Source organism: Pieris napi, chromosome Z, assembly GCF_905475465.1.
Source record: "Pieris napi chromosome Z, ilPieNapi1.2, whole genome shotgun sequence".
NCBI classification, from domain to species: domain Eukaryota; kingdom Metazoa; phylum Arthropoda; class Insecta; order Lepidoptera; family Pieridae; genus Pieris; species Pieris napi.
In genome coordinates, this window is record NC_062259.1 from 10,853,837 (window position 1) to 10,925,925 (window position 72,089).

The window sequence follows — 72,089 nt, forward strand, 5'->3', positions numbered from 1 at the left end:
TAATGTTCTGCAAGTTTTTTCGTCATTCCAATTCGTTTAAGAATCTTCTCGTTAGATACCTTCTAGATCTAGCTTTTGTAATTAATGCATCATATTGTTACAATTAATTAAATATTTTATTTAAAAAATATAAATTTTAGATTGATGAAAACAGTGAACTATAATAGTGTAATTGCGCTATTTTCACTAAATTATTCTCTGCCTTCGTCCGAATCTTTTAATGTTACAAGAGGTAAACGGGCAGGAGGCTCATGATACGTGATACCGCCGCTCTTGGACACTAACACTGCCAGGCTGGCCAGCGCGCTGCCGGCCTTTTAAGACTTGGTACGCTCTTCTTCTTCTACGGACCCAAAATCGAATTGGTTCGGAAATACTTCAGTGGGCAGCTGGTTCCAGATAGTGGTGGTGCTTGCTTGAAATTGCTTTGGTAGGATAATTGCCCGAAGCGGGACTTTCTATGTTTTATATGTGACTGGAGGCAATTAGAAAAATCGATGACGAGACAAATACACAAATCCGACTAGACCTAAAAGGTTATAGCGGGAATGGTTTTATAAATAAAAAAAAACAGTGGCGCTACAATCTCTTTAGGTCAGGGCCTCAGATTTCTGAATCTGTTTCATGATAATTTTTGCTTGCCTGACACAGATCGTCGACTTTTTGGGTCTAAGACATGTCGGTTTCCTCACGATGTTCTCCTTCACCGTTCGAGTGAATGTTAAATGCGCACATAGAAAGAAAGTCCATTGGTGCACAGCCGGGGTTCGAACCGGTGACCTCAGGGATGAGAGTCGCACGCTGAAGCCACTAGACTAACACTGCTGCCAATGGTTTTACTTTAATAAAAAACAGATTAGTAGATTATTTTTTACTAGCTGTCTCCACGAAATTATTTCGTCTTAATTGAAATTGTTTTACTAAGCCAATGTTTTCAATAGTCATATCAATATATGAAACATGTTTTTATTATTTGTTACAATTTATCTCTCCACAAAAAGAGTTATCTCTCAGAGTTCAAGAAAGAACTAAAAAAAATCGAATTTCACCAGCCCTCATCAAGTTCTCATATTTTGTCATTATTTTATTATTATTACTGTTATAAATTATCTTCTTTTATACATTACCTTATAAAAGTAATACCAGTTATATTTCTTAATATAATTAAAACATAAAATATGAATACAAAACTATAATTTTGGTTTAATTTATTTCACCTCGTTTACGAAATTCTTGTCATAACATTTAGCCTTTGTTTTCGTCATGTATCATTAATAAAACATTAATTTTCGACGTACAATAACATTGTTATTGTAATAAAGGGTTTATTTAATATAATCATTTGACGAAATCATAGCTTCATTGTTTACCGTTTTGAACATTTTCTGTCAGTCCAAGGAAAAATTTGCCTGAATACTTTTTATATCCAGTAAGTCTCTAATAACAGCATTGAGGAGCAACGCGAGTGAACTATTTACATACGCTGAGACGAGTGTAAATGGGGCAATTACGATAAAACAAAGCAACATGCTAAGCTAAGTGCCTAGTGAATTCAATAGCGTCTGGTAGTTAAAAATGCTTATTCATCATCATCATCATCATCATCATCAAAGCCTTTACAGCCCCTTGTAGGTCTTAGCATCCGCAAGTATATTTTGCCATCGCAATCTATTAAGTGCTTCTTGCGTCAAACTTCGAACCCCTATTGTTTTTTTTTTACCCTATTGTTTCGAGGTTCTTGACAACTCGATCCCACCAACGCAGCTTCGGTCTACCGGGTTTTCCCTTGGCACCAGGCTGTGAGTTCAGTAAGGACCTTGGGGTTCTGTCGTCCGCCATTCGGTGCACATGTCCCAACCTTGAGCCTGTCGCACTTTATGAGTTGGACGATGTTGGCGTCGTCAAGGATGTTATAAAGTTCTTCATTGTCGTCGCAAACAGAGCCAAAGATTCTTCGAAGAATCTTCCGCTTGAGAATAAGGAGAGCAAGCTCGTCTTTCTTGCTAAAGAAAGCCTGATTTCAGAACCATAGGAGAGCACTGGTCGCAGCAGAGTTTTGTACAGAAAAAGCTTGGTATATTTTATAAGAAGTCGCGATCCGAAATATCTACTAAGGCCAAAGTAGCAGCGATTTGCTATGATAATGCGTCTACTGCTCATTCGGCTGGGATATGAGGCTTATTACATAAGCATATACTATGAGAGGATATAGGTTTTTGATATTGTAAATAATTAAACTATATTTAGACGCTAGAGTTCAGTGCCGGGTCATGGCTGGACATGTATTTATAAAATTATTAAGACCTAATAATCGATTTTTCAAATGGGTCCACTATTTTTGGAATTTATTCAAGGCAAACAACAAAAAGTAAATAGTCAAATCTATCAAGCTGATTTGGCATAGCTGGTTGTTGCTGAACTTTGTAATTGATAGGTACATCTTATATCGCCTTCATTGCAACAAAGAATTTCCTATTATTATTTCTCTAAGTCTGGGTCTTTTAGACGATTCCTCATAATATGTACCTTTATCCGCTTTATCCCTATTATTATCATTACATTCAAAATCAAATTATGTGAGCGAAGTAGGTTCACCAAGGAGGTATATTGGAGACACATTTCTTCATGCGTTTTATAAACCGTTATTATATCGGTTACTGATGTGACGATTTACATCGTCGATTTTTTATAGAGACTACGCTAAATATGATTCCTGATGTTAGAACCTCTTAAAAAATAGCACAGTCAGCGCTAAATGTCGAATGTTCGAGGTCAGAATACCCGATGATTGAGAATCGTTTGAGCTGGCATTCTTTCATCATATATGATATGTAAAACAATTAACACAACGTACTAGAATAATAAAATGAGCGAAGTCCAATAACAAACAATTATAATTACCGTACTCATTTTGATGTCAAGCGATGTTAACGGCTAAAAGGTCAGGACCGAAAACCAACAAAATGCTCATTTGAATTTCCAACTATGAAAATTATGAATATTTGCATTACCATTAATCCAACAGTGGCTATTCATTTAACACTGAATAATTTCACCTTTAGACCTATACAGGGTGACCGAAGGATTTCGTGAATCTGAATTCGTGAATAGTTTTTGTGGTAATGTTTGTATTATCTAAAAATATTTCCTATTTAAATCCCATTTCTACTTTTTACTCATGATATCAAATTAAAGTAAATTATTAGTTTTTATGGCTGAGTTTTAAAGAAAACTTGCACTGCACCAAAGTAATTTTTGGCTGAAACTTATATTAAAGAATACCTATATGAACAATAATTCTAGCGTTTAAACGAAGAGTTCTGGCGGCCTACCATCATTATCATCAATGAGCCCTTAATGGGCCTCCTTAATAATTTTTCGTCATCTTAAATTTTTTACTTCTATTTCGTTCCTAAAGGCTTTGGTGCACATGAGCTATACTAAAACATTCCATTTGGGATGTTCACCAGTTTAAGTTTCAAAATTGCAACGCTTTATTTCATACTATTACCACCTAAAATTGTTTGGATATGGAAGACTGTTTGGGGACTCAATTTTTCAGATATTTATTAACTTGCATCCATATGTACCTGAATTAAATCTTAAACATATTTTAAATATTTATCATTGAAGATAATTATTGTCAGTTATCAATATATTTTAAAGGGAAACTATATTGTTGATGATGTGCTATGATAACTGACATATTCATTTTCGAACGACAAAAAATCACACACATCAAGACAGAAAAACATGATCCAGCAAATAAATTTTTGAGTGTACCTTTATCTCTAGTAAAAAAAAATCTTACGTTTACTTTGGTTAATCCCAGACACACCCGGTATAATATCAGGGCGTGACACTTTGATATTTGTGTACTGAAGGACTTGACACTCAATTATAACTGTCAGTTCTTCGTGTACGAGTACAATCTGAATACCCAAAGATGTTTGCTATAACCGAGCGCTTAACTCATAGCAATACTTTGCATTTTAATATAATATTGCCAGATATTATATCACATACTCGTAAATAGTAAAAAACTTACACTAGCAGAACAAAACGACCAGCATTATAACCTTTTAATTAGAGTTTTTAAATAAACAAAAATCTTGTGTTTTGGCTTTATACATTTGAGTGATTGATATTCTATCAACAGAAAAAGACATGGAGTCTTTTATACTATATTATTACTATATAACACAAGGTGTTGTGGAGGAAGGAAGGTGCCAATCCAACATAAAAATAGGATTCTCGAACAGTCTAACCACTGACTGCCTCGACGGTCCCAGTGGCTAATGTCCAGAAGTTGTATCTGTGGTCGGAATATGATAAATGCAATTTCATTACTTTACAGGACCAGCAATAATTATTAAGAAATCTTGAAGGTACTATTAAAATATGAAATACTCGATATATTAATGAATGTTCTTATCATTGTCTGATCTATGACCAAAGGTATATATCCTGAGTAGGAATAACTTCGCTACCGAGTAGTTTTATTAGTGATTTGTGAGCGCAGACGTGAAGCTTTCTAGATTCGTCACAAAACCACAACACATTTTGTCACTCATATAGAACCAATTCATCAAATACACCCTAACACAATACGAACAAAAATCTTGCAAGCAGAATCAGTTGAATGAATCGAGAGTCAACATTAATACGTCCGCATCGGCAGAGCAAAACAAGTCTAGGGACATACAGTAACGTTTAATCAGGCTCGGGGGGTACCTTCCACTAAATGACCGTCCCCCTGTTAACCCGTACCGTATCCGCAAACAGCATACTCGGTAAGTGCGGCAAACGATACAGAGCTAACAACTATAGACTCGGCAATAATTAACTCAGGCCCAAGGCCCAACTTTGCACAGGAATCTGTGCAGATGGCAGGGATCAAACAGTTTAAATTTATTTTGATGATGAATAAATACTTATTTGTGGTATATATTGTAATGGGTTAGATTTGTTACTATTAAATTTGAAAAATTTTAAAATGATACAATGCTCATTATTCTAGGATGACATATGTAATAAGTTAATTTACCCAGCGGGGAAATATTGGAAAATAGTAGTGAAGATGAGAGACAAGTGACAGAATTTGGAGGAGTGCTTCACTCCTACGGTGGTGTATAAACTAAATGCAATTTAAATATAGTATTCGAAATAAGGCTTTTATGTTTTATTATTTTGTCAAATTCCCAGTTGCATGCATGCAAATGGCAGTGCAGTCTACGATAAATAAATACGTTATTTATAAACTATATATTTATAAAGATTTTTAGATAAATTTGTAACACACGAAGTGAAACCATGAACTCACAAGCTCCAGAAAGACATTACTGTCAAAGTCAAATCTTTTATTTCAATTAGGCCTATTAAAAAGGCACTTTTGAAAGTCAAAATTACAAGTTAAAAATAATTTAAAAAAATACTAGTAGTCCCTTCCAAGTAGTTTCATGTGGAGAAAAATGGGCAAGAATCTCCATACTTGGTACATGGTGTTATAAAAAACAATGCAGCAGATAACTAAATTATTATGATATAAGTAATAGTACTTGTACTTGTGTTGTGTACAAGTATCAGTATAGACTGATACTTGGTGCTCACATATTTACCTGCAGTCTGGGATGCATTATCTAATGCTTGTCGGCAAATTATATTATTACGAACTAATTCCTTCAACAGGCAGATAAAGGAGGCTGTTATGGCCGCAAAGCTACAGTCAAGTACCCTATGGAGACTATAAAATACTCTTTTTACTCTTCACAGCGTAAAATTTGAATCGAAAGTTTAGTTAAACTAATTTTTAATGAATAATGAGGTAAGTCTATGCGTCTCGTATCTATGGTTCGTTTCCTGTGTTGTCGCACCCCATCGCAAGAGGTCTCCCGCCCGCCCCGATTCATTTCTGGTTTTCGCTACTCTTTTTTGTCTTAAACTGTTTTGGAACTTGTCCGCCATAAACATTTTCCACGAAGAAAATGTTAACTTATTTCACTGATTCTTTTCTGCCTTTGTAACTGGAGTTGCTAATGAAATAGAAGTTTTTTGTCTCTTGGATCTTTTTAGATTACGTTCATTTGATTCGTATCTAAAGCGCCTAGTCGTTAGCATAAATTGTTTGGTTTGTTTTACAGTTTGCTTAATAGAATTATATAATTACTTATTTTTCTTACCATAAAAATTGGGCAGCTAAGAAATATGGAAAATTAAAAATCGAAATTACAAATTTATAGAACAGGGGGCAAACGGGCTCCTGCCCCCTGTTGTTAAGTGACCGCCCATGGACACTCTCAATGCCAGAGGGCGCGAGTGCGTTGCCGGCCTTTTAAGAGATTTTTGTTGATTAACCAAAATCCATATATTGAAACAATAGCTTTGATATTTGCAATATTTCCATAAATGATTTATAACTTAACCATGCATTCAACCCTCAGTTGGGCACCGATTTTTCAATGGCGCAATTGTCCCTACGTATGCAATTTTAATACACTTCGCACTGTCTGATGTCACTGTACATTCAATATCTCCAAATACCTACCCTAAAAAGTCAATCAACAATGTTAAAAGAAATAATTTAATGAATCTGGTATCATTTCCGTACTAGCCACTATTATACTATTTATATATAAAGGAACAAATTGTTGATTCTATTGTTATAATCTATATACAATAAGTATTTTTTGTATATAACCAAAATCCATGTATTGACGTCAATGTTGAAACAATGACTTTGATAATGATATTATACAAAGTATTTACAATTGTTTGTAATATGCGTGGATATTTAAATAATAATTGCTTATGAGTCTACTAACTTTATTCTTAGTTTATCTTTACTTCTTCTGGCAATGTGTGGGCTTATTATTACTTAAAATTAGGTCAGCATCCTGCCCGTTTGCCCCATTTTATATAAAAAATAAGTATATAGTAAAAAATAACTAATAAAATATAGTATTTGATTTTGACATAGTCGCGTCTCTACTAAATCTTATCATAAAACCTTAAGTGAGTGATTCTCTTTTAGCATCATAGAAGTAAAATCGTTGATAGCATACATAATATTTCTTAAATAATACCGTATATCTCAAAATATAAATATTGTCACAATTTTAAAATTGGAATTTAAAATTAAAAAAAGAACATCCTAATATCACCGCTGTATCAGATTAAAAAAAGTTTTTGCTGCGCAGTTTTGTAGTCTATAGCTTGTTTCAATGGAGGCGTCACTGAAACGTTTTTGATACATTGATTGAATTTATGATTACACATTGGTATTTATGTCATTTTATTATCTATGCAACAATTGCTTACTATACTTATAATTGGCATATTTGCAAGTTAAGGTATGGCAAAAAGTTGTTTCCTTTTCCTATAAAAACTCTTTTAGAATTATGAAAAAAGGTCTACATCTAAAAAGTATGTAATATACTAGACCAAAGAAAAAACAAAATCAACCATTAAAAACAGAAAGGTTTTAAATTTAGAATATTCATTCGAATCTCATTCGCTCCCGTCACGACTGAAGCGAATCAACACGAGGCATAGACATATCCATTGTATAGTCTACATCATTCTATAGTCTACCAAGTATTTACCGCCAATAAACCAGCCATCTCACCCCGCGCCCGCACCCCTCCCGCCCGCTCAAACAAACCTATAGTCCAGGACTCATTTCGTATGCAATTTTATTCATTATTTGTAATCTACTCCAATGGAATAGGGAGTGAGTAGAAATCGCGACAGGTCGTATGTAGATTGACGCTTTTAGTGTGGTATTTGAATGTCTTTGAATCGCGTGAGGTTAATAAAGCCATTTTGAGTTCTTAGAAATCTCATTTAACTTGATGCATATTTTTACGCCGCTTCCTTTATTGCGATCTGTCGTTGAGGTGATGTTTGTATGAATTAAATGCTTTGAAAATATCGCGTTAGCAGATGTGCTTTGAAATTGAAAAAAACATCAAAGCTTTACGCTCGGTGCGTGACACGAATTAAAGTTATTTTATGCGAAAAGGATAAAAATATTTATTCAGGTTAATAATAGATTTTACTCGGTTCTTTGAGGGCTACTGGTGAATACAGTAAGCCTACTATGAAATTCAATAATTAATGCGTACGTAAGTAATTTTAAACGATCTTTTCCACGCAGTTCTTATACAGAAAACAGTAATAAATGAATACCTACTTGTGAAGTGTAATTTTCTGTATGTGATCCTAAATCGCTTTACTAATTTTGATGGAGATTTAACCATTACATTTTAGTGTCTAATGTATTGTTACGTAATTTTTGATCAATTTATTAATTCCCCGGGAATCTACTTCGCCTTATAGCGTTCGCTAAAATAAATAAATCAGTGGCCGTACAACCTTTTTAGGTGTGATTTATATATCTGTTTCATGATCATTAGTTAATCTAAAAGGCAAGTAGGTGATCAGCCTCCGTTCCCGACGCACGCCGTCAACTTTTTGGGTCTAAGGCAAGCCGGTTTCCTCACGATGTTTTCCTTCTCCGTTCGAGCGAATGTTAAATGCGCATAGAAAGAAAGCCCATTGGTGCACAGACGGGTATCGAATCTGTGACCTCAAGGTCGATAGTTGCACGCTGCAGCCACTAAAACCAACACTGCTCATAGCTCTGCTATAGCAGTTACTGTTCACCCTGTATTTGACTCAAGACTTAATTACTCATGAATAAATAATGTATTTTATGTTATCCGATAGAATGTATTAAAAAAATCATGTCGATTTGAAAGCCTCCTCATTCAGTCTTAAAAAGACCGTCAAAACACTCGCAACTCTTTTGGCATTTTGATTGTCTATACCTAGGCGTCTCGGTATCACTAACCAACAGGTCTTCCTGACTCTTGTAGATTGACTGAAGTCTTGTAGATTTTTTTAAAAACATTTCTGTTTCTGTGTAACTTGTATAAAATCGCTTATATATTTTAAGTTTCTGATGCCATACTTAAAAGGTAACTTACACAAGTGAAAACAACTCAAGTAACTTAAACATTTGCAAATCATCGTTTATAAGTATTTAATTAACATCTTTTCTCAAATTAATCTCCCCAAGTTCACATAGAAAATGAAAATATCGCATTTAAGGTTAAACAGCTTTAATAAACATTTAATTTAATCCACAGAGACAGAAGTATGCTCACACAAATGAAAGTAGAGTTTTACTGTCCCTTAGCGAAGGAGGTACGCTCAGCCATTGCTTCATCATCACCAAATTGCAATGAAGAGGCGACGGTATACCTACAGCGCCCCACTACATACATATTAAGAAATACTAGTAAAAATTAAATCCCATAAATCAATCCTTAATGGGTAATTAAATATCCTACAACTTTCACTTAAACGTTCTTTAAATATATAATTGTTTAATTAATCTTTAAATATAATTAATTGACTCTATTCTCCCTATTAAAAGTATATTTTGCCGTCTGACACTGAGATTGAGACAGCGTGAGCCACTCCTGTCAGAATGAATGTATTGCACATTTTCGACATACATACTTTGAGGTCTAAAACTGTTATGATCTCAATTGTTACTCATAATTTAATACAATTGTTAACATCGATTCGAACATATAATTTCTAATTCCTATTTAATAAGCTATTATTACAGCTTTAAAAATTATAAGAAAACAAAAACAATTGCTGTTTTTCAAAAGAAACAGATAACAACGGAAACAATTCTCAATCAATTTCGTTTTAGTCTAGTTAAATTGTAATAATATCATAACTATTCATTTAATACTGCCCTACCTATACGTTTTCTAATAAGATTGTTTAATTTCGCCTTACACTAGCCTGTACTAGATAAGCAATTGTAGCAATGGCCGTGACGTGTTACAAGAGCGCAAACATCAGAGCGAATGATGCCGAGTCGCGCGCCGACAGACCCAATTGGTCGCCCGTAACCGCCCAGGGGAGGGGGCACACACACAAATAACACCTAAGATAATTTATTTTATGTTACACCGTTTGAATATTTTATATCTGTGTGAGTTTTTTGCGTTCACTGTGTAATATTCGCGCGATAAGAAAGAGGGAATCGATCGAGCGCTTTTTCGACACATGCTTTTGTTTAATTGTGGCGTCTGCTGACTCCACGATAAATTATAAGCGAGGCTTCATATAAGTTTTGTGACAATTGTATCAATTTGGCTTAGTTTTTGCGTTTATTAAGTCATTGCTAGCTGAAATAAAGAGTCGAATTATACCAGGTTTAAAACTATTTCGATGTGATAAAGGTAGGAACAAAGTGAGAACGCATTGTTAGTGTCGGTAAACTCACACAAAGCAGTGAATAGGTCCTTAATACACTATAACCAAAACAAAGTTTGTGTTCTCAACGACTGGTACCACAGTACACCGCGACTAGAACCCCATACCTAAACAAACGGTATCAAAAATTACAAATACCCTGGTTACCTTAAATCACATGCAAAGCTTTCATTAAGTCAGCAACGAGTCGCCGTGCGTGTCCTCACTGTTAATTATCACAATATATAAGTATGAAAATGAAATAAAAGGGACCGCTTCATACCGACAGCAGCGTAAAAAATACGAGAAAAGAAAGAGACGCTTTTAAAAAAGAAAGGAGTGCATTCCCCCACTTAGGCTGCCCCCTCCGTAGGGCCGCCCCTGAAGCGGGCGCCACCCATCGCACCGCAAAAATCGAGAGCGTCGGGAGCCGCGCGGGGTCAAACGACGAGCGTGAAAAGAAGGAGAGGTGTGCGACTTGCTTCACAATAAAGCGGTCTATGTGACAAATTAAGCGCTTTATTCTTCGATAAGCTGCTAGCGCTGAATGAAGCCATCGCCTACCGGTGAGTAGTGCACCTAATATTATCAATATAATTATTTATTCTTAAATTAAGCAATAATTTCTTTATTAATTTTAATGAAATTAAATTGTTACAATTATCACAGCGTCAAATTACAATGCAGTATCTACTATTTGTTTATCATGAAGTAGTGGTTCATATTTCTTAAACAATCGGTTTAAAAACTAACTTTAAAGCCCAACAACTGGGCTACAGCGCTTTATAATTCTAACTCAGCGCATTCCTTGTTCAAGGGTTACAATCAGTAGTGTGCTCGCTCGCACACAGGGGCCAGTGTGCGTGTGCGCGCCGAGAGGGACGGGTGTCTGTAGAGAAGGACAGCGGCGCCAATTACTATCACCTGGCGGGCTGCTACCGCATTACCCATCGCCGCCGCGCGCGTGACCACGCGATTCGCTCCAACCGCTCTGCTTGCGATCGATCGCAATGCATATTCGGTCATGCATCGGACTTTAATAGTGACAAAAACTGTGAAGTGACTGTGACATTTACGTGATTTAGTGAAAATGACCTCCCAGTTCGCGTTTCGTGGATCTCCTCCCAATCAGGTAACGGCTCTATGAGCTGTCCCATTTTATGCTAAGCGATATTGTTTACTTGTTTACGTGGTTATCCTGAAAGTTAAGCGGGAAGGTTTTGAAGTAGGCTTTCATTCTTTTGGAATTCTGAAGAGTTTGAATTGCGCATAAAACCTTTTTGAAAATTTTGAGTGTGGTATGATGTGGTTTTAAATATCAAATTCATCGTTTATTATTTTGTTTTAATTATTTTACGAGTTCAAAATTTCCGTTTTACATTACTTCGTTTAAAAATTTGTAACAGCTATAAAGATACAATAAAGCAGTACAAAATTAAAAATATATTCAAAATAGGTATAAATAAAATACAAGCAAATATGTTAAATTTTTATTTCATAGCGAAGTTGTTATATTCTATCGCGGCAGATTTTTAATGTATATACGGCAAACATATCTTCAGAATAAATTAAGATATGTATAGAAAAAACAATCAATAAACCAAACAAAATACATTTAAACGTTGAACAATCGCAAAATAAGTAAATTAGTAAAACATTCATTTAATGAAGTAAAGTAGAACATAAGCCAATTTTACTTAAATCGAACAGCAAATGAAATGATACATTTCAGTACCGTGACCATGCTTTACATCTCACAACATATATAATTTCAATGAAATTACGTAATAACTTGTACTGTTATTATTCTGAAAGGCTGTTGTACGATTAATTTAAATTTATAGGAAATAATACAGAGTAGCTATAACGCGGAACTTCATATGCAGTCGTCAAACTCATGGTTATAACTTCCAACAAACAAAACAGGAAATATTTATATAAATGTCTTCTAAACTACAATAACTAAATATTCCAATAAACTAGCAAATACGGGATCCGTTTAACTCATTTGTGTTTAACACACAAAAGTATGTGCTTTTTATTAGCTTTAAAACTAACATTAGAATATTTTTATTATTATAATTGATTTAATTATACCTATTATTAATATCTATAATATGATGTTCCTGTCTAGAGAAACTATCAAGAGTTGGACAAGCCATGAAGTGAACTAGTTTTAGTCACTTCAAATCAGTACGACTCGTAGGACATACGTCTGGTATTTTATAGAGCCCTTGTAAGTTAATTGAAAGTATGTGTACGGTTCATCGGGGTTCATGAAATAATAGAAGATTTTAGTTTTACTCTATATTAACCAGTCGCGTACAATAATAGAATATAAGCGAAATAATGAAATGTTAATTGCTATGCAACGAATGAATGCAAAGTAACAGTCAAAGAGAGTGCCTACGGCTATACTCTCGATGCGTAACTCCCATGATTTAGAAAATCAATATAGTTATAAAACTAAGAAAGGCCGGCTTTTTCTAATAATAATTTACAACACAAAGCTCACACAGTTTTATTGCAAAGTTCCGAACAATCTAACTCCATATTTAGTCAACTTGAATAAACCAATAAATATTGAACACAAATTACGGCTACAAAACATTTTTCTAAACGCAATAAATAAACCCTAAGTTCAACTTAAAGGTTAAAAACGGTTTAATAATATTTAATAGACAATTATTACTCTTTCATCGTAAACTATGTTTATTTGCATATTCACCCCTATAAGACAATTTTCCTGTCAAAGGAACAATTATGTAGTTTTGAAGCAAAGCTCTTATAATTATAGAGTATGGAGAGTAATTAATTGCGCAATACGGCTTTAATAATGGAGTCGGCTTCAAAATGGAGGTATTTTGAGAGTGCTTACATTACAATTTTAATAGAACCTCCCTGTTCAAAGTTGTTTTAAATACAAAAAACTGTACAATGATTAATTCTAAACAGTCTACAAAGCTTTGTCAGTTTCCAATTGTAATTGTATTTCAAGTAAGAAACCTTAAATAGACTATCGTTCATAACATTGTGTTGTTTTGTATTATGTATTTTATCGCTTAGATTGTAGTTCAAAAATTCGCGACGCAGTTATGATTACTAATTAGAAAGCATTCAGTGAAAATATTTAATGTTGCAAAGGTAAGATTGAGGATATATTAAAAATATCAACATTATGGAGTAGCGAAATTACTTAGTTTAATAGTTTTTTAATAGTTTTCGAAATTTTCTATCAAATATTATATATTTTTATTATGCTCCATAGCAACGTTTACGGTTGTCGCTCCAATAGTATTCTGTGAATTAAAACATTGACAATTAAATAGCGGCGAACAGTTTCATCTTCTTGTCTGTTCTACGACCTGCGAACCAAAAGTTTTACGCTGAAGTTCATAAGTGTAAAATACCCTAATATTTTGACGCCACACAGCTTTGGCACAAATCATTTGTCATTCAACTAGCATTTATCATATTTTATCGCAAAAACAATTTCGATATTCAAAAAATCAGAACAAGTAGCCAGCTTATAGTGTATTATTAGATTACGTTCGCTTATTTGTTATCCGATAAGACTAAATTAAATTTCACGGTACTCATAATAATACGGTCTCATTATACTTATCTGTTGGTTAGCGGGATATTGGAATGGGATGCCAAAGATAATGGTTATTGTCCTTTATTAGGCAACGTTTACTCTGATATAATATTTGCGTATTTAGGTTAACTAAAAGTTATTGAATATTAGGTACATCAATCTATTTCAGTATTGTGTATGATATTTTATTTAATGCAATATATCTTTGGGTGGTATATCTATCCGTGGAGGTAGTCGTAACATTTATTTCTTGACAATTTTCCTAAGCTACACCGATAGTAGAGGTTTGTGACGCTATGTAATACATGTATGTATGTTCTATGTACCTCAGACTCTCCATAGACTAATAATTAACCATCTCGGGACACACCAAGGCGTACTAAAAGTTCAAGCGATGCTAGTCGATAAAAACCACTTGTTATAGCGGTTTAACTCGAATTTGATTCTCATTAATAATTAATTTTTAAACCAATATTTAAGGTTTTGTGTAGAGATTGTTCGTGTGTGTGCCACCCCATCAAAATGATAAGATGTTTGTGGAGGCGTCGTCCCCTAGTTCGGATTATCCTCATTATTTCCTCTCTGTAGCATTGCCGGCCACCTAATAGCTTTATTGTGGGCAGACGCCTTTCTTAGCCTCTACAGAAGCCCTTAAGCTTAAGTCAGAGCTTATGTTGAGTGTCTTAAGGTTTTTAAAACCTTAATTGATAGATTCAATTTGATATCAATCTTAATACAAACAGGGATTATATTCCTTTGACGTTTCGTTTTCTGTATATCCGAGTCTCGCAACGACAATTGAAAGTTCAAAATAAAATTATAGTTTAATGCTGTGTTAAGTTTTAGCGCATGAAGTTTTCATACATGTGTGAATGTCTGGACATTAAGTCGTCAAACTATAATGAACATAGCCTGCGCGAGTTTAATTTTAGCTCTTATCGTTCAGCACTCATACTTTTACGGTCGACATAGCCATAATTTCTCTTAATTAATGTCAAAATTATAAAATACAATACAGCTATTATCTATGATATCCAAATCAACGTTGGTACACTTCCGCTTTCGTTAAAAAATGAATATTTTTAAACATAGATAAGCCTTTAATATCTCATCACCTGCTTATAATTAATTAACACTTACATGTTTTTTTACGTTTAAATAAAAAGTTCCAAGTTTTTATCCACTAAATGTAGAGAATAAACGCACTGAGACAATTATCATCAATAACTAGACGGATGATACAGTAAAAATTAGAGTAATTAAAACTTATAACCTCACAATAAGCAATTGTCACTATGAACATTGTGAAACAAATGCCCCAAACCACTGATTCAAACAAAGGCACCAAAGTAAAAAGGTATAAAAATGTATTGCATTTTTTTAATTCACGCTCCGACGTTAAAATACGAGGAACGCTACATTTTTCCCCAGCAGGCGTATCCCATTGCTTTCATGGTTTTTATTTAAATAGCAATTAAGAACAAGAATGGGCTGTAAACTTTTGTACGTACGTTTAAGAGCCTTGGCTCGCTATAGCGCGATTTACTCTGTAAATAAACTTTGCCCTTATGCGTTCAACATACAAATTACTTGTCGTAGATTATTTGCTTGCTAAATCTTTTGAATGTTAGACCAATTTGGAGCTATATTAAGTGACTCGTAGTACTGCCATTTGCCAATTGTCTCTAATATTACAGATTTGATAGGCCTTCGAAAAAATATTAACGATACGACTAATAAATTAATATATTGATGTTACATTAGATGATATTAGAGTCCATGGGCTGCCTTGTCCTTTAAATTGGCGTCTCTTCTGGGGGTGGAATTTTTCATAACTACACTAAGTTTCACCTTAGCATTGACGAATTCGCCAGAACAAACGTGTAATAATACGTACCCCTTCTTTGGTATATGGTAAGCACTTACTTACTTTAGGTTAATATTATTTCCCCTAGTGGGGCAAGGCATTCAGCGTAGAATACCAGCCCGATCGGTCTCGGGCAGCTCTTTTATCTTTACGTCATTCTGGCTTCGTCCGCCTCTGCGTGCATTGCAATTTCTAAATTAAACCGGTGCCTTCCTTTGATAAACGATAAATAACTCCATTTACGTCAGCGAGGAATTAATATATTACTAAAGTAGTTAATTATGAGATATGAAGTCTAATCATACAAAGAGTAGTGCACAAGATATAGAACTACAACTTTTTTGGGTGGGTTAAGCAATAATTGATAAAAGTGTTTTATGAAAACTTCTTCAATGCTGTAATTCGGAAGACACTTATAAAGATTTATATACATGTTAAAATTAATTATGATAAATTTATTTGATTCTATTTTTAATTCAAGTTACAAAAAAATAAATAAAATCAATTACATTATAAATTCTTAAGTCTAGTTTTTAGAACTCCATGATAGGGCGTAGCTACTCCCCTTCGAGGAATACTACACTTTGGTAGACTTTATAAGTAACAAGCGTTAAATTAAAAAATCGAAAAGTTAATTTACAAGTGTTTCGAAGTCGTAATTCCTACAGAAATATGTACGAAACGTTATATTAACTACCAGTATTTACCAAAGTCTAAATAATATGTACTCGACTTTAAATTACTAAATCAATTTTGACAAATCACATTTGCACACAAACGCAGTGGCGACTTATTTGGGTCACATGAAATCGACCACCGTGTTGTAGGAACATTAATATCGAGATTCTAATGTTAATATTTATTATATATACGATTTATGTAACATTTGCTCGAACGGTGAAGGAAAACATCGTGAGGAATCCGACATGTCTTAGACCCAAAAAGTCGTCGGCGTGTTAGGCACTGGAGGCTGATCACCTACTTGCCTATTAGATTTCAAATCATGAAACAGATTCAGACATCTGAGGTCAAGACCTAAAGAGGCACCACTAATTTATTTTATACGATTTATGTAACTAAAAAGCTTTTCTCTTTTCATTCTTTTAAAACTTACTAGGCTTCTCATGGAGTTTTTTTGGACATAAATAGCATATTATGTTACTTGTGATATATATATATATATATATATATATTAATTATGCGGTCCAGTTTCTAAATTTATTCATTACATTGGTATTTCCTCTCTTTATAATATATAGATCATTTAGTATGGTAATAATATTTAAAAAAAAACAGTGGTGGCACCTTTTTAGGTCTGGGCCTCAGATTTCTGTTTCATGATTATTTATCAATCTAATAGGCAAGTAGGTGATCAGCCTCCTGTGCCTGACACACGCCATCTTTTGAATCTAAGGCAATCCTTCACCTTTCGTGCCAATTATACACATAGACAGAAAGCCCTTGGTGCACAGCCGGGGATCGAACCTACGACCTCAGGGATGTTAAGCCACTAGGCCAACACTGCTCATGCTAATAATATATGGAAAACAATTTTTAATTAATTAGCCAAAAGTTATGCAATAATTATTCTTTTACAACTTACTAGGGTTCCCATGGACATTTTTTCGAAATAAATAGCCTATTTTACTTATCCAACATATCCAGTTTCTATAAATTAGTATTTCCTCTCTTTATAATATATGTATTTCCTCTCTTTATAATATATGTGTTTCCTCTCTTTATAGATATATTAGTATGGTAATAATATACACAAATTTATTTTTATTTAGGTAGCCAACAGCTTATATAAATATTCAAATGTAAAAAGGTAATTATAATCTAATTTATTATTTAATATTTCTGTGTATGAGTATGTATACTTAATATTGGAATAACTTAAAAACGGTCGATATTAATTGAATCTCAGGAAAATATAAAACAAAGTTAAGTTCGCTCAGTTAAAATGAATTCGCCAGTCCTTCATAAAGGGAACAATTTATTTAATAATGAGCCATGAACAATCTTCGTCATTTCTGCAGTTTGCACTCCGAGAAGTGACCCCTTTTTGCTCGCACAATTTAAACTTCCACGCTAACCTTTTCCAAATAAAGAATAAATACGCAATTAAGTGCTCACTATTGTTCTGTAAGTAATGCGATATCAGACTTTTAAATTCCATTACTATTGATTGTTCGAATAAACTCATGGTTCTAATAAAAATTTTGTCCAGTTTATCTGCCCAACTTCTAAAATAAGATCTTGCTCATAAACTATGAACTATGAGGATCCTATGTCAAAATCAAATCGTTTTTACTTCGACTAACGCCAAATGAGGCCAACATTCATAGATATTATTCTTCTTCAGATACATTATTAAATTACCATTAAAATAATTTAATAGGCATTTAACCAAGACTACACATATAGAATTAAGATTATATACGATATGGTTGAGGACTAGCTTCTTACAACGTGTGTCGTCAAAAAAATATGTCAAACGTTAATTAATACTATATCATAAGAAACGGGCAGGGTGTGAATTTTTAGCCAAGCGTGAAATTTGGTAAAGATGGCTAAGACAGCTGGCACTGTACATTATACTAAAATGATCACTTAATGCCGACACTACACCGATATGTTCCGAGAAATTTGTGTAGGTTTCTCCGAAGAGTATTTATTAATCTGATCAACGATAAGAACATCCGAGTTTTGGGTTTACAAATAGTGAATGAAATTTTAAATTCAATGAAATTTAAAACGTTACATATTACAAATAGTAAACTCATATACATAACGGCCCTAAGACATGGTGATAAAACATATACCCACACTTGTTCAGCGTCATGAATTATGGGTTCTTCATTAGAGGTAAGATAGGAGATAATCATCCACCTCTATTTATAATTATAATAAGCAATAAAATTAAATACGGCAAGAGTAAACCGCAAATTTCTACAAGATAGTTGATCGACCTCTAAAAATACTGTGTTCACAGGGTTTAGGTCCGTGGATAACAATGTACCAGGATCATGAATCGATCCTGAGCTATAGCAAACAGTTACAAAACATAATAATAATAAATTGTTTATTTGCATAGAAAGTGGTATATTCAAATTGATTAATTCATATTAATAATCATAATGTCATAATAATAAGAAGTTAGGTTAGATATAATTGTTGTCAAAACTTACGGTCTAAATAGTCTTTCAGTCTTCAAAAACCTTGCCATTGAAAAATCACCTTCCCCATTTGAAGAACTCGTTTCGCCCAGTAATCTGTCTATGGGTGTGTCTAATCTGTGCTGGTATCCACTAACAGCAGAACGCTTCTAACTAATAATGTAAGCATTTAATGATTGGCCATCCTGAAGTAGCCACTTGTCCAATCGTTGATTGCAATATCGTTATCGATTCGATGACATTCTTAACAATAACAGAATTATCTAGTCTAGGGCCACGGCATTATCAGAAGACGTATTTATTTCTTGAGATTTTCGTAGTAATTAATAAGGGGACAGTAGAGCTTTTGAGTGGGACTAGCGTCTAGTTGCTTGCGACTCACAACCCTGAGGTGATATCCAAATGTCTTAAAACCTTCCTACTGACTCACTCCGCTGGCGACCAAAACAAACTTCCAGCGCTGTCCTGTGCCACCTCCAATTGCTGGATTTCAGCTGCAGCAGTTCCTTTTCCACAAGATGAAATAAATGCAATCGCAAGATCCATAGCGCTACTGGATTATTATTCCAGTACTATCTTTATTTTCCAACTTCAGGACATTCCTTTTAAAAGATTCGTATATCTTATTCCTTTTCTAAATAAAAGAGTTAGGATTCGATTAGTGTCAGTTGTCACTTCATCACGCCACGGGATACCGAGATTCATAAATACAATTATGTCTCATTCAATCTGTAGACGAGGTAGTTTTAGAAATCAATGTTTACAATAAATTTTCGTTGCAGTTAATTTAGATTTAAAAAACGAAAATTTTAATCAAAATCTAACGAAAATTGCTGAATGGTTAAAAATATATATACATAAAAAAGCAATTGATCGCTTAGTAAAAATTTTAAATCAAACTTTTAAAAAACATGCTATCTAGTATTTATCAAACGTGTCTAGATATCTTAGATTTATAATCTTATCTGTTTATTGTTCACCGTCTTAGGCGGTATTCTAACAAGTAATTACTATGACTTCAAAGAAATTTAATTAGCCGATAATAGCCTTTGTCGGCTACTTATTACGTGTGAATATAGGGTGTTCATTCAATTACAGATTTGTGTTCAGAGCTCAGGACTTAAATTTATTAATTAATAGGTAAAACCTTTGTCTAACAAACGCAAGGTTCTGATCGAAATTAGTATCTAGGTTATCAAAGACGCAATGGTCACAGTTCTTAAATCAAAGTTTACTTTTTCAAAATGTTATAGTTAACAGCCTTCTAACACATTTATTTAGATTAAAGTGCTATTCACAACTGAGTTTTATGACAACACCCGTTTTTATTTCAATTCGCTTAAGAGCTAAGTGAGGCTAAATGTGGTGTTCCGCGATCGTGTGTTTGGTTTGAATTTCGCAGTTATTTTAGTAATAGTGGTCGATTAGTAGGTAACGACAGGGAGTAATAAAGGATCGTTCGGGAAAAGCACGGGATGTTTTGAATTGGCTCTGCTTTAATGGCGCCAATATTCGATAATTCAGCGTTCGCATTATGCGATCTGAACATGTGTCGGGCTATCGAGTTTTATGACGTCTATGATAAATTCGGACTGGCACCGCGACCACGTAGATGACCGCAATAGCCTAGGTGCCAGGCTCATTAAATGAGCTTTCATAATTGATTAGGAACGCTATCGCGTTCCCTAAATTGCAATTTTGAACACTACAGAACGTATTATTGTGTTACCACCATTAATACGTTATAACAGCAATATTTACGATACATAATATTAAATAAGAAATGAAACGATTCGTTCTGTTTGAATATGAATGTGACGTGACTTCAACTTAGTTAAAAGTAAATATAAACAGACCAGTATTGTTATTAATATTGAGAGCCTGAAACCTGAATCAGTCAACCTAATCGCCACAAATTGACCAAATCGACAATACATGTTCCCGTTTGGATTGATTGAGTGACTCGAATTGCATTCCTTTAAATACTGGATTCGCTTGTGAATTCAAATTTTAGGCATCAATAACATTAAACCATAAAAGGTACGCAAAAAACAAATAACGTGCACCGTCAAGAACGTGAGCTTTTGTATATTTTAACAACCTAATTAGCTTTTGACCACAGCTTTAAGTGTTAAGTAGAAATCGAAATTACTTTTTTTTATAATTGTTGACACGCCACATTTGAGCCAAATGCAATTACAAATAGATAATTAAATGTTTCTATTTAGAAATATATATCTATTTAATCCACTGAAACCAAATATACAAAAGCAATTTCCATACATTACGCATCAATAATATAAGTTCCTTAATATTTCACTTCCCTTATTAAGGTGTGAATTCCAAGGCATTAAGGGTCCAGGGGTGGGCCACTTTATCAAATACGGGATACGGCTAATAATGACGCGCCATAATTGTCCAATTAAACACACTTTTATGTAAATAACCGAAACGCAGCCGTTTAACAATAACACATTGATCGAAAGGTGTTCTCGTGTCAATGACCCCTGAATCTGGCGAAAGTGTTGCATGTATCTTAGATCGAACTAGCGAAAAAATAGCAAATTAATTAATGTTAACGCTTGCTTAATTAAGAATCACACGATTGTTGTTCATTGTTAGGGTTTTTTGTATGATGCACGTTTATTGCAAGCTTACTACTTTTACCCTGATAAGGTCAACTTTTTTATTGGAATAGGAAATTATAAAAACCGCTCAGTATGCGATATGACTTGATCGATTTAGTGTTAGTTTTCTGCTCGTTTTTTTTACTATGTTCGGTCTGTTTTGTTTGACTAATGATCTAATTATTCTTGATATATTTTTCTCGTAATTTTTTTAAATTGAGCTAGAATGTTCAAGATATATGGTATACTAAAAACGGGGAAAAATAAAATCTATTTATAATGAAAATACCTAAGGTATTTAAGGTGAGTGAGAGAGGGATTGTAAATGTCTATCCATAGACTAATCCCATACCGTTTAGTCCCTATGACGAACAGAATCTCCTCTATAAAGCTTAAACCTGTCAATACTCGCAAACTATAGCTGAATGTTTCAATACTTTTGTATTAAAACATTCAGCTATAGTTTGCGTTTTCAATATTTAAATTTGAATTGATGAAATAAAAACAAAAGACGAATGCACGTTTAGCACTGAATATGACTTGTATGAAACAAATTGTATGCGTGTTCATTCAATATTCAAGAACTCTAGTTTATAACAAGCCTAGTAACCATGGTAACCATGATAAGACAAAGAGCATTTTATCCATTTACTCAAAAGCTGTTCGGTTTAATTTTCTGATTTGAAGTGAAAATTTGCGCAATTAATTGTGAAGCAATTCTTGAGCTGTTACGTACGATTCAAGTGACGAGAGAACATACTTATACTATATGTTTATACAGGAGTCACAAGTATATCTATGTGTCGTGTCTGAATCTCCTGAACAGATCGTTAAATTCTTATACATTAATTTTTTCAAACAAAAAGCTCTGTAATTATAAGAAACATTTAAAATGCTTAAAAGGACAAAATCACTGGGACGAATGATTGTAACTGACAAATAGGGATCGGAAATTTTTTTGTCACTAATTTAGCGATGCGATCTGAAGATCAGTTATATTTAATACGTTCTAAAAAACCTACCTGCTCCGTCACAATGTCAACGATATTTTTTGCCGACGTCTTTAACGAAATTCGTGTCGTTCGATTTCTCTTAGATTAACATTTAATAGATCGGACCCCGAATATTCTGTTACATGGTTTAACACTTAAAAGGGCTTAACGACTCTAACACATCCTGCGGGTTACGATAAAAAAACGAAAAAACCTACATTTCTTATGTTTGTTTTTTAAAAGATGGCTGCAAGAGATAAGACGCGGCGCTTTTATCCGCGCCGTTCGATGTTTCAAAGGGATGCGATGACAACGTTTTTTTAATCTAATAGACATACTTAACTATTGAGACAATGCAAGTAATTAATAAGGAAAGATTTCTGTGCATACAAAGCTATAGGGAACAGGAACTTTCCTACCTCATAAAAAATATTAAACAAATGAAATTCATATTTTAGGCATTTAATACGCAGAAATGTGGAATCAGCTGCCCACTGAAGTATTTCCGTACCGATTCGAATTTAGAGTCCTTCAAGAAAACAGCGTACTGTTTCTTTAAGACGGCAATGCGATTGCGATCCTTCTGGCTGTGTCCAGTAAAAAAACTATTAATTAAATTCCTTATACTATTGAAATGTAAATTATAAGCAGTTACTGTAATACAACACGAACTAATTAATAGAAACAAAATAGACGAAACCTCAAACATTTGATTTAATGAATGTAAAATAAGTTTCTAAGAATGTCAAAGATAAGGTTGAATTTTACAAAAAAATAAAACTCCTTTATCGAACCGTTTTGCCATACTAACAATTAAACTTAGTTGTGATAAACCGAACTAGGAGACACCCACTCAACCAGTCTTAGTGATATATTACTTGAGATAAATTTTAACTTATTGTGTTCGTGAATGTTTCTTTAAAGTTTTTTTACTTTGTGACGTCAATTAAAGTCTATTTTGAATTTAAATATATAAAAAATATTACACATTCAAGTGCCGAACATCCCATTGACACTTAATCAATATTTACGGGCATATCATCACAGCAAAAACATTTGAGAAGTGGCCTTCGACAAATGGTGTGCATAAGAGGGCATTTCCTGAGCGTCCCTCGAGTGCGAAATCCAAAGCCACATGTGATAAACTTGTCCCGTTGAAGTGAGCAAATCAACTTCTCAAAGCACTCGGCAAATCGTCATGATCGTAGAACAATGTCGGATTTGAAAAAAATCCAAAATCCATTTTTTATCATATTTGGATACTACTACACTAAATATTACTACATTAAAAAAATCCATATGTTTTAAATTTCAAATGAATCAGTTGGTAAAGTGACGGATTTGACAGACGCTCATAGAAGGATGTGATCTTTCTAGAAATCTGTGTAATTTAGTGTTATTATTTTTATTTTGTTTCAAAACAAACCCTTTTGTTTGTTTTTCAATATTATGAATTAAAAAGTTATGACAAAAAACTAGCATGATTATATTATTTCGAAATGGCTGCCCTATAAAGTTTACTATTTGTCAGATCCGTCACTATTCTACGACTATGACGAAATTATCGCTTATCAAATTTCTGACTTTGCATTATCAATCCGGGTAATAAAGTAATTAAACGTATATTCCAATGTATTTTATTGATTTTTTAAATTAAATTCCCCCAATTTGTAAACATTGTCGACTTTCTCGTGTACGTATACATTTATTTCATTTGTATTTGTCGTAATCCCTTTAAAGCATGGCCGTCAATTTCAGCGTAAAACGAACAGGTTAATTTAATCTCTATTACAATCAGTTTAGGTCGAATCGACAACGATATGGCATCAATACCTATTGCCCTGAAACCTGCGGTATACGTAGTGTTGCGAGTACGGATTAAATAACTATGCAGGGTATGTAATGTACGTAATGCTGGGACTCCACATTTAACGGCTTCGGGATTACCTCGATAATACCCTCAGCACAATAAATGTTCAACCGGCGCAATGGCAAGCGTCGCGATAGGTCGATTTTCAAACAAGGTTATGTATAATGGCGTTCCGTTTAGGGTGGAAGCCCTAAGGCTGCGAGCACAGCTCCGCCTAAGCCACCGGCCAAGTCGTGACAGCTATGTTTACATCGCAACCTCATTACGCAACAAAAGGTTAAAAACGACATTTCCCAAAGGCATGCATTTACGAACGACACGCTTGACGCCAGAACGAATATGCCAACGTTATCACAATATGGAAGATTTATAATCGAAATACAATATATTTGGTCCGGAAATATCCTATAATAACACGGAAAGGACACAAAGGGAGTTTAATACTTAATTTCGTTAACTGACGGGTCGTATCATAAGCGGGTGGCATTTCTCGGTTTCTAATCCTATTGAGGCAGCATTTGTTAGGTCACCGGGACCATTTTTCATTCGAATGACAAATATTTAGAAAGTTATTTATCCACGTATGAATCCGCAACGCTCAATCGAGGACGTAGGGACGGGATCGCTTTGTCCGGACGATTTAATGTTTATTCTGCGACCGTGCAATCGATTCAGGTAGATAATTCTATTATAACAATAATGCGCTCCTGATCCCATTGTAATCATATTCAAAATTTTTCAATCGTGTCGCATTAGCGTCAAGACGCTTCATAATCTAATTTCTTCGCACAATGCATTGAAAGGGTTTCGCGAGCGTGTCCGATTTGCCTACCAACTGCGGGCTGATGAGGTGGCAGCTACGCCCATACTGCACCCCTTGCAATCGTTAAATCCTCATCTATAACCCATCATACCGTGGATTTTTTCGCGCTCGAATTTTAATATGCGTCAAGACTGATGGATAACCACGTGAGCTTGCTCGAGCGAATGCCGCTGTGCGCACGGAGGCCTCCTATTTGTGTCAACTGTTATATTTTGTGCTGCAAATGCGAATGTGGAATCCAGCCATAAAGGCATTTCAAAATTTACAACTTACAGAGCACCATATCGACAGCCTCCAACAGTCCACCTCCGGCGCAGGCTGGGATGAGCGGTGGGGCGGGCGGCGGCGGTCCAGGGCGGGCTAGCTCTCCCGCAGCGTCTGCGACGCGCTGCTGCGACACCGGCCGCCCCATCTTCCAAGATCCTATCACAGGCCAGACGGTCTGCTCCTGCCAATACGAGTTTCTCAACTACCAGCGGCTCGCTTCTGGCGTGCCTCTCTCTATGTACAGTTCACCTTATCCTGACGCAGCTGCTGCAGCCGGCATGGCGGCCTACTTCCCAGCGCTTGCTGCTGACCAGCCACCTTTCTATGCTAATACGGTAAGAAACTTACAATGTACAGAAAATCCTTTATCTAGTATAATTTTATCTATTACTACATTGCACTACTAATAACGTTCGTAAGCTAAAAGTATATTATAAATATATATCATTATAATATTATTAAAAATGGATACATTGAAACTACAACTACTAAAATAAATTAAATAAATTATTTCGTGGCATGCACCTTTAATGCTGGCAGAATTTCCTTAGTATATTTGATACTTATTCGTTGAGCGAGGATAGCACCAGCTCTGGGGTCACCGGTACTATCTACCAGGCGTCAACTTAAATCTTTAATTAACGCCTGTGCACTTGAAACCCACGGCCCAAGAGTCTCCTCCAAAGGGAACAAAATCAAAGTTGGAGGAAGGCTAATACTTGAGCGGTTTACTACTTAAAATTAAATAAAACAACTTAAAATTAGCGGCAACCAAATTTGGGTAACACTTAAGAAATTAAAATTAATAGAGTAGTTTTAGTTGGGCTTACCTAATGCGACGTAAGCACGTGCTAGCTCATAAAATGTAGCGAAAGAATATTTTCGTTTGACCTACATCCGCGAGTATTAATCATTATTCACGTCAATCAGTGTTTTAAGTCTTTTAGATAATTATTACTTGCTCCCAATGGATATAATTAAATTATAATAAACATTCGTGTTGACTTTCCTCAACTCTGTTCGGTAATAATAATAATAATGCCGTTTTTTTTTCAATCTTTACAAATGTTTAATATACAGTTTGGATTTGTTATAAATATACATATGTAATTTGTTATTCTTACTTCCTTTAATACCATTGATGGTACCCCTTCACGGGTAAGGGATTCCTCGTGCTTTTTCCAAATATCTCTATCCATGGCTTTCTTTCTTCATTTGCTTCCTGCTAACTCTCTATATGGTTTTACGGTACTACGGTGTTACTTTTCTTTTCGGTAATACGTCTACAAAACTAAAATTTTATATTTTGATCGCGATTTTGTTTTATACGAAACCATTACTAAAAATGAACTTAATCATAGAGACCCTTAATTAAAAACATATTTAAACTGTCATATCTTTTAACACACATAAGTTAATCTACGATTACGTACTAAATTCATAACAGCAGAGTTAATATGAGACATTCGTTTGTTTTTCAAAATACGTTATAGACTGTTAATCCAGCTTCAACTTCAACGAATAGTGTCAGTTAGAAGGAGACGGCAGGCGTACGTCTTCATAGAAGAAACTTCGGCAATGGTTTGTTCAAATCACCAAGCCATTTAGATGCATTTAAAATTAAAATAGTCATGATATTCGCCATCCTTTCAAAGGATTGAACTATAAGAAGACTGTTCAAAACAATTGACGACTTACGTATAAAATCGTCAACACAGACGTTATAAAGATAAAAAATATTATTTTCATATTTAGTATAGATAAATTTGCTAATTATGTGTAATTAAATGCTTAAGTTATTTATGCAATTAATAATTAGTGATTTGTGATGAAGCTTTAATGTTTTTATATTTATAATCAGGCATACCCTTTATATATAAATACGTAGTTGTTTGAAAAAATCATAGTTATTAAACGCCTGGTGATCAGATTTTTACGGAACAAATAGTTAGAAGTAAGCACTAATATGTTGAATTCGTAAATATTGTTTAAGTTTCATGTGTAATAAAGATATAAAAGTAATAAAATATCCATCCTCATTAATTTTGACTTCGTATAAATTCAAAGCATACAAATAAACGTCAAAAAAATAAATTATGAACGTGTTGACACGTTGTACTTCAATGATTCCTATCATGCAAATGATCGCCTAATGAACTAAATCTATTTAATTATAATTACAAAACACAAACCTCAATACAACAGGTGCCATTTTGACCTTAAAAGCATGTTACATTTTTTTCTATGAATGATACGATACAAAAAAACATGTTTTAAAACCGCTTCACACATATTTAATGTTTGGCGCATGTAAGTGTTAGATTTTAAATTATTAACATTTTGACGGTTATTATTAACCATTTATTTTTAGTTACTCTTAGTTGTTAGTCGGATCAAAAACAATTCGGTGTAACATAAGAAATTATCGTAGATAAATACGCCGATATATTTCTTTACGCTTTTTTTTCTTTTTTTCCAACTTTTTACATTTCTTTCACTTTAACAGTCTCACAGCCGTACTCAGAGTCCTCGGTCCTTCAGTAACGGGTTTACCAATTGGGAGCTTAATATCACTCTGCTGTATAGTTACTCAAATCAGTATTTAGTTTGTAGTTGATGCGCCGTGTTAATGAAATTATAACAAAAGACAATTAAAAGACTCGGCGTTTAGCAATTTATTATAATGCCAGGTTTTTGTAGTCTGTTTAGGCAGACTAAAAGAAAGGAGAAGCGTGTGGTTGTGGTTTTTTATGTAAGATATAGTATTGGTGTTTGAAGATGTAGTTTTGTTCTCACACCTTTTATATGAATCATCCCTGTATACATAAAACTACGAAGACACAGATCGTAAAAACATTCAAAACAAGTTATCGACACGTTTTAGCACTATCTAGCCAGTATCACTAGGAAATCAGACATTGTATAATATTAAAAAGGCGGACAAGAGATTTTTATCATTTAAAAGCAATGTCGTTTTAAACAAGTCGTAAAGGGATATTAATCGCCAATACAAAGTTTAAATTTAAAGGCTTGTGAAAAGATATTTTTGCGATAAATTAAATTTTTAAGTACTAACGTCTAATTAAGAGAATAAGTCTTTGTTTTTTCGAGTACTAAAAAATCGAGTACTTTAATAAGCATAAGTTTATGTTATTAAATTTTATAAGTAGGTACTCGAACTCCGATGGAGTGAACGCCACCTAACTCTTCCGTCTGTCTCTTACCTTCGCCACAATTTACCAATAATTCCCCGCTATCTCTTTTATTTCTTCCCAGGTTTCCCGTGGGCGTCCTCTCTTTTTTCTTTCCAATTACGGGTATTTTTGACCCATAACAAATGCGGGTTTGAAATGACTAAATAAACTGGGAAGCTCTAAATGTCGACTTAATATCACCCATAGTTTTGCGCGACTTAGTAGAAAGATTTCTTCATATCTTTGAATTCCCGTTTCATATCGTATTTTACAAACTTTTATATCCTTAATATTTAAAAAAAAATAACTGATTTAAGGTTAGTAAAGGACATTCTTAAGCGATGTAACATAAGCTTTTTTAATTCCTTCCTAAATATACCCTTAGGGTAACATTCTGGGCCACGTCTCAGCGCAAACTAAGTCTTTGGGAGACTTAGTTTTTCAACATGCATTGACGAAATGAAGAGGTCCTATCTCTTAGTTCTCAGATCCATAATCTTATTTGTATCTCGTTTTCATACAATGATTGAACAGCTCTTGAAACTAGACCTGAGGATTCGCAATTCGTCTTATGTCATGCTTCGGCCTTTAAAACTACAAAATTCTCCAATTATTACCAAGAACAAGACCTGGCTGTATGGACTAAAGTCCTTGGCCTATTAGGGATAAATTAATATCATCATCAACTAGACCTGAGTTTGATTACGTCAAATTTTTTTGACATAAGTCAAAGTTAGCCAAATCTCGTCTCCTTCGCCCTAATCACCAACTGATAATGCCTTGAGGGGTAAAATGTAATCTTAATCACACAGTAGCCCGTAATAGACACATTGAGTATTCCAATATATTATCGAGTCACATGTCTAAAGGGATTAAACCTTTTGCCTCCATAAAAAGCATTATAATAATTAGGATCCGATGTCAAAATAGTCTCGGTAAGAAACTTTGTGACCATCCTTCATCGCGTTAAGTAGATTCAACAATACCCATCCAGATATAAGGAATACTTATAAATTAGAACCATAATCCGATGATGCATATTCGTGTGTCACAAAAAGTTTTCTACCTCCTTTGGGCTTAATATCTTAATGCCGAGAGATTCCAAACCGTAGTGTTAACGGAAATATCGTGTAATAATTGTTTCATTAATTTATGTATGGGGACTTAAGGGGGCAGATATATTTATATTAGCAATATTTTTTTCGTAATTTACATATAATCAAATTGTTACAATTATTTAAAGAAAGGTTAGCCCTATAAGAATCTGTATATAAAACATTTAGTGATAAACAATTCAACAGTACCTAATAGTAGCAACTCACATTATTTAAATTTTGCGTTAATAACAAAAAATAGTATGGATTTTATATTGTTACAAAAGTAAAAAATTACTTGAAACAAATTTCAAAAAATGTTGGTTAAATATTCAACGTCTATTTAAATATAAAAACGACTAGTGGCAAATACGAATGGATGAGGAATCCATTGATAATACCCGAAGTAGTAAAACTTGGAGGTGTTAAAAGGTAAACGTGAGATGATTTAATCATTCACGATGCGATCATTTATCATATCTGGCGAAAGTGTTAAGTTGGGGCGATCAATATTTTTTTCCATTCTCACATTTTATTTCTACGGCTTTTTATAACCTTGATTTGTAACGCATTCACGCACGGAGTCCAAAAAGTATGGAGACGATCTACCGATAACAAAATAACAAAGGTTTATTAATAATTTTAAATAAAATATAATTATTTTAAAGTAGGTACATTGCCTTAGTTGTTTTTTTAATTGTAAATTTTTACCCCCAGGTTTTCAACGCTTGACCTTATTTACCTAAACACCATTTATTTGCCACCAATTCGGCTAGGACCAGCCAGTTCGTTGAACTTCTCTTTATAAAAATATATTTATATATTTTTTAATATATATTGAAAAATATGTAAGTACAAAGAAATTGACGGTAATAGGACCAGGGGATTAACATATATTACTGATTTTATATGATTAAACATTTATATAGCATTATTAAAATCTAACACTTGACACATAGTAAAACTTGAATATTATTGTGTAATTACGTATTAACGAAAACGACTGCGTATATCGCAAGTGAACGTATCGAATAAAATTAAACCTTGCTGCGTTGACTAAAGGTCCTTTTTATAGATTCCCAATTCCGTATTATATGTAATGGCCGATTTACATTATCTTAGTGTTTAGGAGAGTGCTTTAGGATAGTACTTTAGTTGAAACATGTAAACGCTACTTGCTTTAGTAAACGCTACGCTAAAGAACTTGCCTTTCAAGTTGTACTAAAGCACTCTCCTAAACACTAAGATAATGTAAATCGGCCTTTATGCTAATTAAAACTATAATTTTAAAAGTTAAGGTTCCAAATTAATTAACAAGATTTCATTGAACAGTTAAACTCAATGATTCGTGCACTAGTTAGCAACTCACGAGTTTAAAATTATATAAATTCCTAATATGTTATATCAATACAGAGTAATTTATTTGAATATATAAATAGGTAAGAAATTCTAGCCTTTATGGCTACCTACCTACATAAATTATAAAAATAGTTTTTCGCAAACTATTAATATTTCTGTGTTAGAAAACTTTGTTAACCTCAACCAAAGTGCAAATTCTAAATTAAAAAATGACTTCGTAACTTTCAAATAATGGTTACTCACCCCGCTTGCGTGTGATTAATACAATTCATCGGATTATAAGCTTGTTCGACCCTCTGTAATACATCAATGAAATAATTTGATGTCACATTCCTAATCGCTTATATAAAGAATTCACGAGTTTCACTCAATTTATTGGTAGCATTACAACACAAGTTATAGAAGAAAGTTGTATTAAATGCTTTCAGTCGCACTTTATCTATTATATATCAATTTAGTTTAATTTTTTTGACGGAAATGATATCTAAAACTTATTAACACATTTTTGGTCCATACTTTTGAGCAATTGCTTGTATTTATCCTGGTGTCAAGTGCGTCACTTTCACTAAGATTTTAAGAATTTTTGATTTATTTCAACCGTGTTGCTTGGACGTCCACAAATTGAAGGGTTAGGTTATACACATAATATAATTATAAATAAGAGCAGTGTTGGCCTAGTGGCTTCAGCGTGCGACTCTCATACCTGAGGTCGTTGGTTCGATCCCCGGCTGTGCACCAATGGACGTCTTTCTTTGTGCGCATTTAACATTTGCTCGAACGGTAAAGGAAAACATCGTGAGGAAACCGACATGTCTTAGACCCAAAAAGTCGACGGCGTATGTCAGGCACTGAAGGCTAATCACCTCCTTGCCTATTAGATTTTAAAAATGATTATGAAACAGATTCAGACATCCAAGACCTAAAAGAGTTTGTACGTCACTGATTTATTTATTTTATTTAATATAATAATAGATAATACTTACAACACTGTTTGCTATACTGAATTAATACGTAATAGGCATCTTCGCTTACATGTCCAAAAGAGAGCAGTGTTAGTTTAAGTATAGTGGTAAATAAGATTGTCATAACCAATCAACAATACGAGCAAATATACCCGATAAATCAAACTAACTGCAGATTCGCGTCAAGCGAGCCCCGATTATTTAACAGAAAGAAGAATTATTCCAAAGTGGTTGAACTAACAAAGAACAGCGTATGGATTACGCTGTCGTACTTGAGTAAAATTTATTATCGGATTTTCGATTCGGCCACCAATGAAGTTGTTGAACAACAAAATCTTTTGATAGATTTATCCCGGCTGACCGCATTGAGAGATTCGGTCTTATTTTTAATGTCACTATAAATTTTGGACCCCTTTGTAGTATAATATGTTGCCAAAAATTAATACAGATTCCAAATATCAAATCAACTAATAGATAAATCGGCTAAATCTATGATATTGCTAATTAATTATTTGTGTCTGGGTCAAATTGTGTCAAAATGTTAATCAAAACAGATCAAGATTTGATCTTTATAATTCTAGATCTCTGTTTAAAATACTCCTGGCTGCGTTTTATTATTCATAATTTAAAAAAAATGTTAGGACGTTTATTATGAAATAAAAGATACAGGTATCACTCGGGATATCACAGGATGTGTTATATTTATTGTTATAAAAAACAATACAATATGTACGCATTTTTTGAAGCCGCTTAAAATCCGCAAACAATAGTAGTATTCACTGCAAGCTAAATTAAAAATAAAAATATACATACCAAAAGATAGTTTCCACTATATGTATCACAACTTTGTGACCAAGGATAAGATTTAAAGACAGTGCAAAATCAGAAAGTCTTCACTCATACACTAACATACACATACGCTAAGCTGTCCAAATAGGATTCCTTAAATTACTATCGCAAGCTTTAACGTGTTGTAAACGATGCGTAACTAAAGAGTCATCAAAGGGTCACGACCTACCAACGAACGAGGGACATTTGTCTAAACCAAAATGATTGATGCCGTATCTTTAACCATTAAATAATATTAGTTAAGAAACGAAACGATCGATCAAAAATCAATTTGATAGTCCATTTTGGTAATGGATTTACGCTTCTGTGTAGGAAAGGAATTTAATAGGCGCTCAGTAGAGAGGTGCGCACGCGCAGGTAAAACTACTGTGCTATCTATATATGGTTATTTTAAACCTTCGTAAAGTTTTGATATTTTGATAATATTAAAGTTAATTAATTAGGTTTTTGGGATAGTTTTATTCAATTTCATTAAAAACAGATTAGAGTCATAAACGCACGTTTGTATTAATTGTATGGGTTTAAATATTTTTTAAAAAGCGTTTTAATAAACATAGCACTTAATTCAATTTTAATCAAACAACACGAACTTATTCATCGTTCATAATCTAAGCCGTTACTGTATTACTAATTCGTATCTAAATATCAAATTCTGTTTTAGCTGTAATTAAAAACCATTTATTTTTAATTAAATTTAATTAGTTATAAATACAAATATGTTTAAGCTTCAAACCAAATACTGCGTGTTAAAATATAGCCACCAATTGTAAGTTAAACATATTTATAATGTAATTATACTCAACAGGCTGCGGGAATTGAGCTGAAAGAAAACTTGGCAGCCAGTGCCGCGAGTTGGCCCTACCCTACTGTATATCATCCTTACGATGCCGCATTCGCTGGATATCCTTTTAATGGGTAAGTCTTGAATTGAACTTATTATAAAGGAAACTTAAAACTTATATACCATAGGTTCTTACATATGAAACTGGCGTTATGTCCTACTGGCCACTTTGACTCTTCATTTGTTTTTCGAAAATCATGATTTATCGAGACATTTATGTGCACTTTTTGCTCCAATGGGTATTTCTATTAATACGGTACGGTGAAGATAAATATGGTAAGCCGGCAAGCAAAAATCATTGTGAGACCTTACCTTTGAAAACCACGATAAATCAAACAGACACATAACAATTCGGAAATTTGTTAAAAAATCCTCGATTCACGTTTAAACCTGAGCTGTTCATCGAAAATAGCCTCCAATATTACCTCGATGTCCGATCGTCTGATCGATTAAAGCACTTTTACGGCACCTCCACAATGCACCATTCAAGGTATTTCTGAAACAATTCGATTTACTTCAAAGAGCGTACTAATTTTCGTGTGCCCTTTTTCACTGTCTAGTGTCTATGTTAAAGTTGTTTCATTTTCTCCATTCTTTATGTCTAAGTAGTATTCGTTCGGATTAATACCTGCAGCTGAGTTTCATCATCGGACGTCAAGGCGCAATACCAAATTCCACCCGTATCACCTCGACGTCCGCCGTTCCACAACTGAGCGATTTTCAATGCAGTTTTTACTGCGCACCACCACTATGTGGAACCAGCTGCCCACTTAAGTATTTCCGAACCAATTCGACTTAGGGTCCTTGAAGAAAAGAGCGTACCAATTCTTTAAAACCTCCGGCAACGCACTCGCGAGCCCTTGGAGAGTGTCCACGGGCGGCGGTAACACTTAACATCAGATGAGCCTCCTGTCCGTTTGTCCCCTGTTCTATTGAAAAACAAAAATAAGTACTTTTGCACTTCTTCCACACCTTATGTAACTATGTGTCCTTACACTGGGGGCCTCATTATTATTTTAATTGTAATTCTTGCAATAATTAAAAAAAACTGAAAGGCAAAGCATTGTATGTACCGACGTTGTAACGATGATATCACAACAACAGCCTCCTGCTACTCAAAAAACATCGTATAATCTGTAAAAGTTAATATCTGTGTGATAAAGATATTATGCTGTTTTTCACGATTTCCATTTTTGCTTTAAGCCGTATTCCAATACGTGTCAGTTACAGGCTTAGTTTTTGGACTGACTCACTTATCCGTCCAAATCTAAAGAGGAAAACTAGATCTGACACCGGCGTGATGAATAATTTCCTTTCATTGAAAAATTCTTCCGTTTTTGAACGAATAAAATCTCAAAATAGTCCGGATATAGTTGTATAAGGTACTAATTCGTCTAACTTCATTTTAAAAAAAATGTAGCTTTAAAATATTTTCATTCAGACATGCATTTATGTATAGAGATTATTATATACCTTAGTTCTAATTGTAAAAACGCTTTATCATTTTGTTTCAACCGTACACAAAACGGGAAATTCCAATACATTATGTAAAGATTTAATTATTTATTGATGTTACAGCTCCTATGACTACAATTGCGCCGTTGAGATTGTACCCGAATATAAACTAAACAGGCTCCGAATAATGCCTATCAAGTATAACCGATTGGAGCCGCTTATCTAAAATTCATTTCCCAATTCACGCCGAGGGCGGTGTTTAGAGCTGGCATAATTAATTTTTAACTAACTGGACGCTGCGCCTTCGGACTTCACACTCAAATGCACGTGAAATTCCAAAAAGAGCAATTCCCTACAGTCTTTGACGGCATTTTCGAATTTTTAGTTCCTCTCCATCTGCGAGCATTACTGTAACGGTTGTGATTTTCGTATTTTGTACCGATATTTATCTATGATAGCGGTGACTTGTAAAGATTATATACATGAGTTTATGTGATATGAGTGTGTTAGATATCTGTTTGTCGGCAAGTTACATCGAACATGGCGCCTTATCACGGAGCGCACTTTAAATCGATTTTCATAAACGATGTGGAGGCAATTATTTCATTTGTAATTAGTAATTCAATTGATATGATAGGCCGTTTGTCGGTAGCGGGCTAGCCGATGACAATCATGGCTGATAAAGCTATATATAAAATTAAGTTTATGTATATACTTGTTAAAATTAGGTATGAAATTTTAAATATTCTTATAGTTTCTGCTTTTATGTCTGTGGTATTGTGTGTTCGTAAGGAATAACGTCAAAAGTAACAATTCTTTCACCGACAGAAACCTTAATTATTCCAAAATAACCTAGGCTTGCAAAATATTAAAAAACAAAGTCGTGTAGGCGGGATGTTAGTGTATATATACGGAAGCTATTTCAGTATTTATAAAACAAAAACAGTACAATGATAATAGTGGGTAAATTTAGGGCGTTTTTATAAAAATCGAATAACAATATTATTTATATTAATTACCTTATTAACTTATCAGCCCAAGAGGCGTGATCCACATGTATCGTGATATTAAACTAAGATCTTGATTCGATATTTTGGACATAATTTATGTTTTAGTACTATCAAAATTACTGAACACAGATTGCAGCTACTAGAACATGTGTGATATCAAAAAAATCATATTTTTATCAATAAAACAGTCAATCATTGTGTGTGTTATACAGATAGGCGAAAATAATAATCAATATCCATTGCGTTTTACGTACCGAAGAGCCATTAAATAACCCGTGGCGACATTTTATATATACTAAAAATTTTGATCAATTTAAACACGAAGTAATTTTGGCCATGATATTCCTCATATCTAGTATTAAGTACGACCGTTCCCTATGTATGACCTTAATTATAATACAGAATTGTACAATATGCAAATTAACAATATATCGCAAATATTATCGCGGCCATTGGTCATGCTTTGGACTTGTTGTCCAACAAGTTATAATTGAGTACGACATACTAACTTTATTTCTTGTTATTTCATACTTTACATTCTATAGCTTCAAGGTCTATGCATTGTGAATATGTGGAATTCAAGAATCCATACAATTTATTTTACACCATCAAACTCTTCAGCAACTAGACAATTTCAACAATGCTGATAAAAGACAAAAATAAAATGTATGAATTTATACATACTAAATCAGTGTACGTACTCATTCGTCACTTTCTGGGAAATTATGTTTACGCTATAATTAACGAAAAGTTTTAAATGGGAACTTATAATCACTTTATTAAGTATTTTTATGCTTCGATATTAAAATTATTATTTTTTTGGTTTGCGCCACGTGAACGTGAACACGGTTATTCTTGACTCTGGATAACTCTTATGATAAAAATCTATTGACCTTGTAAGTTTTCAAATTTCACAACATGACAGCCTGATTCTGCTTTAGTCAAACGTACATTCTTTCTTATAACAAATAAGTCTTTAAATACTAAATAAAACAATTGTATAAAATGAAAAAAAATACAATATATGAACATTAAATTGATTAATAATTAATCTTAGCGCCTCTAACGTGAACTTTTTGCTCCCTTTAATTATAAGTCAGGAATTCAAGTAGAGTTTATTTTTTCCTAAAACCCACCCAGCCGAGACCGTGTTGTTATAATTAGCAATTTATATCAATTTTAAGTGTGTAACATGATTTTTCTATTACGGAGCGGTCATTAATATGTGTCGGCAGAACAGTCGTGTTTGTTTTAATGAAATTCGAAGTTGGGTGAAAGAATATTAATGGCTAGCAATAGTTTGTCAACTTCGGCACATTTCCACCCACATCGAATTGTTAATTACAATTACCCTACTCTTTAGCTACGAGATGTTGTATTTGGTTTAAAAAAATTATAAAAGAAGACTTGAAATAACTGAGTAATAGCACTGTTTAACTATAATACTCTTTCATCTCTTTCTTTTGAGTTGTACTTACACTTGTGTGGAAAATAAAAATTATTACTTTAGTTAAAATACAAATGAATTAATTTTATATAACACTTTTACGTAATTTATTTGTTTTCTTGTGAACTTACTTGATTTGTTTAAGTAACCGTTAATGAACTCTGAGTATGGGTAATAAACGTTAAATTATTTCTAGTGAGCGTATAAACGCGTGGGCGAAACATGATTTATATGTTTTTAATTGCGTTGCAACGTGAGTTCAACGAAGTAAGATGTTATGTACATAACACTTTACACTAAAATAACTGCCCTTTTTACAAAAATACACTATGCATTATTACTCAGAATAATATAATATTATAAACATGTTTTAATAAAACACACAAAGACATAAGTTTTCAAAATAAATAATAACGTAGTCCAACACAACAATTTTTTTTTCAGAAGTCAAACTTACTGTGTTGGAAAAGTGTCAATAGATTCATAATAATTAACTATTTTCCAAATAAACAACATTATTTATTAAATGACACTTATAAAGTAAGCACGATAATACCAATGGGTATAATTAATTAAACAAATAGATAATTTAATAATTAATATAATATTGAACTTAATTGTTGATATTTAATTTATGTATCTGAGGCGTAAATGCAAATCATTTTAATTGTTCCTTTAAGGCGTTAAGTAACGATATATATTAAGACTAAGCGCGAACTTCTGTATGTCAGTAAATTTTTGACGTACCGTCCGCCTTTAACACTTGTTTCTTAATATCACCCAAATCCAAAGCAAGCGCAGGTGTCATAACTCCGCTCAGCTGTAAAGAGTTCCGACATTACCATTCAAATAGTACAAGTACATTCTCGCCCTTGTATATAAAATTATGTTCTAGACGAATGAATCCGCACAACATTTTTATTGAAGGCTTTCGTCGTTGAGCTGTTGACTAACTGTAATATAAATTAACAGTAAATATATGTCTATTTAGGCAGTTAAATAAATCAATGGCACTACAACCTTTTTGAGGTCTGGGCCTCATAATTCTGTATCTGTTAAATACCATTTGGTAATCTAATAGGCAAGAAGGTGATCAGTCTTCAGTGCCTGACGCAGGCCGTTAACTTTTTGGGTCTAAGGCAATGACAATGTTTTCCGTCACCGTTCGAGCGAATGTTAAATGCGCACAAAAAAGTAAATCCATTGGTGCACAGGCGGGGATCAAACCTGCGACCTCAGGGATGAGAGTCGCATGCTGAAGCCACTAGGCCAACACTGCTCTTTTATTTAGGCAGTTATTAACTCAACTCAACTCAACTCAAAATATCTTTATTCAAGTGGGTAACCAAGTACACTTTTGAATCGTCAAGTTAAATTAATCGTAAATTTACATTTACTACCAGTTCGCAAGTCAAGGGCGTAGAGCGGGTAAGAGGAACTGGCAAGAAACTTTCCGCCACTCTTTTCAATCGCCAAGTATTGTCATACAAATTGTTTGAACTGGAGCAATTCAATCCCAAGGATTAGGATCATTTAAGTAGTCCTCAAATTTATAAAAAGCTTTGTTGATTAATTTTCGTTTAACGAGGGCTTTGAATTTATTTAGTGATAATACTCTAATTTCGCTTGGGAGTTTGTTGTAAAAACGAATACAATTTCCATATAAGGAGTGATTTATCTTTTGGAGCCTGGTTGGTCGTACACTCAAATTAGTTCTATTTCGCGTATTATACTGGTGAAAGTCACCATTTGTTTTAAAATCGTTTATATTTTTTTGGACATACAACAAGGCTTCAAGAATATATTGGCCAGATAGTGTCATAATATTTAATTCCTTAAACTTATTCCGTACCGACTCCCTTGGAGAAACACAACAAATACCCCGAACAGCCCGCTTCTGCAGCACAAATATGGATTGAACCTCTGCAGCAGCACCCCACAGTAGAATACCGTACGACATAACGCTGTGAAAGTAGCTATGATAAACAATTTTTGCCGTGTCCTTATCAGTAAACTGTCGGATTTTCTTTACTGCGTATGCTGCAGAGCTCAGCCTATTCGAAAGAGTATCTATGTGTGGGCCCCATTGGAGTTTACTATCTATTAATTTACGTAGACACATTATAAAGAAGGTTATTAGTGTGACCAGTACACATATAACCCCACTTTTCCTCTATTACATGGTGCACAACTGATGGTAGGGTTTCAAGTCTTCTAGTCCTTTCGTTATTCTTTCTCTACGACAAGGAATTAAAAATTAAATAAGGCGATCAGACCTCAACGCAGGTGTGACCTTATCTAACACCTTTAAACCTTTTATTATTGTATAATTAGTTTTTTATTAATCTAATAACCGACTATTCAATTTTATGATTAAATAATTTAAAAGCGCTTTTATATTGTGTTAGGTATTTATATGTATTTATTCTTTATAGTAGTGTTGCGTTGGAAGGCTTTAGCGTGTGACTCTAATTACAGGGGTCGTGGTTTCAATCCACGGCTGTGTGCTCTCGCTAGTACGGTGAAATATCGTGAGGAAAAATTATGACGATTGACGAAACAGATACAAAAGTATGAGCCCCAGACCTAAAAAGTTGTAGAGCCACGGGTTTTCATATAATAGTTGTACTCTTAACCGTTACCACTTAATTTATATAGCCTATCTAATATTACACATTCTTCTTTTCATTGGTTATCATCATCATTTCATCATCTTTTGTCATTGGTTATTTTACTTTGCCTATCAATCTTAAATACACACTATTTATTAAATTGTATAAATATACTTTTTTTTTTTAATAAACGTACGCCTACAGCTTACTGAAATTATATATAACAAAAAAACAATTATACCAAAGATGGAATACATAATATAGGTTCAAACATTTACGAAGGAAGGAAAACATTTATAAAAAGATACATTAATTTAGTTTAACTAAATTGATATGTAAATGTGTGTGTAAGTCAGGGTATGTACGTGGGAGTGTGTGTGTATGGTGTGCTCATGATGCAAGTTATATAGCATATCCCGCGATAGCTTAAACAAGTCATGTCTTAATCATAGTAACAATAATAATATCAATTACTATAATAATATTGATAAAAAGAAAATGAAAATAAATTTAGATGTGGTCTATGTGGCAGTGTACCTTTAACGCTGGCAGCATTACCTCGCCGTAATGCATATACGTACATATTCGTTCCCCCCCACCCCCCAGCTCTGGGGTCGCCATCTACCAACTTAAATCTTTAATAAAACTGTTCCGTAAAATAGTTTTTGAAAATCGAGTTTTAAGTTTAAGTGTTTTTATTGGCTAACCTTAACCTGTCATTAGGTAAGAGAGAAATGTCAATATTATGTCAGTATCGTAAATAAAATGCGGTAATTGTCACAAAAACAACATACCTAATGTGCAGAACACCTGCTCTTGCAAAATGTATGAACAAATTAACGACTTAACTGTTTCGCGATACCGTATAGAAAATAGTCTATATTGATTAGAGAGAAGTGTTCCAATCGAGACTTGTGACTAACAAAATGTGAAGAAGAGAATAAAGCCGGCATCGAACTTGCGAGCCACCTGGCAATGTACTCACATTGGACACTCCATGGGCAGCAGTATCAATTAACATCAAGTGAGCCGTCGCCGCTTGCCTCCTATTATTAAAAAAATTTAATTGAATAATAAATATATGATTTTTTCTATATTAAATTGAATATATTTTTATTTATTTATTCACACTTCGTTGCAATAAAAATAAAAGAAACACAAATAACACAATACATAAAAATTATAAGGGATGCAATGGGCGGCCGTATCGCTAATAAGCGATCTCTTCCAGGCAACCCTTGTAAGAGAAAAACAAAAAAAAAAGAAACATGATGAGTGCGAGAAGTGCACAACCTAACGTTATATTAAAAAAAAATATAGAACCTTAAATAATACAAAAAAAATATTAATAACAAACTAAAAACTTAAAAGCTAACTTACATTTTTAGATATATTTGGCGTTAGTGTTCCATTACAATGCCAAATCTCATATCAGTTAAGGGAATATAAAGTATTTTTTGCTGACTGTTGTAATATTTTTTTAATCTAAAGTGGTTATAATTTAATGTAAAAGTTGATTGGATACGGAACCAATTTAAAACGAAGCTCGCGCGTACTTGGCAACTTTTTCAATACACTTGTAAAGCCAGTTTCCATAATCCATGTAATTACATTTTGCGTACTTAATGGGTGATCAAGCAACATATAATCATTGTAAATAGTTCTTCGAACAATTAGCCGTTTAGCAAGATCTGTTAATGCAACTACAGTTTTACAACCAAACTACTATAAATTAAATATTAGCATACACACACTCACATATACACCAATATTTTGTATTCTTTTTTTAAAACAAAAAAAAACGTTTTAAATCGCATACATAAAACCGCTTGAAGAGATTACCAACTTCCCACTGAACTATTTCCGAACTTATTCAACTTGGGGTCCTTCAGGAAAAGAGCGTACCAATTGTTAAAAAGCCGGCTACATACTCGCGGCATTAAGAGAGTTCATGGGCAGCGATATCACTTAACATCAGATGAGCCTCGTGCCCGAATGCCCCCAGTTCTTTAAAAAAAATACGAATGATAATACATTAAAATTTTCTATTGTATATAACCGACGAGAACCACTCTCTAGAAATAAAAGTCATTAAAATGTAAACTTATTACTAATAGGTACAAGGCACTGAAATAAGATATACGTTTGTTCATTTACTCCGCATCAAAATATACATTGTTACCGTTAAATTACAAATGTTACCGGTAATTAAATCGATGTAGTCCAAAGTTAAGGTCAACGATTGTCATTGTATAATAATGTTTCCTAAATTATATATTCTAATTAAATGCATATATAGCACGCTAATGTCCAAGCATGTTCTTGGAGCCGCCGAAATATTCGAATGGATTCATTCTACAGATTACGTTCAGAATTCTTTATCTCGTAAACCTTCTTTAAATGCTTGAGGAGAGTGTTCAGTTGTTCGGACTAATACCTGCAGCTGAGTTTCATTATCGGACGTCAAGGCAGAATACAAAATACCGTCCGTATCACCTCGACGTCCGTCGTTCAACAACTAAGCGTTTTTAAGGCAGTTTTTGCCTCGCACCACCACTATGTGGAACCAGCTGCCCACTGAAGTATTTCCGAACCAATTCGAATTAGGGTCCTTCAAGAAAACAGCGTACCAATTCTTGAAAGGCCAATGTAAACGTCTATGGGCGGCGATGTCACAACATCAGATGAGCCTCCTTTCCGTTTGCCTCCTATTACATAAAAAACCGACATAAAGGCCAACCAGTCTAACCACTGGCAGGCCAGAAAGCTCCCAGTAGCTAAGGTTGACTCAGTTGGAATAACTTTGTTAGCGTTTCAGCACGTTTATACTATTTGGAACCGCAGATTACAACGTCAAACTACTAATCGTTGAACGCTATTCAATCAATTAAACCTTGATCATCACCATCTCAAATCTACGATCAGCTAACGACATACCGGCTACATAGGCAAATGTCATCCACGTTTCTGGACTTAAAATACCTAGTGAAGTCAATTATGATTTGTAGAGAGCAAGAAAACGAAACCTCCAGAGCTTTTACTCATGTAAGCTGTCTTCTAAGACATACCAATCATTGTATTTATATTACTTAAGACAAATTTAAACATACACCTAGAAGTGGCTGGTTGGTAATATTTTAATTACTGCCAATGTTACGCTCTATTACTTAAGACCGTTTTACCATTCTAAACATTACCTTATCAACACCATATTAATTAGACATCCGATAGAGGAATATGCGCAAACTCCACACTGGACTCCGTCTTGAGTTTTTTTGTATAGAATGTATCTACTAGTCATCACTATAACTGTGTATGGTGAGTTATATAAAGTAACGCTGACTAGATTTGCCGGTAATATGTACTGTAAATAAGCCCGTGATGCTTATATGTGACTATTTTCTGTATGTATAGAGGCATGCTTTTATATGCCAGGGCAGAATAGAACCGAAATAGTCTCGACAAGCTGGTAATGGTAGGGAGGAGTAATGGCAGGAGAAGTTGGGTTCGATCGCCTACCCGTTGCTCTGACCAAATTAAGACAATTACGGATCTCAAAATCTCTAATGCACTGTGACAAGTTGAATATAGAGTGGTGTGGAGACAGCAAGTCGACGTATCAGTTAAGGCTTTTAAGCCTTAATAGATTATAGTGTGTGTATGTAGGGTAGTGTGGACTCAATGGTGTAGTGGAACAATGTCGGATTTGAAAAACCCCAAAATCCACTTTTTATCATAGGTATTTGGATACTACATTGATTAAATATTATGGCTACATTAAAAAAATCCATGTGTTTTAAATTTCAAATTAATCAGTCGGTAAACTGACGGATTTGATAGAAACATGTGATTTTACTAGGAATCTGTGTGATTTAATGTTATTATTTTTATTTTGTTTCAAAACAAACCCTTTTGTTTGCTTGTATGCCAATTTTCATAATAACAGAAAATGAATTAAAATAGTTATGACAAAAACTAACCTGATTATATTATTTTGAAATGGCTGCCCTGTAAAGTTTACTATTTGTCAGATCCGTCACTATTCTACGACTGTGACGATTTATTCCGTCTATATACCTATTGAAACTTCAAAAGATTTTCAATGAAGGAAAACCTATCGTTCCGGACAATCCTATGTGAAAGTGTTACATATTGCATATGAAATTTTTCTCTCTATTGTATAATAATTCTCCCTTGCGGTACAGTCGCGCCGAACGCCATAAACAGCTACCACCCGTTAGCTTCTTGTAGTGCGTGATCAGTGTACAAAGTGTAATACACTTCCGCTCTTCAGCGGCATAATTACAAACGGAAAATTCAACTTACGCGACAATCCAGACGAATTTCGTCGAAGAACAACTAAAAATTATCTATTTAGTGTACATGGGAATATCGACTCAATACCGTTGGACCAAAGGTGAGTTTCGGTGAAAGCTCGCGCTAGAGAATAGAGTCAGGATGCGACGCACGTATCAATCTATTTGGCCTCCGCCCGATATCGTGCACACAAAGTAATCATTACTCATTCCGAAGTTTATTTACGACAGGAAGAAATTGCGATTGTTTTCTCTTAATGGTTATAACTTCCCAATACGCGCGATTGTTTGCAGAAATAATTAAATAATCTTTTAGTTGCGTTTTAATGAGAGCGATTGCTAATTCGTCGATTGATTTGCTTTTTTGGTTTCATTCATGTATGTTCATTTGGAAGTTAAATTTGTTAAATTAAATTAGCAGTTCTTTATATAGAAATGTTTCTCTTGTAATAGAATAAAAGATAGGTACGTGATAGTGTAATTGACGTTTTGGATTATAAATTGTTTTCTTGTGAAATTTTAGGCGTTTTTGTAACGCGGTAAGGTTAGTTATATTTATATATTATGTATAATAGGTGTATTCTACATGATTTATAAACACCCTTAATAATATCATGTAGAATATAGAATACACCTATTGTAATAGAAAATACAATTTAATTGTGTGGTGAAAATTACCATATAAAAAAGTTTGGTACGATAGTATAAAAATACTCCTGGCTTAGTTATTGTAAACCAAACATTATTATAGTTGTAGACTACTTTTTTATGTTACACAATACCCCCAAGATGCTCTTTCATGTTATATTATGTTAATAATATCGATTTGAATTAAACTGTATCCTATGTACTGTTAGAAACATAGCATAAAATAAAAAAAACTTACCAAACAATTAAAATAGCCATATTTTTGAAAAACATCAGAATTAAAACTAATTAAGCGTTATTACAAATTTACAATTAAATTTGATTCTCATGAAACATGTTTTTAATTTTTGTTACAAATTATAACCACCGAACCACTCAACATAATATAAAATGATTTACATAGCTTAAAGTAACGTAAAAAGCATTTTCATATTTCGAATACGGAAATAGTTTCCGTCACTTTAATCATACCGCGTGTATCTAGAAATCAAGCAATTACATAATGTGTCATTTAGATCACAGTACGTGGTCAAGTTGCTCACGTAGTCTCACGTTTTGTGTGGCCGGCGGACATGACATCACCTCTGGCCAACAACACACCGGTCTTATGGTCACCGTCCACAATGATAATGAAATTTATGAACTTTCTAGAATTATAATTTAAATTAAGTTCCACTAATTATTGAATAGTAATCATAACAAACAAATATACAGTATTTACAATTCTTTATTAACATAGTAGTAATCAAAATTATGAAAAATTAGTAATAAGAAAATTAAAACGAATTTAAAAAGTTTGGTCCTTGTTGCAGAGTACATTTAACGCTGGCAGCATTTCCTCGCTGTATTGCGATACTTATTCGTTGAGCGAGAAAAGCACCAGTCCCACTAATTTAGTTCATCAATTAAGAAAATCTATCTATCTATAATTTAGAAGACATTATTCTGTTGTGCTATTAAAACGTATTGTATGTTTGTTAATTCATCTACACTTGTCACGGGTAACTTTAACCTCCTTATAGATATTATCGAAATTTTATTCTGATTTCTAAGGACTTTTATTTGGGCTTCCGATTTCTGCCGTTGTTTCATTTATAATCTATAGATCTACGATCATGTTGTTTAAGACACTCGCAATGTCTTTCACCGACTATAGAAGACAAAATTGGTGCAACGGGATACAAACGAGGACGGAAAAATCAAAGATACACATACGTAAAAGAACAAAACTAGACAAAATACATCAACTACTTCCATACAATCATAGTGCAAACGTAATGGGCAGCCCTAAACGTCCCCAGTTAGAGAATACGTGTACAGACAGCGATTTACAGCTCAAACTGCCAGTCCTCCTGTGTATTACCGAAGTATGGAACAATAAAGAGTGCGCGTTATAGCATATCAATGAAGACAGTCGTACTCGTATGCAGTGAGCGCGCGCGTGCCATTAGTAAACCACAACCAGCTTGAAGTAATCGACCGGCTAATTTCATTCTAGACGCATTGCTCGCTTCCTCTTCCCTTTTTCCTATCGGTCAGCGGCTTGAATAGGATTCGTCACCACTTTTAGATTTATAGTAAGTAGCAAGCAAGGTTATTAAGGCAGTTTTCGCCTCGCACTATGTGGAACCAGCAGTCCACTGAAGTATTTCGGAACCAATGCGACTTACGGCCCATCAAGAAAAGAGCGTACCAATTCATATAAAGTCGGGAACGCTCTCGCCCATTTGTCCCATGTTATATAAAAAACGACTCTCGTGTTTGTACACGGCTGTGTACCAATGTATCTTTTCCAAACGGCGTCTTAGTAGGAATCAGTCATCCAACTTAATCCAGCCTGTAAGCCATACGGTATACCGGTGTGATTACATGGGCATGTGCTCGACCGCATGTCTGTTGTGTATGCGCAGGGCTCGGTATATAAGAGCACTCTTCAGCTAATTTTGTTATATCTTGTGGCGGTCGCTTGCATAGGTTCAAAGACCTGCATAGTTCTATCGCCATACACGTCTTTATCCAGATATACCTCTAGTACGTCAAATGAAATAGAAGTCATCACCTAGAATAAGTGTCTTATTAAGTATTGATATTAGTCTTAGACTCAAATATAGCCTGTGGTACAGAAGATAGATAAAATAATTATATTTAAACAAGAAAATCAGATACAGAAATCTTCACCAACACCAAAGTTTATCTACTGTTGAGTCAATGTTGTAAATAATTAAATTAAATAATAAAATAAAATATAAATATATACGTATAGAATCCCTGCTTATAACCACGGAATGTTCAGTTAAAACTGTTCGAACCTAGAAACATTATACTAAGGGCAATGATTTCAAAAAAGTAAACCTAAAAATATTAAATATTTGTAAAAGTATATTTAGTTTATGATTTAAGTATATTACTTAAAACAGTTCTAGCCATAAATATACCGGCATTTTCTAAAGGCGTTTACTATAGAAGGAACACATATTGTATTGCACATACAACATATTCATATGGTAAAGAGACTCTATGTATAGAACAATGCACTTTACAGGTAATCTAATCCCTATATGTCGAGCACGGCTCTGTAAACATATGTAGTATGCTTGCATGTGGTCCCGTGTACATAATACCTTCGTTGTTCTGACAAACTACGAATTAGTACACGACATTCGTATTCTATAGATACACCTTACTTGAATAGATTCCTAGTATGACATACCAGCGTTTTATCTAACTGCACAAACTTTATATTATTAGCTAGAACGCTGAGATAAGGATAATTTGCAGTTGAGCTGTAAAAACTGTATCGAGAGAAACAATATTTTGTCCATACAACCATATAGTTAGTTGGCTAAGATTAATCTCTGAAATATTATTATGACCTATATCTTCAATAACAAATATTTTTAGTAATGTAAGAGATACCTAATTTCGTTACCCAAGAAGACCATTTCCCAAATTGACCAAAATGAGTATATTTAATGAGGTCATCTAAATAGGAATAGAGATAATAGATTAAATAACTAATTGATTTAACTTCGGCCACTTTGACCGACTTACCTAAATATAATGATATTATTTTGAACCGACTTCTGTCACTTGGTCTTATAGCGGCGGGGTCAAACAACAATTATTTTGAGATGTATTTTTAAGAAGTAAATTTCTTACGACGTCAATATTTCGATCTATTCATGGAAGTGAAAATTCTCATCTATATATGGAATTTATGCGCGATTACCTAAAGCACTAAAGCTTGAACACTGTTCGCTATTTAAAATATTTGAAATATCGAACAGTATTCAAGCTTTAGTACCAACTTATCTAAATATAATGATATTATTTTGATCCGAATTCTGTCAATAGATCTTATAACGGCGGGGTCAAACAACAATTTGGAGATGTATTTTTAAAAGGTAATTTTTTGACGACGTCAATTTTTCAATCTATTCATGGAAGTGAAAATTCTCATCTATATATGGAATTTATGCGCGATACCCAAAGCACTAAAGCTTGAACACTGTTCGATATTTAAAATATTTAAAATTCGACACACAGTGACAAGTATATCATAGCTTAATTTATGTATAACCGATTATTGTAATGACAAACCTTTTATTCATTATATAGCTCAAGGTCGCAATGTTATCACAAGACGCTACAAAATACTACACAAAATTAATTCCTATTATCAAACTAATAAAAACTTGCACAACGATAGTTACAAATATTATTGCGAAACTGGCCTCCCAAGTTCATAAAATTGAATGTTCTCTGTATAACATGTGAGTAATAAACTGTGACCTAAGATAAGTGAGCCGCGGGCGCGACACTTAATTTTCGAGTCTACATACACGTCTTGTGAGGTCTTGAACAATACAGTCTACAGAGAACTAAGACGGAACTGCACGTTGTCTTCAACGCAATCTTGGCATTACAGTAAGATGCTTAAGGGGCACTACGTATGAATACATGGGGGTTGAACTAGATCCCTAATATGTTTCATTAATCCTTTATTTTGCAACAAAACGGTTTAGATTATGCCATTATTTATAGAGGTTAGTGCTATTTTATAAAATAGTCTAAACAGACCTGAGTGATCTTGGTTAATTGTTTATTAATTAATTTGTTAACTAGGTAAAAGTGATAAATCCATGTGATTCGTAATTCGGGCTTTAATTATTATTTAGTCAAGGGGAACCCCTTTTCTTTTACACGTACAAAGATTTGCTATGTAAAAAAAGCTAATGTAAAGGTGGGAACTGACCAAAGTTACGATGTGTAATGTAGCATTCGCATCGAGCGTATAACGCATCGAGCATGTTACGCTGTGTATTAAAATCGGCGTAACATGCTCGTCAAACGTCTGTGCTCCGCTTTCGCCGCCAGTGTTCACGAGATGGCCGACAGTGAGGAATCGTTGGTATCTTTGATTCTACTTAATTATTGTTTCATCCAAATTAAGAAGAAGAAAATACGTTACTGGAGATCAAACTTATTTAAAAATAGAGGCGTATGTGGTGGTTTGTCATTGATAGCAACTTTGAAAAACCAAATGATTACTGGACAGTATAAAAACTTTGTACGCATGTCTCCGATCGATTTTGAAGAACTGTTGAATTTATTTGCTCTGGATGAGCTGGGTTCCACAACACTTCCTCTTTTCTTCCATTTTATAGAAAAATACAGAGATTTTTCTTTGTTCCACTCCATGTTTGATTGATTGATTGATTGACGTGTGATTACTCGCGACGCGCGTGCGCTCGGGACGACTTTTGACAAAGAGCGTACTGACCGAACCGCGTAACACTCAAAGGATTCGCCAAAAAACCGACAGCCGGGTGGAGCACTCAAAGCGAGCAACGACTGGCTCGTTGCTCTCTGGTTTCCCCGTAACACGACGTACTGACTGCACGAATGCTCGCTGTGTAACATTACATTACATGTTACATTACACCTCGTAACGTTGGTCAGTTCCCACCTTAAGAAATTAAGATACGTACGTGCATCGACACAATTGACGTATTAGATACAGACTACTTCAATAAACTGTTGAGTGATGTGTGATAAACAGAAATCGTTGACATATCTAGTGAGAATTGATAACTTCTGGGAGGTACAGAAATTTCGTGCTCTATTTATGTGGACTTTAGAAGCTCTGATAGAAAATTATCAAATTATAGTCGCTACGTAACTAATATTATTTGATATTTTTATACGTTTTGTGACAGATTCTTTTCGTCATACTGAAATCAAATAATAATAAACCTATATAAAAGTTTATTTAATGACTAATTATTTGATAACGAAGATAAGATCCTCCTACACATATCATTAATTTTATTAAACTTCGACTTTTAGATTTCATATACTTTTGCCTGTATTCAAATCACATTAACAACTAAAATTTATCACCTAATTAATTCTAGAATTCCGTAACAATAACTTTAAATAAGGCAACAGAAACAACAGTTAATTTAAAATGTTCCAGATAATCTTTATATGATGAAAATAATAATAAAATTTGACACATGTACCTAGTGACCGTGAGAGTACTTTCTAACAAGGAAAGATTCGGAACAATGTGAACCAACCGTTATTATGATATCGGAGTTCGGACCTACAGCGAACGCCACTTCTGTATTATTATTGTTAAATTAATTAAAACTCGCCCGAGTTGCAATAAACTGTCTTATCAACTACGTAAGGAGGGGTCAAGACTCAAGTGAAACAGAAAAATAATTTGCCACTGATAAAACCAATAGTTATAATTTATGCCTTGTTTTCGTAAGCCAATCGAACTAACAAGAACATATTGATATTTTTATAATAAATCGTTGAGATAACCCATTTGAGTTTATTGATCACGAATGCACCACACGGAGTTATCTAAATGATTTAAGCAAATTGCTACAACTCGTAATTTTTTAACGATCGCTGTTTTAATAAAATAACACGATTGTTAAGTTATATTACGTTATATAAAACATGTAAAATATGTAAAAATATTTCTGAAAAGTTCGTCGCTCAAAGGGGAATCAGCCCCCTAAGCAAAAACAAAGATGGCTGATGGTTTTCACGCTCGGCTTGTCATCGCGCACCGCCCAGCCGTCAGCCCCGTAGAACGCCCTTCGCACCAAGGTTATCTTGCCGATTGGCGTTTAGTCCAAAATTCCAGGCTATTACTGCTTGCTTCGTATTACAGGAATCCCTTTACTGTTTCTATTAGGGGTTTTTATACACGAGACCGGCCAATTAGTCCCCTGATATCATACGCCCAGGACGGTTATCGCGACGTGAATGCGTGCGGTAGGCCTTAATAGCGCGTTGTGAGCTTCGTAATGTATTTTTGGCGTGCCGCGCCCCAACCAGCATATCTACCCAACAATATTTAGTACCTGTATACGGACTTTTTAAAACTACCATAACCTCAGATTGGTCGTTGCGTGAGTCCATTCGTAAATTGCTACGACGAATAATTAGCTTTATCGGACAGCGGTTTTATGAACTCTGTTATTTATTTGTAGCGAAAGGCAATGTTCTAGCGTTATTTACTCTTTGTACAGAGCTTGTTTTGTGGTTGTACGAGTTGTAGCAGTACTGTTGTTTTGTATTTTGTTATTAGCGGCTTAATTTGGATGCCGGCCAAAACGGACAAATGATTATAGTGGCGATTTTAGGGAAGTTAAGTATTGAAATTGTTGTACTGGCATGATACTGCATTTAAAACTGCGTCGACTATTTGCAAGACTTAATTTTAGACGTTGAAGATTTAATTAACAGTTCTAATAATTTGATTTACAATAGTAGTGATGAAAATAAAAGAAAATACACTACCAATCACGCTGTTATCATAATTTTAACTCACCACCTTTTTCAATTTTTTGCCGTAGGCCTACTTCAACGAGTAACATTACTGTCAATTTGAAAATGCTGAAAAACATTTCTTTTAAATTTAAAACCCTTCAATTTACAGTAAGCAACAGATTCTTTAAAAATGTCATAAATGTTTATTCAGAAAACTTCATTGACACAGTCAGGGTTCCAATATACAATCTTAGATTTAGGACGCGCCTAAGAGCTAGTTTGTTTGCTTTCCTTTTATAAAAAATTATCCTAATCCCGCTCAGAATACTTAAGCTTAATGTATGCCCAAACGAAGTCACTATAATGCTTGTGTAATAATTATGTAATAAGTACAAAGTATATTTTTTTCTGATTCGCTCGAAACACAAGATACGTATTTGACACGTAATTCGATCATCTACACAATGCCCGATAAATTTTCAACACAAAACTGTCACCAAGATTTAAAAGACGTCTATAATTTCATAGGCGGTGTATCATTTGACTGATAAACTCGTTGATGTGGAAGAAATAGGCGAACAGTCAGCAACGCATGTTTGCCCCTATAGCAAGGTGTGAAGGTTCTAAACTGTGGTGTCTAGTCGCTGGCTGTACGCATTTGAAGTCGATGTCATTGGTAAATTTGAAATTGTAACATGATCCTAGTTGTACCTTTTAAGGCGGCAACTCAAAGGGCCTTTGTTTAATCAGCCTATTGGAATGAAAAAGCTGTCCTGATAAAAAATAACGCGATGAATCCTTATAATACAGAAAATAATTCTCACTTATCCTAATGCCAATATAATGTAGTGGAAACCACTAAAAGTATTTTGATAATTTTAATTTTGAGTAAACATTAATTTATCAAAGCTGAATCTGATTAGGAACAGACCTAATCAATGTAAAAACCTTCATGCTAACAAAAAATATTGTGTTGCGTAATTAAGACTCATCATCTAAAATAATGTACATAAATTATATACAATATTTTCAATCAATGCTACCGAAAAATCTTTGGCTAAATGCCGTTACGAGACAATGACAAAATAATAAATCCATTTATAAATCGTTGGTGATAAAACTCAAATAGATATTATCAAAAATAGGATTCTAATGAAGCGCGGGCGTGATTCGTTTTAATAATAACAGCGATAGGTGGCAGCAATAATTTTGTGTTTATCTCATTTTTATGAGTTTAAGTAGGAAACGCGAGGTGGCTGGAGATAGGGATTTAATTGAAGGCAGGGGCGAACCACCCGCTGCGGCGGAAAAAATAATAAAAAAATGAACCGCTGCCATCCCCGCCAGCGCGGATGCTGTGAAAGTGGCGCGTTGTGAATAAATGAACGTTTTTTTGTCTGTAGAATATGCCTAAGCTTCGTCGTTCCACTTTCGTATTATCGCTTTAATTCCGCGTTTGTTTAGCTCATTCATCAGGGAGACGTCATTAAAATATAACTTTTGCACTTGATTATATAATAGAGCAAAAGATCCGCACTTTTATTTCGTGTAATTATCAAGAAGCTTTATGCTGACAATAGCTGAATAAACGTTATTAAATTAGGCTAGTCGGCTGGGTTAATGAAAACGGTAACAAAACAAAATAATATTCCATTTCATATTTATTTACGAGAATCTCATTCTGTTGGGGGCGAGAAGAATTAAGTCAACAACGGAGTTACAATAGAGACCGTGTTTATTTAGTAAGGTGTGTCAAATGAAATAGAACTCTGTGTGTTATCTGATAAAGTAGCGAATCGATTGCTTCCCTCTTAGACAGGGGCGATGCCCGTCACTTCTGCGATTTAAGTGACAGTTTTATTAATTTCCCATACTACTCATCCCTATTTTCCACCCTTCTCAGTTACCAACTGCATTGGTGACATATGGATACACTTTAACGTTTATTCGCTTCTTCAACGAGATATCAACTACGTTTTAATTTAATCGAATGTTTTTATATAGTTAACTAAATTGTTTTTGATATAACTTTAACAAGCGCAATTAATGCTTTGTTATTCTCACTTCTACTATCACTTTGTTTACTTAGAGCATTTAATTAATCTTAATAGAACAACGATACGAGGAATACATAATAAAGATAGGTGGGACAGCGTGGCCTGCAAGCGAATGCGTACGGTTCGGGAGATAAGCTGCAACCTAACGCCGACACAGTAGCTAAAGGTTTATCTCGATTTCAATTATTACACTAGCTCTTTCATTGGACTGGTGGGGCGGCCACGGGAGGCAGGCGGCTATGCCGGGGCGGTCACGAACCAACTTATCTCCTCTTCCAAATCGGACTCGGCCATTTACGCTTGATTGTATCCACCTTTAAAAACTTTGCGAATTACTCCGTGTTGTTTCTCGGAATATTTTCCACGCTTTTATAGATGGTACTTTGTTGAATTGAAATACTATTTTGTAATAAATTATATTACTGATGGTGTTGTTTTATTTGATTATCAAGAAATTTATATTCGTATGAATTGCTCTATTCTTTGATTAGGAGCATGACGTATATGCAGGCTTGCACATTTTATAAAAATAGTCTTGGCAATTTAAAAGACTGACGGAGAGTTTATTGCCAGTTCTTCTCGTCCATTCTACACCCTTGGTTTGAGCACTGGCAGTAAATGTTAAAGTACTGACGTTCATACGTGGATGAATAAATATTGTACAGATATAATGGTGGTACGAAGTTCTTTAATAATATTTATTTTTGCCAGCAGATATGGAATGGATCTCAATGGAGCAAGGCGGAAAAATGCAACCCGCGAAACGACGAGTACGTTAAAGGCATGGCTCAACGAGCATAAGAAAAACCCATATCCAACTAAAGGAGAGAAGATAATGTTAGCCATCATAACGAAGATGACTCTTACACAAGTTTCAACGTGGTTTGCAAACGCCCGCAGGCGTCTCAAGAAGGAGAACAAAATGACGTGGGAGCCACGGAACAGAGTGGATGATGATGACAATAACAATGATGACGATGACCACAAAAGCAACGACGGAAAGGATGGATTGGGTATGTACTCTTGAATATTTAAATACATGGCTCATGCAATCGTAATAATAGAGAATTCGCGAAATTCTTCAAAATTATTGACGTGTTTTGTTTCAGAATTTTTTAATGTGTGTTTGTGACCAAATTTGAAATTCGATCACTCTGAAACTTACTATTTAATCATTTGTTTTAATAAAACAAGGTTTAAAAAGTGAAGCATTCTTTGACCAATCTTTTTTTATAGATGGAAAAGACTCCGGCACTGGTTCCAGCGAAGATGGTGATAGGCCACAACAAAGGTTAGATTTGTTGGGTCAACGGACTGAATCTGAGTGGTCTGAATCACGAGCTGACAGCGGTCCAGAATCGCCTGAGCCATACGAGCGGCCTATACATCCAGCGTTCCAGCATCTGCCATCAAGAGCTCCACCGGGAAGCACGCCCGCATCAGCGAAGCCGAGGATATGGTCTCTCGCAGACATGGCAAGTAAAGACGGGGAAGTGCCGGCACCACCCGCCTCCGCGTCTGCCTTCTATCAGTCCGCAGCTGCCGCGGCAGCCGCCCGCCTCGCTCACCCATACCGACCGGAGCTGTACCGCGGCCTTTACCCCCCGACGCATCCAGCAGATGTCGCCCTTCTGGAGTACTCCCGCTCTCTCGCTCTGGCTGCTCCCGCCCCGGCTCCCCCCGCGCCATCCCCGTCGTCGTCCTCCACGTCGTCCCTTGCCGAGCCCCCTCCCCCCTCCCGCGCCTGACCGCTCGCCGCACGTCTACACCTGGCGCACCGACAATAAACGCGATCGGCCCGTGAGTGACGCGATACACCTGTAAATATCAATATAAATATACATACGTATATATGCGTGATAATTTATGCACCGGTAGAGAAGCTTAGAATTGTGATAGTGGACAGAGGCGAGCCGTGAGGTTGACAACTCGCAAACGACGTCGCTGCGAATGCGCCGACTGACCGACAATACTAGGTGCTAACTCAAATTGGACCTTGCGAAATGTTACTGTAGTTATTATTGGAGGTGGTTGAGATGCAGTGATTAAATAAAAATAGGTATTAATACGCGTAACGTTTCTACAAGATAGACGTGACTATTTTAGACTATTATTTAATATGTAGTGTAAATTATTATTTTGAAAATGTTCTCCTTATATTTAGTGCCTAATTACGTCCAATTTTCTCTATTGTGTAATAGTTTCGTAAACGTCTATCATACGAATTATAATACTTATTTATTGATACGAGGTCAGTAGTAATAGCTGTTTGTTTGCGATATTATCTACAGATTGCAGATTTTGAGAAATCTGATTTGTTTGTTTCTAGTCAGACGACTATCATTGTCTTTGTTAAATATAAAATGAAACGTTTCTGCGAACTACACTTTAGTAAGGAATTGGTATGAATAAGAGGCTGGGCCACTATTCCTGATGCACATGATACATTGTACTAATAACGGCCGTAGCATAAAATAGAGTCATTAATTAAAAAAACATTGAAAATATTGTATATGTCCCAGTCTTAATTCCTAAGCAAAGATTCCTTTTTTCGTATGTTAAATCTAATAAATATCCTATTTTAATTTTAAATATATTTTACTGTGTCTATTCAGAAAGAATATCTTTAATGGCCTTGTATAATGTAATAAAGTAGTTGTATAGTGATATAAACATTTGTTTCTATATAGTGTAAAATATTTCCAACATTATAGAGACTGAAAGTCCAAAATTGAGTCTATAGTTTTGTACATACATACATACGTCTCTGTTATTAGTAAATATGTAATCGTATAATAAATATTTAAGAGTGATAACACAATAATATCTGTATCACCAGATTCGCATGTAAATAAACTGATAAATGCGTATGCAACGAACGTATTTTCGAACTATAGTGATTAGTTATTTGTGAAAAATTCGAAAAAAAAATATGATAAATCAGTAAATATTCCTATGTGTTAGTGATAATATTAAAATTTAGACAGTTTTACGTTTTTAATGTTTAATTGTTCGTAATCACATGACACATTCACAAATTATTTTAAGCAATATTGTTTATAGACGGATTTTGTGAGCTTCAAAGTCGTAACAAGAAGGTGTGTGAATAGATGCAATAAAATTTAATACACAAAATAAAAATTCGTATTTTATTATTTTCATCCCTTTTTTGACGTAACCTCTAACACACACTCGATAAAGTATCAAAACAAAAACGAAATGAAAAGAAATGCGCAATTAATAAGTGCTGCACTCTTTGCACTCTGTTCACTCTTATTAAGTCCGTTCAAATTATAACTTTGATATCATTTATTTTCGTTTTAAAATACTTTGCTTTTACGTTAACAAGGATTGACGGAGGTTGCAAAACTGTCATCTGAAGTTTGTGTTGTCAGCTTTAATATTAAAAGAACGATTACAGAAAACCTAAATTTATATTATCTATATTTAAAGTGATATTCATTATTCTCAAGTCTTATTAAGAATATGATAATTAACTTATAGTAGTTTCGTTATGAATTATTATATGTTGTATTCGAATGATACAAATTCTAAAGTTGCTATAGAATTATGACTAGATCTTTGACTAAAATAATCTACGAATGTTAAATGCATTGAAGCGTGGTAAATGTTTATAGATGTATAAGAATATAATATGTCTGGAATACACGATAACTTCACATATAAACTAATTTATTACATAATCTAAACATTTCGAGTGCTTAGCAGCATTCGGCAAAAGATCACACCAATTTGGCAGATAATAATTTGACATTACCGATTAGACCCAAGTTGGTTGTAGCGTTGATTCAAACTAGTTTATTTAATTTAAAGAAAGCTATTTGCAAATATGACAGTATTTGTTGCGTGCTTTTGAAATGTAACGCCTATTCTGTTAGCCAATAAGATCTACTCACGTCTACTGTAAAGAACGCTCTGATTGGTCCCTGTTGTTCATTTCCTTGATTTTTGTTCTCACCGTCTGTTATATTTGCTAAAGATTTTTTTTTTAAAGAAAATTCACACCAATTGACCTAGTCCCATGCTAAGCTGGTGAAGCTTGTGTTATGGATACTAGACAACGGATATACATACATATTATAGATAGATATACATATAAATACATATTTAAACACCCAAGACCTAAGCACAACACCAAATGCTCATCACATCGATGTTCGTCTCAGCCGGGGATCGAACCCATGGATTCGCAGTCAGGGGTACTAACCACTAGACCAATAATTCGTCCTTTTAGAAAGAAAGATTAGACCTATTTTTTCTATTACATATTTTCATTTATGGATATTCAACAACAATGGACCGTGGACTAAAGAGACCGTGATTTTTCATCTATACGATATTTAGAAAACCATGATAACAAACCCAAATCGCTTTGTGTCGCGGGTTTTAATTAACATGTTAACGTGGTATACTAAATCACTCGAAAACTAGACCTAAATTACCGCCAACTTAGGTGAATCCAATTAGAACATCAAAGACAAGTACTAGTAATAATTTCATTATGATTTCACAAATTTTCCGTAATTGGGTCGTTGTCAAACAAAATACACATAAATCACGAACAATATAATCCTTTGAAGTGGTCGTGTCCGGCGTGACGTCATTCTTATAATATGTCGTACATTCATTATTTACCCACGTATCGTAGATGAAAGCCGTGCACAATATAAATAAACAAACGAAGAGCGTTGAAAGGGTGATAGAATTATATTGGTATTCGTGAGAAATAGTCAATTATCCGTCCGTTATGTTTAAACAGAAATGAGAGATTTAGTAGCGCACTCGTTTCCTTGTTCCGATGCAATTATGAGCCAAGTTGGACATACTCGGAATAGAGGACGCCTGACAGATGCGTTAAGTTAGGATGCTTATTAAGAATAACGTTTATTTTAAGACTAAAAAAAGTAATTAAGTGCTATTAAAATCTAATATATAAAATTCTCGTGTCACAATCTTCGTTCCAATACTCCTCCGAAACGGCTCGACCGATTCTTTTATGCATATTCAGTAAGTCTGAGAATCGGCTACTATCTATGTTTCAAACCTCTAAGTGATAAGGGGTGTTTTATTTATTAGACAAAATTTTTGTTTTTATTTTTTTATGATACAACATACAAAAATACATACAACCCTTAATGTTCACCTCAAATATTATGACTTGAACTCTGAGGATTATATAGAGAAAAATTAACAGACAAACCTAAAAAGTTTTGATTCCAGAAATCCGAACAGTCTCTGGGGTAGCATAGCAAAATATTCCATGTTGGTATGTACTAAAAAGGAAGGCTAGGCATTAAGGAGAAACAGAGGTCGCGGGAGCAGTTAGTTTTATTATACAGACTTTTATAATACAAACATTGGCTTTAGTATGTTTGACATATAATGACGTAATTTAATACACATCTGACATACGACTGTGTCATAAGGACCCAATAGCTTATAGCCTAATTAAAATATCAATAGGTACTCGTTATATATACTGAGTTTCTAACTTCATCCGTTTTGATTTAAAAAACTCCGACGACAAAAATGCTTTGTGACAGACGCGATCCAATAATTCCATTTGAATTTGTCACGTGGACAGGCGTTAGCTAATATTGTTCCTATAGCTGGGTCTGTCGCGAAGTATTTTTGTCTAAAGGAGAAAAACTGTAACAAGAATTTTCCATTCCATTGACAAATTTGCAAACTTAAATTTTCGTGCATTATTTTAACTTATATTTAATTTTAGAGAACTTCGTATTCTGGAACGAGGGGCAACTTTGTGCTTCATGACTACCATCAGTTAGTTATTCAAGTGTTTCCGATCCAATTCAACTTAGAGTCAAGATAAGAGTACCAAATCTTCAAAGTGATGTTCACGGGCGATTTCACTAAACATGAGGTGAGCTTCTGGCCCGTTTGCCCTCTGTTATATAAAATAACTCTGTCTGGACATTAAGAACTCGAATGATATGATGATTAATTAAATGCGTCCCGTATGACTGGCTTAATACATGTCAATTCAAAGTAAAGTTCTCATTGAAATGTTTATCGACACGTCCTAATATTTAATCAAGTATTGGCTTTTCGTACATTACTTTTAATGAAGATGGCGTCTTCGTGACTCACTTCTTGATGTCTTCTCATTTCAATTAACACTCTCACGCACCAATCAAATGTCATTGTCACATCAACATATATTGTTACTTCATCCAATCTTAATAAACACATCAAAACGACCCGTATAAAAACCTAACGCTACAGAATTAAATGACTCGAAGTATTCGTTCAATATGAACATAAAAAAACCTTATTTTTACAGAGCTCAAGCGTGTTGGATAAATAGTCCAACATGTTTCTATAACAAAGACATCTTAATAGCCGATGACAAGCAAAAGTTAGTGTAACAATCTAAGTGTTGATTGCTTATAATTTTATATGCATAACCCAGTCAAAATTAGACCTTTTGTCATAATTCTTCATAGACACGTGGTGTGTATATGGAGGTACAGGATTTCTTGGGAGACAACAGGCTTCGCAGATCTAGTCTAAACGGATCAGTGACGTCATTGCGAGGATACTGGACTTTGAATAAATATATTCAAAATATTTAAAATCGAGAATTATCATAAACAGGAACTTGTATACCTGTTCGCTGAAGCGTTGTTTAAAAGACCCGATAGTCTTTCCCTATTGATAGATTATTGCAATCAGGACCTTATGATGTGTTATTTACAATGTTATTTCTATTTTACCACGGTGTAAGAATTCAAAGAAGGAATTCCGATTCCGTAGCGTCTGCTATGCCATCTAAAATATTGGACATCTCCATCTTGGTTGCGATTTTGTTCGTTCTTTGGAAACAAACAATGAGTCGGTATTGTCAGAGAATGTGTGCATACTTTAAATTCCACGCCCCACGTGGTTAACAATTTAAATTTCGAAAACATTGATTTTTAACTTTGTATGTTGCAGTAATATGTTGATAATATTACAAAATTACAAACGATAACATCGAAACTTCTTCACGTCGATACAATAGATAGATAAATTAGAAGTAAAATGCATATTAACATTTATCTTAAAACATATTTTGTTCGTGATCGGCTCGTCATTCGCTAAGGTTGACAAAAAGAGATTCAACATTATTGAAAATTCATAATTTAAATTTATTCCTGGTACCTACATGGTTATCATATTAGTGCTTATAACATTGACATCCAGGGTTGGCTTCTGGAATCACCAAGACTTAATTAAGTTTTAAAAATCTAACCCTACGTATGTCTTCTATATTTGAGAAAAAATGCTATTTGTCTTGTGTTTATGAAATACTACAGTAATCTTGATACGTAATCTAAAAGAAATCAAGTACAGCCTTTCCGCACAGACTATCTGCGTTAATGAAATACTCTTAGAGGGCCAAGTGGGCCGTGTCCACCCCAGGATTGTGTATACGAGGCATGCCTTTTAAGTTCTGTCGTTTCCATATTTCCCGGCAACTTTGAATTTGGACCTGTACTATATTCGAATGTGTTTACATTTTGAATCTCAAAACAGTTAAAAGTATTAGGATTAATGCTATTGTTTCGTCACAGCGTCGATTTGAATCTGTCAAGTAACGTACGAAAATGAATCTTTCTAAGGAAAATGTTCGTGCAATAATTTTCTACAACTTTAGAAGAGGCCTGACACGGCTTCAGTGTTTTGAAGAGCTAATATCTGTGTTCAGTGATGAAGCCCTATGTCTGCGGACTGTCGAACGCTGGTATTTAGAATTCCAGCCTGGACATACTAGTGTTAGTGACCAATCTAGCGAAGGACGCCCAAAATCCGCCTTCACTGAAGAAAACATCATTGCTGTGAGACAACTAATTCTCGAAGATTGTCATGTGACATATCGAGAGATAGAGGCTCTATTAGGCATCTCAGGGACAACCATTCAGAAGATCTTGCATGAAACGCTTGGTGTGAGAAAGCTAGTTTGCCGTTGGATACCGCATCTGCTTTCCGACGATCACAAGGCGGCCCGCGTCAGATGGTGTAAGAAAACTCTGCAAAGGTTCAACCGAGGAGAGTCAAATCACGTCTACGACATCATCAGTGATGCCGAATCTTGGATCTATGCCTACGATCCTGATTCCCAACAACAATCTACAATCTGGGTCTTTCAAGACGAGCCAAAGCCGACTAAACTCGTTCGTTCTCGAAGCACTTCAAAGAAGATGGTGGCCACGTTCGTTAGAAAAACCGGCCATGTTGCGACTATTGCACTTGAAGATCGTAGAACAGTTAACGCAGAGTGGTATACCACAGTTTGTTTACCACAAGTCATCGCCAAACTTCGAAAATCTAACTTAAAGCGGCGCATCACCCTGCACCACGACAACGCAAGCTCACACAGCGCTCGTCAAACAATTCAGTATTTGAAGCAGGAAAAAGTAGAAATTCTTGACCATCCTCCATACAGTCCTGACCTAAGCCCTAACGATTTCTTTACATTTCAAAAAATTAAGAAAAGTCTTCGTGGTCAAAGGTTCCAGTCCGGAGAAGAAGCAGTCGACGCTTTCAAGTCAGCCATTTTGAACACCTCCACTTTAGAGTGGAATTAATGTTATAATAACTGGTTTAAGCGAATGGAAAAGTGTATTAAGCTACGTGGTGAATACTTTGAAAAACAATAAAAAGTACTACAAGGTTCTAGTTGTGTTTTTTTCTGCAAACGACAAAACTTAAAAGGCATGCCTCGTACCTAGCCGAGAATGTTCTGTTAGAGATTTAAATTTTCAGGCTAGTACCAAACTGCCCTTAAAAACAACTCTACATACGTCAATTTAATTGTGATTGTTAAAAGTCATAAGTCAAAAATCATTTATTCATGTAGGTAACACAATGTACACTTATGCTACCTACATGAATAAATGATTTACGTCAAAAAAGAAATATATTTACATTTACTGCCATATCTCAAATCAAGGGCGTAGAAGGGAAGAGAAGAACTGGCAATAAACTCTCCACCACTCTTTTTAATCGCCAATTTTTTTGTTTTACACGACGTTTGTAAGGAGCTGCAACCATTACACCATGTTCCACATGACATCTTAAGTAATAAATAATAAAAAATAAATTAAAAACAAAGATTTGTCCTCTATCAGCAGGAGGCATGGTGAAATAGGAGCACGCACTTATATTCTCGTGGTAACCACACGCAAATACATAGTCGTTTAGTAATCTGTAATGAAGAGTAGCCCCTGCCTTTACGTTTAGTATGAAAAAATCACTCGGCATCTTTCAGCATCACTCCCGACTTTGGCAAAATTGTTTCTTACATTATAATTAACCAGCTCTATACATTTATACAAATATCGTAATTTATCTGAAAGTAAGAAAATTAGCTTGATATTTTCTAATGCAGACTACAATTTCGTGCATGCGTAAAAGTGCAAGGCCAGCTTCCGCATGAAGGTATTGTTGGAGTACTCGGACGTTAGTTTTTATTTAATATCAAGTAAACTTTCTGTCCTACACAAATATGTATTTTTCTCCTTGGTTAAATTGCTTTAATGCTTTTATCGAGAATATCGTAAACCGATCACTTCACAACTCATCATACATACAATCACATGTTTTACTCATACGACTTGGACTTAAAGTGATTTTCCTTTAGCTATGTCAAGCCAGCCGAAGACAATCTAGCGTAAAAAAAAAGTGTGGCACTCGGGGACTGCTAAAAACGCTATTGCATAGCATTTTTTATCAACTTACACAATTATAATTATTTATTTATTTTTATTTATGCAGTAATTTTGTTTTCTTTGATATTAATGCAAGTTTTTTCTTTGATATTAATTCAATCTACCACTCGACCAGAATCAGACTATACATAGTATGTTTCACTTTAACGCGTACGCCGACTATATTACGTTATCGAGTGTTAGGTCATATTCGTTACGGAATTTCTTGATTAGGTCGCCGCGCTCAAAGCCCGCGATAAAATCTATGCAATAGCTCAAAACCGATTTACTTTAGAAGGTACCTTTACGCTCATTGAAAGACTACCCTCAATTATATTAAATTGAAGAATCATATAAATATGACTTGTATATCTGTAAACACATCTGACATAAAATTTATTAGTACAGAAAAAAATCACTATTAAAAGAAATCTTGATGACGAGAATATAAGCGAGAAATCTCACGAGCAATTGGAGTAGAAATGCTCTCAACCTCTCAAACATATTGTTTCGTTTGAGTTTCGTCCTTCAGCTCAGTACCAATAAACATTTACCAATACTTAAGATGTCATGTGGAAAATGGTGTAATGGTTGCAGCTCCTTACAAACATTGTGTAAAACATTGTTGCGATTAGAAAGAGTTGCGGAGAGTTTATTGCCAGTTCTTGTCATCCGTTCTACGCGTGTATTTCTTTTTTGACTGTGTTACCTTTATGAATAAATGATTTTGATTAGACTACTATGATTAAAATTACAGCCTTTTTATACTATATACGTAAATATGTCATTCTAAATTCTTAAGGAATCTTCTGTCTCAAACCAAATGACATTTAAATAAATAAATTGGATTGTTTAAAGTTAGTCGTGAAGCCTTAAAGAGCTGAAGACAGTTTGTTCTTATCAGTCTCGTGTCAATGAAAGTAAATAAACGTGACAAAACGATTTCCGCTTATATGGTAACTTTACAGCCATGTGTTAAAAACGCACCCAAATACAAATAACAATTCAATTAATTAGTGACGTTTCAAATCTTCTAAAAGATTTATGTTGCTTATTTTAGTAGCAAAATTCAAACATTCAATCAGCCTTAATGTGTAACTTTGTGTGAATGTTATTACAGCTTCTAATTATTAATTAAATTATTTCCTAAGAACCGAACTCACGCGAAGTTAGTAAGCGTATTGAATATAGTTCAAGACGATCTACGGAAGTACTGCAGTATTTGCTTATATTTGCTTGAAATTTAATTCAAAATTAAACCACAGCCGTCTCTTGTCAGCCCTAACCAAGGCTCGAACTCCCACCCAATTCTCCTGGCCATCTGAATGATAGCTTGTATTATTTTTTGTAGACATACCATGTCATCGGGCCGATTGTGCTCGTTCCCTATGATTTATCGACGTCCATATTACAAATACGACACAACATAATGCGATTCTTATTTCTTCTTTAGCCATATTAGTATTCCGAAAACAATCCTGTCGAGCATGGGTTTTGTCATACCGCCAAAATGTTATTTTGTTGGAATTTCAAAAACAATTGTGTTTTTTTTTCATTTCTATAATTAATTCGAGGCTTCAATCAGCGCTGATGATGCCAACGGCTGGCATATTTGAATTCTCATGAATTTAAAATTTTGCATTGTTTTGCCCCTGTCGTATGGGATACGTCTTAATTTGTAAATAATAATTAGGCCAATTAGCAGAAACGCGTTGTTAAACGGCTACACATTTTAATTCATGAATTTTGCAATGGAATTTGCGATAATCAATCATTTTCAGACATTATGTGTAATTAATATTATCTAATAACGACGCCGTATTCCGTTTTGTTGCTGTTTAAAGCTTTTCGATTTTCTTTTCAAGAAATTTGTAAATTGTTATCGCAACTTTTAATATACTAGTAATTATAAGTAAACCTTTTGGTTTTATATATACGTAGTGTATAATGTATTATACCGAAGTTATTCCGACCGCTAATGATATATATATGTATGTATATACAACTTCTCGATCTTAGGCACTGGAGCCTTCGGTCCGGCCAGTGGTTGATCGAGGATTCTCACTTTATAGAGGAACAGTACACCCAAACTATATTTCGAAATTTGAAAATAATGGAGTCCAATACAACCAAACTATGGTTCAGTATTGTATTGTATCGGGCGAAAAAGTTTGAATGCAAAACCTAAAATCATTGATTATTCTTGGTTAATTAGCCTGATGAAGCTAATTAATAAATCTTAACTCAGGTAGACAAGCCTAATGGTGAACTCCGTAATGCTCCATGTGTCAGACATTCACAGAATTTGACCGATGAGGGAGTAAGTTCGTGCAAGCTTCACTAATACCCAAGTTTGTCTGTGAATACCTAATTTCAATGTTCAAACTATATACTAACTAAAAAAGCTTCGTGTATTTCGTGTGATTACGCTAGTTTTATAAATTAACCTCGCCAGTCACCTGGAGAAGAAATCATTTAAATCATACCGGGATTAATACCTCTAGTTTGTTAGCTAAAACGGACATCAGAAATTACTGGTCCTATGTCCCCCAGATGGGGCAGAGTACAGCCAGGGTAGAATACCAGCCTGACAGGTCTTGGGTAGCTCTTTAAACTACCCTCCACGTCATTACAGCTTCCTTCGCCCCTGCTGCTTGATTATGCTTCGCTGTCAGGTCTGTTTTGGACGGCCACGTTTTGGCTTGAGGATTCCAATCGAGGACTTGCTTGGCAATGTGACTTAAATCCTCCCAAAGCGTATGACCCACCCACTTCCACTTTGGTGTTTTATAGTCCTGTCAATTAGGTTTTCATTGCATGGCCAGAATATGTCGAGAATTTGACGGCAGTGGTTCACGGAGACCTGGAGTTGTTATAACCTTTGACTATGACCAAATGAACGTGGCCGAAACCGCAGGCTTGTCATCGTATACGTTTTTACACAAGTAATTCTTACACAAGATTTTAATCAACTTATTCACGGTGGTACACAGTCACATACTGTTTGATAAGGTTAGGTTAGAGTGGGGCGAATAAGGGCAGAATGGAAGAGTCTGAAGGCGGCCTTTGTCGGTATCGGAAAACGGACTTATACTTGTTTTTAATTGGTTGTCTGTAAGAAATAGGAACTTGGACAAGGCTATTTTAATTGATTAAGAGTAAAAACTTTTAATCCAATATGAAATATTTGTGTTCTCCATAAATTCAACTGAGAGTTTAGCTTTATTCTTTCATGATCCAACCAATTGGTCATTTCGTGGCAGAATCGCTCCACTCGCATAATTTTTATTCCACCATTAGAATTTAAATTTGACTCCATCAAACATAAAGGAATTTTATAACAGTGGTAACTGGCCATAGTCGCGTTGAATTTTAAAATATGTTAATGAAGACGTTATTAACGCTTTTGTCCTATTGTTGTCGTAATTAAATGTTATGAGGTGGATCATTAATTTTAAATGAGCACTAATAGCATTTTATTCCACATATGAAGTTCTAATATTTACCGTGTATAACGTGAGATATTAAGCGAGCAATAGCGGTTTTTGAAGTGAAACTTCTTTTGGAGCATGAGGGTAAAATTTTTACGGAACGTCACGAAGATGTGCAGCGTTTTTGTCGAGGAAAAGGGAGAGAGCGATTGAGACCGATACATATCAATATTATTATTATTTTATTAAGTACCTAAATTACAATTTTTTGTTGGTTTTGTATTTTGATAACACAGAACCAAGAACTTTTTTGCTGAGACCCAGTTGGCTATTTTAGAAAATGTGGACATAAGTTGGCAATTTGGTAATTGTTACCATATTTATGGTGGTCTATGGTGTATATAGATACATAACAACAACTAATTTTAGTTTTGGTTTTTAATTAGCCTTAGCATCATTCATTCATATATTATAGACTGGCAAATATAGATAGACTGGCAAAATTAAATTATGGGATTTGGGCAGCTTAATTAGGTACTCAGTAATTAATTTACAAAGAAGTTTCACTTCTGACATGTGTACTTTGTACGCACGTACTTTTTTAAGGAAGTGGCAACCGCAGATGACCAACAATTAATAGATTAATGTAGGAAGATTTTGACAGATTTGATTATAGGTTAAGCATGCATATATAAATTTCTTTCTCATATGAGTATTCCTCTAATCGAGATGCACCAGATTCTTCTAGTTGGTTGGACATCAGTCTCGCGAACCAACGCTTTTTTTCCAAGATCTTACTTTTTAAGTAAGGGAATTAAATACTAAGAATCTTTATGGCATATGGTGATGTTAACACACTGAAAACCCTAAAAGTATCCAAGAATAAAATAATAACATAACACAGCTAATTAAAACCAGTGTAGAAAAGTCATCTGGCCGCGACTGGCCCACGACAGATACGAGTGGAACCTGATGGAAGAGGCCTATGTCCAACAAACCAAAACCTGACAATGCAAGCATATGATGGTTCCTTAATGTTACACTGTATTTCTGTATTTTACTACACCTACTGTTATAAGTTATTTTTAGGATCCATATAAATAAATCATCAATGTTCATAATTAAGTTTCGGAAATAAAGGCTATTGTTGTTATAGTTATTGTGTTGAATTAAATCAAATAACAACTCAATAATTAAATTGAGGTGTTTCTACTACCGAAGGACCTGAATAGTGTTAAACCTTACTCATCCACTATTTGATAATCATACTCATATATACTCAAAGGTAATGTGGATGGAGTAGTGGAAAATTACTTACGCAAAATGGGATTAGGCAGAAGGGCGTGGATTTTCTTTGTGAAAGGCTTCTGTAGCTTAGACGCATTTCAAGAAATACTACCTACATGCGTTGCATCTATATAATGATGCAATAGTCCCAGAGCCACTATACTATACAAACATTTTGAGTTATACAATCAATAATTAAAAATTAAATCAGTTTGATGATCATTTGTCAATCTAATAGGCAAATAGTCAGCCTCCTGTGCCTGACACACGCTGTCTTCTTTTTTGGGTCTAAGGCAAGCCGGTTTCCCTTCGACGTTTTTCTTCACCCCTCGAGCGAATGTTAAATGCGCACATAGAAAGAAAGTCCATTGGCGTCCAAGTCGGGATCGAACCTACGATCTCAGGGATGAGAGTTGCACGCCACTAGACCAACATTGCTCGATTGATGTTATAGAAGGTGAGAATCTAAATTTTAACTGCCACTAAAGCTTTTCGATCTTTAGTTTACTTATTTTTGAAATAGCAAAATTCTCGTGAACAGTATTGACGTCTATATTTTTGTGATACCGTGGGACAAAGACACTTATTTAAAACATTTGAATATTTAAAACAAAAATAAACTTTAGACGTGGCTTTCTTTGGCACTTAGCAACGTCCTCGATGAAAAGCGAAAATTTTATTAAAATATCAAAAAATCTAATTAAAACAAACAATAATTTCCACAAAAATTAAATTAATCAGAGCGTGAACTCGTTTTCCATTTAGCGTCATTTATGCGAAAGTTACCTTAAAACGTAATCTTCCACGTAGATTAATCTCAATTTGCATATTAACAGGGAATTTTGCAGCAGACGAAAAATTTCGAGTGTGGGAGAAAGCAGGTGCCGACTAATCCGTACGGACCGTTTGGACCTAGGACCGTTGTGGTTTACCTGTTACATATACAAATTAATTATTACGTTCAATACTCAAATATTAAACTCTTAAAAGGATTAGGCCATACGCATATATAGTCAGTTTTGGTTTATATTTATTTATTAGTAATCTTACAGCTAACATATTATAAAACAAAAGTCAAAAATATACATAGCCAAAACAGATTACATTAATAGATAAAAATAAAAAAATAAGTAAAAGAAAACTGAAAATTAATACAAACAACAATTAATACATCATATTTCGAAGAAAAACTAAATTGTTACTGCTTAACAAAGTCAAAATCTTCCCGCCTCTTCAAATATGAGGAATCTCATTCTCTTTGGTGAGGTGGAAAATATATGATGGCGTCAATTTCACCACATGCCGCCGCGTCTAGAACGCAGTGACAGGTTTTTTTTAACAGGAGGCAAATGGGCAGGAGACTCATCTGATGTTAAGTGATACCGCCGACATAGGCCCATTGCCAGAGAGCTCAAAAGTGCGTTGCCGGCCTATTAAGAATTGGTTAACTAAGCTAACACTATTTACCCTTTATATATGCACATAACTTAGAAATTAGGGAAGAATATAAACATCCAAAACAGTCTGTGGCTGATCGAAATATCACAGGTTTTAGTTGCTTAATTAAAAACATGCTCGCAATTGCGTTGTCGGTCTTTTAAGAATAAAACACTAAACATAATCAAAGTGGGACGATTTCATCTATTAAACAAATCAAGTCAAAACTCGCATATAATGTCTAGCGCATTATAAGTTAATCTCGATCTTAAACAAAAGACGACACAACTATGATTACTGTGTATATAAGAAAGAATTCTTCAAATTCTACAAATACATAAGGAATTCTATATTCAAAATCAACTAAAAAAATAAAATTTTAAAGGAATCCGCGGGCGAGCTAAGTACGTAGATATTTCGCAAAACCTTCACGCTGTTGGTTTCAAATATCGCATTGTGCCTTTCTCCACGTTCATTACTCCAAGCGGGATTATTTAAATTTTAATCAGGGTTCAGAACCAGAAATTTAATCGAATGTTTACAATATTGGAAACTTTTGTTAAGCTTTGGTGCTTAAAATTAAGGTTTTATGACCATCGTTGTTTTTGCTCCAATTGACTATTTCGTTCTTTGACCTGATCACCTACTTATAAAGAAATCACAAAACATACTGCAATTTATGGCCGAGATGGTGTTTAAATTTTATAATCTAAGAATCTATTTTCACAAATTAGACAAAAATAAAGTCCCCGTGCGTAATTATAAAATGAGTTATTCCATACTGAAATCGGCTCATTATGTCTTTAAGCTAAAACTGACATATCTATAGTTAGAACTTAAATTTTTTCGTAAAGTGATGTGTACAACACATCTGTTTGGGTTTTGAATCGTGCCTAATATACGCCCCTTAGTGGCTGAAGCCGTCGACAAATATAATCTTTACTCTGATGTGTTGACTTGTCAATGTTATTCCGAGAAATGTTTTATTTTTATTCAAAGCTAAATAGTCAGGTGAAAGATTTCTGTTTTGTTCGGAGTCGTTAAATATGTCATCGCAGTGTCACCGTCTTGCCAATCCCTAAAAATCCGTCCGGATCTTGGTGCTTTGATATCAAACGAATAAAACGATAAATAAACATCCTGGTTTATTTTATGAAATTAGCGAGGCATCTGCGGTTAATCAATCCGTTGATGGGAATGGGTATTTATGCCGCTATTTCGTGAGTTGTTACCGCAATGTTTAATCCTAAATTAACCCTTGTATGCAGTCGATCAGTAAGAGATAAAGGATTGGCTTTTAAAGAGAATATTACCGATTTGGACTTTTAACTTTTACATGTAATAAATCTTCTATTAGATAATTCATAGCCTGAAGAAAAATTACATGATAAATTACTTATGTGATTATATTTAAACTATTATAAAATCTAGTGACAGTGTACCTTTAATGCTGGCAGCATTTCCTCACTGTATTGCGATACTTATTCGTTGAGCGAGTAAAGCACGAGCGTTTTCGAGCGGCCAAACTTTTTACGTTAGTTTTAATTTTCTATTTATCAATTTTTTATTATTATTATTACTATGTTAGTTAGTTTATGTTCGTGTGCGTGGATCGCGATACTCACATATGAGTTGCCGACCCAGAGAGAACTTGCGGATTTTGTACCTGTGTGCACTTTGTATATCTCTCATCTATCTTCATAAATTAATGATACTACCTGTGACTTAGAGTAAGACTAAGAGTTTACATTAGCGCTACGTACGATTCCCAGACGTCAAGTCCAACGTGTTTTACATACTGCGATCTACATACTGTTTTACATACAGGCGCAATCACAAAAGTAAATCGCAGAGAAAATTGGGTTTTTTTACGATAAATATGATTTCAAAGGCTTTGAAAAAATTGCGACTAAAATATCATAATCTTGTTAAAATGAAACTCGTAATTTAATGATCGTAACTAAAGATGCAACGGGATACGCGAACAAAGCAAGCCTTTCTTGCGGGATAAGCAGGCTATATTCAACTATAAAACTCCGTGATCCATTCTCGTTAAGTAA

At 34.4% G+C, this 72,089-nt stretch overlaps 1 protein-coding gene across 3 annotated transcripts; it reads left to right on the plus strand.

Annotated features, from left to right (window-relative positions):
* The first annotated feature begins 11,132 nt into the window (after positions 1-11,132).
* On the plus strand, positions 11,133-57,058 carry LOC125062715 (homeobox protein caupolican). Of its 3 annotated transcripts, none has more exons than XM_047668799.1 (5): positions 11,133-11,410; positions 25,510-25,836; positions 33,765-33,874; positions 54,852-55,153; positions 55,377-57,058. In XM_047668799.1, exons 1-5 carry the CDS (start codon positions 11,369-11,371, stop codon positions 55,886-55,888), a joined length of 1,293 nt encoding a protein of 430 aa, XP_047524755.1. In that variant the 5' UTR covers positions 11,133-11,368; the 3' UTR covers positions 55,889-57,058. The 3 variants fall into 3 exon arrangements, with proteins under 3 accessions (XP_047524755.1, XP_047524758.1, XP_047524756.1); XM_047668802.1 differs by having other exon boundaries at positions 25,526-25,836; XM_047668800.1 differs by having other exon boundaries at positions 11,134-11,410; positions 54,855-55,153.
* Positions 57,059-72,089: the final 15,031 nt, after the last annotated feature.

Bases quoted from the DNA above. Each gene is read 5' to 3' on its own strand.
- LOC125062715 (XM_047668799.1), top strand. From the start codon at position 11,369: ATGACCTCCCAGTTCGCGTTTCGTGGATCTCCTCCCAATCAG. The intron at 11,411-25,509 runs GTAACGGCTCTA...TACAACTTACAG, and splicing joins GTGGATCTCCTCCCAATCAG to AGCACCATATCGACAGCCTC. The intron at 55,154-55,376 runs GTATGTACTCTT...CTTTTTTTATAG, and splicing joins CGACGGAAAGGATGGATTGG to ATGGAAAAGACTCCGGCACT.